Source organism: Rhipicephalus sanguineus, chromosome 8 (assembly GCF_013339695.2).
Source record: "Rhipicephalus sanguineus isolate Rsan-2018 chromosome 8, BIME_Rsan_1.4, whole genome shotgun sequence".
Classification (NCBI taxonomy): Eukaryota; Metazoa; Arthropoda; class Arachnida; order Ixodida; family Ixodidae; genus Rhipicephalus; species Rhipicephalus sanguineus.
In genome coordinates this window covers 110,964,607-111,036,695 of record NC_051183.1, presented here as the reverse complement: position 1 = coordinate 111,036,695, position 72,089 = coordinate 110,964,607, and the positions used below count along the sequence as shown (strand labels likewise).

Here is a 72,089-nt window from a genome sequence, read left to right as displayed (position 1 = left end):
CGGAGCTCCAGTGAGAACGTGCGAGAGGACTTGGGGATCGAAAAGCACCTCCACCACTTATGATAGAACCGCTTTATTCGAGTCTAGCTCGAGCTGTTCTACAATGATGATGATATATACAGATGAGGAAGTTGCACAAATGATGATGATATGTCGAGATGACAAAGAAGAGTCACTGATTTGCTGCGCTCACAATATTTGAAGTACTGGTGTATTGCAGTCGTGTGATTATGCCGACAAGTTTGCAACCACACGTCCAGAAATTTACAATGGTTTTCAGTTACCTGTGAGTAAATATGTAAAGCAATATGTAAAGACAGCCTTGTAATTTTGTGGGCATTGCTGAATGCTTTTATGAATTTTTGTAAGTGGACCTACAGTCAACACCACAGGTTCATTTTGGTCTTTTCTGCAGGAAACTTAACTGCACAATCATGTGTGACATGTTTTGATGCCATATGGCAAAGTAACGCAAAAAAGCCGTACAACCTGCCTGTCTTCACGGTTGCATATTTCTCAAAAGTGATGCTAGCCTTTTGTACTAATTTAGTTGCCTTGATGTGTAGGCTGACACCAAGTTTCTCGGGTATCCCATTTCTTGGGATTGTACTTACATACTGGCACGCTGAAGTGCACATGACAGTGTGCATTATGATATGATTTTACACCCCACTTTCGTGTGGCTTTACTGCCTTGAATTATGTATAGTGCTCAGGTTCTACTGTAAATGTTGTTCCACGTGTTCAGTATTGGGAGTAGGTTGTGTGCGCCACGACAGAAATATATATATCCTTACATTGACATGAGACAGCTACTGTTTTGATTCCAATAAAATATTGCAACGACTGGTTCTTGTATCAATTGAAGAATGACTACTTGTCGTGCATAGAAATGAAAGAAATGAACTTGTGTATGCAAAACAAATTGCTGAAACACTGTCTGCTCAATATAACTGCTTGTGTTTTATTACCAAACGTGTTGAACGGATAATGCACGCATTATGACACGTCGTAGAGGACAGATAGACAATGAAAAGTTAGGCAGAAATCAGTGTTCTAACGTAGATTGGGTAATCTTTCATCCATAGTAGCATAATTGAAAGTTCTTGTTGTATAAATAAAGTTTAACATAATGAACAGGTGGTCGAAGGAGTACACATATGATAGAGTTTTTCCAGTTTTTTGCATATTTGCTACAGTCCTCATGTTTCTGTGTTATGAATGTGAACTTCATAATTGCGAACAAGCCAACCTGTCTGCTGCTGTGAAAATACCATGCTAGTAATTCAAAACAACCATCATTTTCTGAATAACCGCTGTTTCATTGAGGAAGGCGGTAATGCCTATTTCTTAATTCGTACTACATCATCTGTACTAGAGGAGGGCCAAGTACACATGGGCGTTCACAAGCGTGAAGTGCAAGGAGGAGGAGGAATAAACTTTATTATCAACCAGCAATTTAAGAGAGAAGTGCAAGCACATTAACTTTTTCATTTTGCAGGGGACCTGTCACTGGTAAATTTGGGGAGGTTGTGCTTGACCTTGGGGCAAGTGTCGGGTATTCGCTTTAACGCGGAGGTGTGATGCTTAACAAAAAGATCAATGAGTAATATAGTAGGTAGTCTTCGAGTATGAAAGCAACTAAATACTCAATATGAGTCATAGAGAACCACTGTATGCCGCGCTAAAGAGTGCATTGCGAATAAGCGCTAAGTGCGGAAACAGATTTTCGTTGACCTGCTCAGAGCGCGCTGCTGCCCCTGCGTGCAGCTCGCGGCAGTACGCGCCCATTAAATGCACTTAATGTAGGCGCGTTACAATGTTCTTCTAAGTCGGGCATCTGCGTGTGTAACTTTTATATGAGAACGCAGGCGGTCTTGGTACCGCTCAGAACACGCTGCCGCATCTGGACGCGCGCAGTTCGCGGTTGCAGAAATAACGAAAATTGCTCCACAGCATACGCTCATGGAATGCACATACGTTCGCTCATCTGAAGATACCTTTGTCACGCTGGTATTCACGAATTTAGCGCGAGCGAAGAGGGCACACGTTTATAATTTTTCTAGCGGCACGACACGGTGAACCGGAGAATTCGGAGCCGAGGGTGTTTACGTCGATCGGCTCGGGTGCATGACGCCCCACAAATTATGTACTGACCTTCCGCAAGAGCAAACACACGCCGATGGTACAAGAACAGAAGTTCGAAGATGTGCCGACGAATTACCAGCCGCTTTGTACAAACATTGGTACATATATAAGCCCACAAAAAAAAGAAATCTTGCAAGTGGTGGCGCTGTTGTGTAACGGTTATAGTGCTTGCTTTAAGTGCGTGTGGTCGCGAGTTCGATTCCTGTGTCGTGCGTACTTGTATGCAAATGTCATGGTTGTGCACAAATACTTTCATAGTCCATTTTCTATCAGTGATGAATAGTAGCGGACGTTGGCCGGTTAGCGTAATATAGTGCCTAAAATATACTTCTTTTTTTCATTTCGCGACCGCTCTAGGGCCTCGTATAAAAGGAGGCTTTAACAGCTCTTAAAAGAAGCAGAAAAACTCTCACTACGCACTGTTCAAGCTCCCAAAATGGGTTGCATAAAAACACAAACTTTTAACACCAAAAGGAGGCTTTAAAAGCTCTCAAAAGAACCAGAAAAACTTCCAATGCGCTCCGTTCAAGCCCTCGACATGAGTTCAATAAAAACAGAAATTTAGCTCCTTAGTTCCGTCTAATCACTCCATTAACAAAGGGTGTAAATAAAACCTCGTTTTCAACCTCCTTTTGAAGGGGGTTTTGCGTAGTACCTATTGGATGCACGTTATGCGTCGAGCCCGAAACTCCCTGAAAGGCTCAAACCCGTTTGCAGTGTAGGTTGACGTGTGCTGCTAGACACAAGAGGCACCTGTGCAAAACAAAGCACAGAACTCGCTTTGTCCATTGCATTAACAATGTAGTCTAAAAAATCCCGCTTTCGTGCGGCGCCTGTTATATTGTCCAAACCGGAAGATGTCTTAACGACAGACTGTGTGAGCATGCGTGCAACGTTCGCAATGGCAACGATGGTTTGCTGGCCCAACATGTCAGCATGTGTGGATGCGAAGTTCAGTTTGATAGCACAGTTGTGGTTGATAGGCACAAAGATGAGCGCACAAGGATTATCGTTGAGGCTGCAAACATAGCGCGTGGCGGCTCGAGTTACGTGAGCAAACCGTCAATAGCTCTGTCTGATAGGGAGCTTGAGTTTCTTGGCAGTGGCAGATGCCGTAGGTGTTAAGGAATTGCTGTATGGTAAAGTGGGCTTTGGAAAAGTTTTTATTCACTCTTGTTATGGTTTGTTTGTGGTGTGCTCTTATCGGGTGTGCTGAGGAAACTTTTATCTGTCAGTATATATGCCTCTTTTTCCCATTAAACCTTCAGTTGGTAGTAAGCGCCTGCCCGTGTGTTATTTCTTTACCTCCTTGTCTACGTTAAGCGCTCGCATTTCAAGCAAGCAGAATGAATCGCGAACTAACCCAGTCAACCATTCTGACATTAGACTGGATGATTCCGAGTGGTCTAGTTCTATATTCAGTTATCGGGAACTCATCTCCCTATCTCCTTGTCGCCATCGTCCTTTGAGCTGAGAGGCATTTTAGTTAGGCAGGTTCGTGCACTATTGTTGCATATTGTTGTTCAAACAGGTGTTGTTCAAACAGTATTTCTCCAAATATGTGTTTTTCACTGTAGTTCACAGCTCTCAAACGAGGTCCACCCCCCGTACCGTAACCCTCTACTGCTTTTTGTAGTTTTACCTGGGGGGCCGAAAGGAAATCGATTCACTGATAACATTAATCCGCATGCAGGTCTAACAGTGTCGTCCACACTATTTAAGAAGGGGCAATTACACCTTTTTCTTCTATGTTGTGAGCAATGCTCACCGAATGCGTTGGCACGTACCATGAAGAACGCAGATACTTTACCACCTCTATTGCTTGAAAATGCGGTGGGAAATTTTTTCAACATGCGTTCGCCGTTGTCACAGTGCAATAAAGTAACGTACCTATGCAGTCTGTGACAGCGTGGTCCTCACGTGCTCTCGTGCAACCTGGCTTTAGTTTTTTTTTCTTGTAATGCTGGTGTATGTAACAGTTTTATATTGGCCTCAGACGCGCAATAAAACTCTGCTGATCGTCAAAGATGTCATCTGCGACGTTGATGCTGCCATTATCTGCAATGACTTGGATGTTCTTTTTTAAGCCAGCCAAGGAAACCAGCGTCATCGCCAAGGTTGCTGGTGTGGTTAACTCGCGCTGCTTGAAAATAGCGTGTAACGGTGACTATCTGCCTCCGTATGTAAATGTGGGCCATTTTGGACACCTTGTAAGAGCTGTTCTGCCGAAGCCACTACGATGTCACAACTGCATGAAGCTTGGTCAACGTGACAAAAGTATGCGAGAATAAGACAGTGCGTTCTTGCTACGCTGAAACCCACTGAGCAGGAAATTGCCGAGCCACTGCTTTCAAGCGTTTGATTGGTTCACCGAACGAAGTGAATGCCTATGCATCTGCAACACCCCTTCCAGTTCTGGCTTCCCCACCTTCCTAGCAACCTATACCCTGCGGAACAGGTACTAAGTACAATGCATTAAAAATCACAGTTGCTTTGGACTCACCTCGACCTACATTGCAGAAGTCACAGTTACATGGATCGGCTGTGACTGGTACAAACCAGAACACCAAAGAAGGCATGCATATATGATAATAACGATATGTGTTCGCCGGCTCGGTTCCTGCCCGCGGCAAGTTATCTTTTCTTCCACATTTCTTTCTTCACATTTACGTTACATTCACTTCTAATAACATGCCTTTACTTTCCTTGGCATTATTGTCTGTTGGTGCTCATTAATATTGTGTATAACAAAGGAAAACGAGCCCTTAAAATTTCCATTGTTTCCTTCAATAATGATATGTGGGGTTTCATGTCCCGAAAACACGATATGCTTATGACAGACGCAGTAGTGGAGGGCTCCGGAAATTTTGACCATGTGGTGTTTTTTAACGTGCACTTACACCGCCTAGTCCACGTTGGTCAAGCATTTCGCCTCCATCGAAATTCGACTGCCGCTGCCGGGATCGAATTCGTGACCTACAGGTCACCAGCCCACCACCATAACCACTGCTCCACCGCGGCGAACAAGGCATGGATAAACTGATACAGTCTGACCTAGGCTGCCGAAGTTGAATCCATATGAAGGTTCACAGTGCACGTCGGCGGCATTAAACACCGAACTTAAGCTTGAAAAGCTGGCTGAAGATGACAAGCCCGTGATTACATCGCTTGAATCATTTTTAGTCACACTTCGCGAGTTGATTGGCCAGCTCAAATCACCGTACGTTAAGTTTTCACAACAGGTACCGGATGTTCTGTCCCTACTAACAAGTATTCAATGCACCATTACCCGCCTAATGCTTTCGTTTAGTAATAAGCCATATATGTTTCACTTTCATAGGCCGAACGTTATGCGCCTCAGGTTTGAATCTAATACCATCAAACTGTCAAGATACTAACCAAGCTTTTGTCTATGTGTATGCAACGAGGCAGTGTCGTTTAACTTCAGCCGGATTTTTCGTATGCTCGCCACCATCTTTCCCTTCATTCCTTCATAACCTGCCCCCAGCGTAAGATAGCAAACCGTACGCGTGTCTCCATTGTGGCCTTTCCTTCCATTCCTTCCTCCATTTTCGTACTGTAGAAAGGAAGCGCGCGTCATTCCAATTTACTCTCGTGAAATCGATCATTCTGATAACATCGCAAGTTACTGTGAACTAATAGAGGCGACCGACTAGAAGGTCGTTTGTGGTGCAACTGGCCCAAACGAACCGAACTATGTTTTTACTAATATATAATTCAGAGCACTACAACCCCGCGTTTTCTTAGGGAGCAATGAAAACGCAAAGGAAGAATAGAGACTATGGAACAATTATAGCTATTCTCTTCAGAATAAAACGAAAATATTGATGTTCTCAGGATTTATCAAAACAAGAATCTTTCACATCATGAACTAGTACAGAATGTTTCTATAGCAGTAAGTACAGATTGAACGAAAAAAGGGCATTAACTTACAGAAACAAGTATCAACATATAGGAAATAACACTAAGAAGATATGAGAAGAAATTAGAGCCCTTATAGATAACGTTCAAATGTTCATTGATAGCTTTTGTACATAGCGTTGCGTCCAGCAACAAACTTACTGCCCACTTCCTGGAAGTAGGTAATTTGTAGCCTCTAATCTTCGGCTGGATGAAACTTCCCTTGTGTCATGCACTGATATATGGAATTCTGACTGAATATTTCTGACGTGAACAACAGAAGCTGATATTGCTGCTATTGCGCGTTCTTTTTTAAATACCTGTGCTGTCGTTACTGATGGCCATTCATCATTTCCGAATAAATGTTCTAGCGTAGGCTTTACAGGACCCTTGGGTTACATATTTATTCAGATGATGGCTAATCGGGTGTTCCCAGATAGACAAAAGGTAGCCTATATTACTGTTCTTTGAACTAGAAGCTGTTTAACGCAGCCGTAATTCCTGCGGCGTATCCTGTGGTGCCTAACAGGTACGTGCCACAGATATTCAGTAAATCCCATTACTCACTACAGGTCCACTAAAAGGGAAGAAGACAGCAGTTAGCCCAACAAATGGGTATGGTCCACAGAAATATGTGCGGCCTGTTAACACAAGATTCAGCGTGAAATGAGTGCCTTTTTATTTTCCCTGGCCAAGTGAAGAGGGGTCAAACTAAAATACCACGCCAATTCGTATCAATAATTGTCAATAAGTTGTGTGGTCAGCAGCCACATTCAGCCTGTTTCCAGCTGTGTTTCCTCCTCAAATATGTGAGCTTTAAAAAAACCCCGCCGTATCGACGAAGTGAATGATGATTGAGAAACTGGCTCGGAGATAAATGGGTAACCGTGAATGATCCGTTCAATTCCTCTACTCTCATATAAAGACGTCACACGTTGTTATAGTGCCGATTGTGGTCAGGTTGTTATCGAACCGCAAGTGGTCCAAGATTTTGCAGCTGTGGTCGAACGTGTGGTCGAGGAAATCGCGCTTGAAGCTCGCGTTGGCGCCACCAACTTCAGGTAGCGACCACTTTCGGCGCTTGGCCGCTGCATCCCGCGCCCGTACCTCTTCGAGGTTCTCTTGCCGCCGCTTCCGCGCTGCTTCGGCATGGCGGGCATGTATCTCGGGGTCCGTACGACGCTGATGTCTCTCTGCGGCCACACGTGTTCTCACCGCAGGGTCTTGGCGGCGAGCCCGCAATGCTGCTGCCTTGCGAGTCCTCCATTCCGCCGCCTTGTCTACTTCGTTCATGTTAGTATTACTGAAGCGCACTGCCGGAGTGGAATGAGCGCCGCATGCTATGTGCGGTTTTGCCTGCGTTATTATCATCATCAAGGCTCTCAAAGAACAAGAGGAAGAAGACTTCTCTTTCGCGCGAGCGTGAGCATGCTACAGTTGGCTATGCATTATGTGGTTTTGCCTGTTAGTATCAATCTCAAGGCGGCTCGAAGAACAAGAGAAGAAGGCTTCTCTTTCACGCGAGCTGCGCCTGTATCGGTTGCCTCTGGAACTGAGGTTACGCTTACGGCGCGGGACTTCGCCCCAGCTTAAGATCCTGGCGAGCCAACTCCTAAAATGTATGCTCGCGCGTATATGATGTAGAAGACATCAACAAAATCTTTACAGCCATCTCATGGAAAAGGGTAACATAGGTCAGCTCCGCCGCAATGCAAAAATGTTATGTAAAAAAAATCAGAAGGGTCCGCCATCACGAGCCGAAAACGCGGTTTTTTTTTAGGATGGCTTTCGCGATCGCTAAAATGGCTTCGCAGACTCCCATTTGAGAACCATTGCTCTAGCTGGCATATTAGTTATTTTTCTTGTTTATGATTTTTTATGATATTCCTATTTTTACGATTTACTGTCAGGATCGTTCCGCTGTGTTTCATGTTATTCTTCGTTGTGCGAATAAGTGAGCCTTTAGCAAAACATAGAGCTCTTAATGGCGACTTTTCAAAAATAATGAATGATGTCGAGAGTCAAACAATAAATAGCTGCTCTTATTGGTGCTGGAGAGTACACTTCACAACTGATAATTTTGATGTGTCCCACAGTGTCAATTTTTTATAAAGAATCCTCTGGTTGTACCTAATATTCAAAGAAAACTATGAAGCGTGGAAACTTGGGCAAGTTGGTAGGTCATAATTGAATAAACGAACTATTGTTGTTACCTTCCTTTGTCCTTGTCAGTTGCGCTGTTCGTTTATTCAATTATTCAATCAAAGAAAACGCCTAGCTAGAGGTGATGTGGTATTGCAATTACATCAAATTTCTTCCAGCTTCAAGGTGTTCCAGCAGCTGTATTCTAGGGAACTTCAGCGGCCTACCTGCAGACCTCCACAAAGATTTCAGCACATAAACAGGATGGCTTTAGGCCACTGTCTACACGTTGTATAACCTGTTGACACCAATTCCTGCGAGAGTTAGAGGAGCTCCATCACGACACGCAACTTGTCGTTGCATACGTAGCCATGAGTTTTCAGACCTCCCAAATCGAAACAATCATTGAAGTGAATAAATGTATTGCTGGTATATGCTGGAGCTTGTTGGCTTCTCAAATGCTTCAAGAACATGAGGCCATGTCTTGTCGATGAATACTTCTTCTTCGTTTTTCACAGGGTGCAGAATAGTGAACCTGATTTTGTGCTCGAATGGCCACTGAATTTCATCGCCGTGGTCGCCTCTGTGCAGCTGTAGCCCCATTTCCAGTGACACGCTTCGTCCCTTACTCCGTAGTACTACACCTGGTGAAACCTTGTAACCACGCAGGTAAACCTTTCCATGGTGAAATGCGGAGTTGCCGTCATTCAAGGCCTGCGCTTCAAGTGACTCTATTCCTGGAATGAAGAAGTCGCAGCGGGACTCATTTTTTCGGCGTAGGCTAGCACTTTCTTCTGAACCTCCAGCATTGTCTTCGCACGTTCTTCAGCATCTTTTTTTGCGCTCTCGATTGCGTCTCGAATCCGCGGAAGTTCTTCGGACGTTTGATTTTTTATCTCGGCCATTTCACCGCTGAGCGCTCCACGTAGTGTGGTTATACCATCGAAGACGCAATGTGCCATTTCACTAATTTGTCCTAGGGGTGCAAGTTCTTGTATAACTGATTCCTTAAGAGAGTTGACACTTTGGCAAACCCCCGTGAGGCTGTCATTAAGTGCTTCATTGTCTCTTAGCGCTCGTAGTAGGAGCGTCTTGATAACGCCTGCCTCCTGCAACACTCCCCTCACGGCTTCCAACATGTCTGTCTCCGCAGTTGACAAGTCTTCTATCATGTCTGGCTCCCCACTTGACACGGGATTAGGCTTCGGCTTGTTGGAAAACCTTGAGAGTATATTTCCAGCCCAGTGTGTTCTCTTCTTGCTTGTGTTTCCGCCCTCGCGCTCCACATTGCCGCCTATGTTTCCCTCGCCATGCGTTGCGCCAGGTGATGTAACGGCGCGGCACGAATCTCTCAGGTGTTCCCTCATATCACGGATCAAAACAGTTCTCGAGCATCTTGGACAGGGTATGCCATGGTACTCGCATTCTCGATGGAAGTGCTTGTGAACTTCCGAAACAGTCATGACAAGTGTGCAGCCATGACTTTCGTTCCAGCATTTAACCTGCATTAGAGAAAAAAAGGGGCCACCACAAGAAGTTAACGAAATGCAGATTGCAGTACACACTTGCCTACACAGAAAACTTTTGCCTATATATACAGGTTGTTTTTTTTAGACAACACCATTTTTTTCATAAACAATGATGTGACAGTGATGCCCTGGTCGTCTTCGCAAACGAGCTCTACGCCGACGCATAAAAATTTGCGGCACCTAAAGTTGCATTCCAATTAGTAGTTAACAAAAAGTCGTTAACGACTTTTTAATTATTAACTTTAGGGCGGTTGCTTATAACGAAGAGCTGTACGTGACATTTCATGACATGTTGATTCCTTAAAAATCCTAAGAAACGCACGTAATTTGAGATAATAATCACCGAAATTCGAGCCCCCGAAGAAAACAACACACTGCGTTGCATGAACGTTGTTATTAGTGATAACTTGCGTCAAGAAAACAATGTTCAACAGCTTCAAGGGCTTAACGGCGCGATGACTGGTTAAACAACGTTTGCTCTGGCATCTTTTGCTATTTCATTGTTTGACTTCACACTATAGTAGTTTCAGCACCATGTGCAGTGTTGAACCAGTCTATGCGACGTGGCTTCATTTCGCGCGACGTTGCTTCACACTTCTTGACATTTGAAAGTCGTAACGTTTGGCAAAAGCTATAATGCTTGGCCCATACTCGATAGGCTTGTTATAGACGGCTTCTTCATCTTTAGCGGAACGGAGGTGAGTAGCCCAATTACTGTGGCGAATACCCACTAGGAGTTGCGTTACACTCCAAATGGATTAGCCTCGAACTCGGACAACTCCGCTGCTAAAGCGCGTACTTTCTACTGAACTAGCTCACCAATCAAAGACGTCTGAGAGATCGTAAAGTAGCCGATTAAAATGTTAAACGAGATGATACCAGGGTTAGGCGCAGTCAGAACGCACCTAATCAAGCGACTACGTCCAAACCGCAAGGCATAGTTAACTCGAGCCATATAGCAAATTCATAAATGGAGAGAATTCTCAGTTCATGGGGTGAAACCGTGAAAACAAGAACGATAATGAACGACAACAGCCAGTAACGATGAGGCCACTTTCTAGAGTTGTAGTATGTGAACTACAGGTGTATTACGGGAACTGCTGAATCAATTCTCAACTGAGACGAGAGAGTCGTTTAGAGAGCAATATCATTGCATTCACATATAGCACAGTGATTTCAGGAACTCACAACAGATCTTTGTGGCTGGAACATTAGATATCGAGGGGAGCTTACGTGAAGGTGGACCGTGAATACCTCACAAAATTCAGTAAGCATCAGTTCCTGGAGTGCGATAGTGTGAAACTGTGAAACTTCGAAAAGTAATACACATACATGACTAACCGCAAAAAAGAAAGTGTTTGGGAAGGCCTAAAACAAAACTAACTAGTTCAATGTCAATGAACTATGAGACAAGAATGTCATTCTTGTTCACACATTTTGTTAAAGAGCACGAGTAGTACAGTGCGGTGACTCCCGGCTTCACTCTTCTTACATGCCTAATGGGTGAATGCTGAAACAAAGAATTCATGGAATGATGTATGAAGGACAAAACGAAAAAAATTGGCAGTTCCCACGTACCGTGGGAATTGATGTTATGGGAAGCATGCGTGGGATGGTGACACATAGAGCGAAACGTTACGGAATGACGCTAGAGAACTATGGAAGTGGTATACGCACATTCATATGTTGTAGAGTCGGATATATATTATATAACCAGTTGTTTACGGTTGCGTAGCGATGGCAACAGACACATGGGTGTTACCAACACCAGACGCGGTAAACTGATATGTAGTGCTTATATTCATCAATACTGGATAGCGCGAATCCGAACAGGACAAAGAAGGAACACAGACGCACAGGACAGGCGTAAGTCGCAACTAAGCTTCATGCACGAAAGTTTGCTTAGATATATACACAGTCGAATGGCGCGCGCAGGCGCACTGTACGTACGTTAGAGTCACAGTTACAGTTGTAATGCCTATACTTGACCGTTATGACGGAGAACCCATGCACGTTTCACGAACCAGTGTGTATGTGTAGAAGGGGTTCTTGACAGTTCTCGAACAAGGTCATCATCACCGTGATCAGCGAGCACAGCAGATCGACCGGACTTGATAATCGGATCCGTTCGTGATCGTGGTTACGAGGAGTCTAAGTGTAGTGAAGTGCGAGGTATAGTACAGCCGGTGGAGAACTTGGATGCCTCTTACGATGAAATAATCTATGATGCCTCCTGTCGTGGACGCGGCACCGAGGTCTTTTGATTCCCTCTCCACATCCAATCCATCTTTCACGCAATGTAAGGACCAAGCATTTTTGGGTCTTAATAAATCAATGTTCAAGACGCCGGTAATGATGAGAGGCCTGGTCCTCTCAGCAAACTTATTGTAGGAAGCAGTGACGCCGGTTTTTGCGTAATCCCAGTGGTCCACGTTACGGACCATGTGGACGAGTCGATGGTACTTGAGAGTCTTGCAGGGGTGTTCTGTCTTCAGTTTCCTCGCTTTCCTTGCGTTCGCCGCGGTGGTGTAGCGGTTAAGGTGCTCGGCTGCTGCCCCGAAGGTCGCGGGTTCGATCGCGGCCGCGGCGGTCGCGTTTAGATAGAGGCAAAATGCTAGATGCCCGTGTTCGGCGCGATCTCGGTACACGTTAAAGAATACCCAATGGTCAATATTCCCGGAGCCATTCGCTACGGCGTCTCTCACATCATATCGTGGCTTTCGGACATAAAACCCCAACAGTTATTATTAATATCACCTTTCTTGCGTGTCAATGTGTGTGTTCGGGGTTACTATGTTGGTTGAGACTCTGTGTCACCTGTGGCACATACCCGCATATAACTAACTCTGGTTTACGGGCATGTGCCACACATTACTGAGAGAAAGGGTTTCGTGACGTACTGTGAAAGGTATTTTGCGTTATTCATGTCACGACCAGTGAATCGTGTTCGTCATACACAGATCCCCTGTTAGGCCAATTTTCGTACACTACAAGTTATGGAGACGACCAGGAGAGCGCCCAGACGTAGGCGGCTAGATAGATAGATAGATAGATAGATAGATAGATAGATAGATAGATAGATAGATAGATAGATAGATAGATAGATAGATAGATAGATAGATAGATAGATAGATAGATAGATAGATAGATAGATAGATAGATAGATAGATAGATAGAAACGGCCAAAGTGCCTGAGGTTCGCTAAGAAATGCTTCGGATTTAAAAAAAGAAAGCTCACAGCGTCCTTTACGCATTCGCCTTAGAAGACTCGAAGGCGAAAGCCATCTTCGTCTTCTTCTCAGTCGACGAATTGATCCTCCCCCTTCCCCCTCCGAAAGCTTTCTTCACCTAACATGGTTTTGCACTGTCTCCAGGATTGGACCATTGCAAGGTTTCTGCAACTCACCTAGTTTTCACTGCCTCCGTGATCGGCCAATCCTTGACCAAGCGACGTCGTCATATCAAGACGTCATCGTGGGAAATCACGGAGCATGATATCATAGTGACGTCATGTCGACGTCACCAACACTGGCATCCGGAACGTCAATATAACGTCGTACGGTGACGTCATTACGTGACGATTGCTTGCCGCACTCGCACTGACCCTAAGCTTCAGTTTTCGCGCTTGATTAGGAATCTCAGGCTTTCGCCTTAATATATTTCTACCAACGGACAATGAAATGAATGCACAGGCACTGACATACTCGTGTTGCTTCCCTGGCAAGCGCCCGCTGACCAACAGAAGGTGAAGGAGCGTCGGCAAGCATGAGAGAACTACTAAGGGGTGATTCTGGTTGCATTGCCAGAAGAGAATGGGAAGCTATACACAGCAGCCTGTGCAGAAAGCACAAAATGGCACTGCTGGATATTCAAGCATTCTCTGAATTTATATGTACTGCATAGCGATAGTAGTGGAAGCGCATGCGTGACACAGCCTTCGATTACCTTGCATGAGGAAGAAATCAAATACCTATACAACTATGTCAAACTCACACTTGTGCATGACTGGCAGGTGGCGCTACCATAGCAGAGCACGTAACGATAAGCTCCTGTCTTGTATTACAGCGCCAATGGACGTTTAATTGATAGTGGTCGTTTATGATATCTTTATATTTTACGTCCATGTTTGCAGGCCTTCCTTTAAACTTTGCCATGATTACATGCAATGTTAACACCGGACGGATAACTTAAACAATATGCTATTTTTAAAGCTATGTGCAAGTGGTCGTGAAGTTTCAGCCAAGCGCTTATGAAAATGTACCGGCTTATTTCTCACACATACAGCTGTGTTAGTACATTCACTGACAAACTAGTGTGGGGTATCGCCAACATACGTGACGATTTATAATCAATTATTAAGGGCAAAGCCTCCGAACAGATCTGGGAGAAGGACAGGGGGATACTTGTTGTCAGTTCTCTAGCGGCCGGGGCAGTGTACAAACCAGGACAAACCCGGCGGTTCTGTCTACACTCCCACAAACGAATGAATACTCGCACTTCAAGAGTACGTGGTACATATGTAATATCGCTAAGTTATGCAACACTTTATGATAAATTGCTTTGGCGAGCACCGCCAACAGGAAGGGAGGTGGGCGGATAGTGCGTGGGGATTGCTTGTTCTCAGTGCTGCTAAGGAACTCTCACACAGGGAAAAAGTGTTTCCACCTGAACAGCACACGGTCACGTGACTCAAGCCGAAACTTGTAGTATGACCTCATAACACTACATTAGAAATTAAATGAAAGCCAATGTTCTTGCAGGCATTGAATAAGTAGACCTACTTTGCCAGTGTCAGTGGGTGGTCCGGATCCCTGGGGAGCCAGTATCTTAAGCCGTATTACTTCGTGGGGCTCACTCTTTTTCCAGCATCACTATTGCCAGAGCCAAAGTCGAAAGCAACGTGATCGTCAACCAATGGCGCCATACGCGACGTTTCAGCGATGATCACGTGCCCCGGAAATCTGGGGCAGAGATAGACTGTCCCCTCACTAATGATTCGCGTGTCAGCATGCAGTGCAATAACATTCAATCGCTCATGGCGTTCCAACAGTGTTCCGCCTCTGCTCCTGCGCTGCACAACTGTTATCGAATGACTGCAATACATTTCAATTCGTCAGTACTACTCGATATTATTATTCGTTGTCGAGCTCCCGTCGTAACACGAACTCAGCCTTTCGTAATACAGAAATGCGTCGGTCAACGGGATATCAACTTAAGTGACTCCTTATATGGTGCGAAACCAGCTACCACTAAAATCTTCTGCATGTCAGTGGTTACAGCAGAGCGTGAAGTTAATAACTTATTAAGGCGAAAGCCATATATGCCTCATCAAACGCGAAAATTAACAGGCATGCTGCGTCGATATCCCCCGTCGGTGTGAACAGAAGTGATGCAAAAAATCTTCATAACGTGATGATGTCACCACATTACGTCATCATGACGTCACAGACTGCATAATATTTTTATCACACCTGACATGGCGATGTCATCACATGACATCGTATCTTGGTCAAAGGTGGGCCTATAACGGAGGCAGTGCAAAACCAGGCGTGGTGCCTCCGGTCTTGGAGGCAATGCAAAACCACATCAGGTGCAAAAATCTACCCGCAATCGCCTTCCAGCCGCCTTAATTGAGTGCATAAAGGACGCTTTGAGTTTTTTAAATAAAAGATTGCTGCTGCTGATTTAGGCTTGCACACATTCGGCCTTTGGATTCAGCTTGAGGTGCGATGCCGCCTTTAACTCCCCTTTAACGTATAGACTACCTAGAGCGGACACTTGACACACGTTTAAGATAACCTACATCCTTTTTCCGACTTCCATTACTCTCGATATCAAACAGACTGAGCCCCTGGCAGCGAGCGTACGAAACGCTCCCCGCGTTGTCTGCTAGCCACACCGTGTTCGCATCTGTGCGAACGCCATGCGCGTCCTCAGAGGGATGCTTACTCTGTTGTGTTAACATGGTACCAAATGCTGGCATTCATTCTTACGCGATATGCACAAGCGTTTCGCCTTCCGCTGCTTGTATTCATCCTAAAAGTGAGTGAATGCACGTGCCGGTATGGCGCTACGTGTAATCATCACACGTCCATTTGCCAAAATCATTTCAATGTGTGCCCTACCTAGTCGTTCAAGTACATCGCAGAGTGCCCTTGCCGTCGTCCTAAACGAAGAAAAGTAGTAAATGTCGAGGTGCGAATGTAGCTTCCTTTTTTTAATATTTGTGCAAAATACGGAAATACGGGCTTTCTTTATTTCGATAGCAATTATATGGACACTCTCGGATGGTTTTTGCTGTCGCCGTCACCGTCATGTCCCGGATATGTATATGTATGTATATATATAAAAAGGTACAACGAAAAATAAAGCAGAAGAAAAAATTCGGAAGCACCCGACCGGGGACTTGAACCATTGACCCCTCGCTAGCCATAGCCTGCTGCACTAGACAACGCAACCATGCCCCATGCATGGGCCAGCAAAATAACGGCGAGCTATTTATATACACCATTTAGCGCTGGTGGTAAGCAAATCTCGGAGGAGCTTGAGCGTGTTTTCTATCACGCAACACTCCTAATTTTCTTTCAATTTGAAAACTGCCCTTGAGACGCGCATGATAAAGTGGTTCTTTTCTGTATCCACTCATGATGTGGAAGGGAAGAAACAAAGAACACCGGGCAGGCACACCTTGCGTCAGACGCCCCCGTGTGGCAGGAAACGCAGGGGGTCACTACACGCGCCAAAGTTTAAAAGAAAGAGGAATATCTAAGTGTATCTCATTCTACATTGTGGACACTTGCAGCACATTGCTCAAGCACGAACACGTAACAACTGCGACAGTTGTTAGTTCACGCTTGCCCTGTGCGTGCCTGTGCGTTCTTTTCGGGTGTCCTTTTTTGTGCTTCAGCGGCGCGCTGCAAGTATCGAGCTGCTTCTCATTCCTTCATGTGAAATTCCAATTTCTTGCTATCGCTTTCATTGCTTCACCCTTGCGGGGAGGCTGTGACATTTTTTTTTTTTTGGTAGGCGATCGAGCAAGAAGGAAACACTTAGCTAGGTCAGTCGCGCAGCTGCATTTATATTGTAGTATAGGCAGAACACAAGCTAAACACGTACAAATAGAACCCGTAATAAACATCGAGTGCAGTGCAAGACACGTCTGTGACCGAAAGCCAGCACCCCACTGTTTAGCAGCATACGATTGTCTCGCACGTAATAGGAACGTTAGACCAGCTTTGTGAATTAATGCGGCAATGTAGTGCGTATAAATCGCCATCGGGCTGCAGTAAACGCGATTTAGTCACCCACAATCGGCTCATACGGCTCACAGTTAGGCGCCGCTGTGTACATTCGGAAATCTGGCACCGATCGCCTAATCACACTGATGCTGCGACCTTGCTGCAACCTGCAGCCCGATCTGGCGACGAATAGATTTTCTACTAGATTTCAGAAAGATTCCGTTATTATATATATATATACACCCTTGTATATATAAACACCCTTGTTTCGCATGCTGCTGAACCGAATTTGCCCCTTCTCGCAGCACTGGCTTACCTCTCTTTGCAGAAGATTTTCATCCGGGAAGTCCCTCCACTGAACGTGTTGTTCCAGATAAGGTTTGCCTTCAACAGGGCAGGTGAAGTCCGCGGTAGCCCAGAAGCAGGAACGACACAGGACGTGGCCACATGGTAGAAGAGCGGTTGTCTTGCGCACGAGTCCGCAGACACTGCACAGTCTGTTCTCTGGAAGAGGCGTAACGAATTCAAGAGGCTTCCAGTCCAGGTCTTCGGTAAAGTCTACCAATATGTGTTGCTGGGTCATGGTTCCGAGCAACTGTCTTCACTTAAGAATAGGTTTCAACTGGGGGCGTTTCACTCGTGCGAACTATGAACCCTTTATTCTTTTCTCTATGGCCCATTGCGCTATGTGAGCGCTGTACTATACGCTGTGGTCATGTATGCAGAAGGCGTGCTGCATTATTGCGCGCTCTGGGCTTGGTCAAAGAGCGAAGAAGACGAAGAGCGCGAGAGCACGGGAGGCGGGGACACTCAGAAATAAGGACAGAGAAACGTCGAGGAAGATCGGTTGCAAGCTGAACTGGATCAAAGCATTGTAACTATGGAATAGATTTATTAACAGTCGAGCTCTTTAATCCCTGCATCGGGCCGCGACGTGTGAACAGAAATGATCATCTTCATAAACCAGCACGCGCTTTCTTCATCCTCCTCTGCCTCCTCGTCTTCTTCTGCCTCGCTCCTAGAGCACGTGCGTCGATATCTCCGGCATGGCCTGTAATAACTCTGATGGTTACCAGAACGAGTACATAAAGAGAGAATGAAAGAGAGAGAGAAAGACAGAAAGAGAGAAATTCCTGCCAAAACAATTCTTCACCAAGCGGCATTCGAGCGCGCGTACTGACGACGCGAATGCGAGCATCGTAACCACCCGGCGATGCACGCTAGCAGATCATAGCATAGCTTTGTATAGTACAGTATACCAAGGAGGTGAGAAAGGTGGAGCTAAAGCAATGACGTCATTGGCGGTATGAAGAACCGCTTGGTGCCGTGCCACGTGCTCTCCGCGTCATCGTCTTAATGCGGTCAACGCCAGGCCAATGAAGTTGCGTGCTCCCGCAGAAGAACCTGCGTATCAGGAACAACGTCGCCCGGCCAGGATACTTGCAAAATAGGCAATTTTTTTGTGGCGTTTATTTTTCTGAAAGAGCCAAATACAGGAAACTAAACTGGACTAAATTTCATGAGAATGTAAAGCACGCCTAAGTGTCTTTCACGCGTAAACGTTTGTAAAAAAATGAGGCAATTCCTTAATATAACGTAGACTAATAAAACCACTTTTGAATCGAAAATGAGCGAAGTTGTGCGCCCATTTTAAGCAATCTGCTTCAGATCCATTAAACCAGTGCTGCGTTAACAATTGTGACCACAAAAAGAAACGTGGTCGCATCCGATCTGTTTCATTTGAGACCTGGTTGCTTTGTTATCATGATTTTCCTCGCCAATTTTTTTCTTCTTGGTTGAGATTAATAATGGACATTATGTTCTGGGGAAGAACTCGAATGGACAGAGTAACATGCCGACTTTCCAACTCCTGCCGGTCTGTTAGTGTGCCTTTTTGAGTTTTGCACAACAGTATCATAACTTTTTTTCGCTCCAATGTATAGTATATTGAAAATGGAAGGCAACGGCAATGAAGTTCTGGGGCACCGATCTATTCCTTGAAGAAGACGAAGTAATCCTAAACAGCGTGGCTTAAAGCCACCTAAAAAGCTGAGAAGAAAAAGAGTTGAAGAATTTTGGAGGCCTTCAATAGATTCCAGGAGCAACAAAACGCAGCCGACTGTCAAGGACAGTGCGCCTATTTCCAGAAAGGACCATTCACTCTTCAAGTCTAGTCAACACCATTGCGCCCATGAATCCAAGGATGGCACCGACGTAAGCACAAGATGGTGTTAGCTTTGTCGCAAAATATTGCTGTGTCGTTTATTTGCTGAGCAAAGTAGCTATTTGGGTGATTTGGTCGAACTTTATGGTAAAACAGCGCGCACACACAAATACAAACGAAGAAGGAAGAACTTGCGACACTTCTTCTTTTGTATTTGTGTGTGTGCGCTGTTTTTCCATCAGGTTTATTCCGTGCCATTTAGACTACTTTTGCGTAGCCACATCAAGCCAAAATGAAGTGTTTCGATCTATAATAACCGAATCTAAATTTACTCCTGGATACCGACAAAAGAGAGCTATGTAGATTTTAGCCGCAATGCAGGGTTGAAGTATTGTGGTGACAGGAGAACAATTGGTGGAGCATGCGCGACCATATTAGATGCGAAGTATCTTATGGCGGAGTTCAATCCGGTGGTGGTGGTGTGCGGCGTGACCACCCTTACTGCGCATGCGCATACCTTCTCCACTTCCCCTCTCCCCTTTCCCATTCTGCACTTCCCCTCTCCCCTCCCCCTTTCCTCTCTTCCTCTGAAATGCGGGCTAGACATGCCGAAATTCTCTCCTGCGCAACGCCATGATGAGCACCAGCGCGTGCTCGTCCCCTCCCCCTCTGTCTCCTATCCTACGCTGCCCCCCTCTCGCATGCCTGTTGACTGCGTTCCCCGCTCGCCCTGTGAGAATTAACGGCCAGGCTAGAGGGAAGACAAGACGCGCGTAGCGTTCCTCTTCGCGTTCCACGATGCGAGGTCCGTAGCATGCCCAAAGAACGCCAGTGTAACGCGATCGTGCAAGTCCACCGGCTTCGCATCGCTTCATGGCCCCCTTTAGCGGGAAATGGTGTAATTTTGTGAATTCTAGGCTATTGAGTTTTTCTAAGATTCACCTGAAGAGGACTGTGCTCTTTTATAAAAAAACCAGATATTGACAAAGTGAGAAATGCTTATTGCAGTGCGAGAGAAAGAACAGTGAGGCTCGCTCCTCTACTTTCTCTTTTTGTTGGTTCCACCGCGCAGTGTGACAATTTTTGCGCAGGCAGACGAAAGTCTCGAAGCGAGATATGCAGCCCGATGGTGGTAATGCTTCAGTCGGGCAGAGTTCACTGGTTGCATCCAACGTGACCACCCGTTGTTAATGAATTGCACGATGATGAAAGTGACGTCACTCAAACGTCGCAGGATTGCGTATGAACCGGTATATATAGTACGTTCGTGTATGGGCTTTTTTTTGTACAGGCGTGTACAGCGAAACAATGTCCCCATGGGAAAGGAGCGGGCATGCATCTAGCGCAAAAACGAGTTGTGGCAAGGTCTTGCGAAGAAACAGCCTTGGGGCGAGCCAGCCAACGAGCTTTCTTGACATGACAGAAAGTCCGGGCTATTTAGAAGTTTTTGTGTGACGAGCGTGGAATTGTGTCGATAAAACTTTGGAGATGGCGAGCGTACAGCAGAAAGAAAGACGTAAACGCCGTGACTTGGTGCTTCGCCGTGTTGTATGCGTATGTAACCACTGCGGAATCAGAGTCTCAGCTTTCGCATTCGCAGGACATATAAATGGTGGGCATATTGGTTAAGGCGTATTCATAGGCTCACGCAGGCTCTCTCTCTATGGGGGGGCAAGAAGACGAACGCAGATATTCAGAACCGCAAAAGCGTAACAGTTCCCAGACAACATCGGCTGTAAACTGCCGTCCACGGTCACTAATTACAATGCGTGGAGCACCTTGACAAAGGATGACAGAGTACATCAGGAACGTCGAGACGTAAGCAGTTGTCGCCGGAAAGAGTGTCTCCGTCTCAGTATATCGCGTAAGGTACTAGACTTGCTGCATACGCTACCTTTAGGTAGCAATGATGTCCAGGGTTGGACGGAAACCCGTCTCGTCGGGAAAATTCATTGGTGAACAAGGCCCCCGTAGCGGGGCCGAAACGTCAATTTGTGTGTTTCAACGATTGGTCGGTGCTTGCCATTCCCCCCACCTTTAGGTAGCAGAGTTGCGCGTCTGTCTTCCAAACGACGCCAGCAACTCTGCGTTGCGGAGAAGCTGACTCTCAGGATATTTTTTGTATTTCTCGATGCCTCAGCAGCAGGAATCTGTATTGACACTATAGCTGTCGCGAGTCAAGCTAATCGCCGGTCTTCGACACGCCAAACATGTCGACCGGCGACATGGTAGACATGTCGCCCGCAAAAACGAGGTGTGGCTTCACCGCATGGCTGTGGTCGTTAGCCAGACCAACGCGCAACTCTGCTACCTAAAGGTAGTATATAAACTACACTTTAGACACACAATTCTTCAGCGACTACCCAGTAGCGCACTTATGAAAGGAGCCAAGAAACATCTGAAGGCATGGCCAAATTGTAAAATACGGCCTAAGCATAGTCGTCAAAAATGTTCACAGTTTTACAGCATAAGGTGGTATGAACGCGCAACAGGCGATCCTGGTGGTGATGTTGTTCGCCGCTGCTATTGCCTCTGTAAAGAAACGAAAAAAAAAACAAGAAAAAGCAGTGTTCGATTCGGGATCTGAAACGGGTGTTCCGCGTATTGGTCAAGTATTCTACCGCACAGCCACATCAATGCCTAAAATCTCATCAGAAAAAGACTTGTCAAGGCATCAGTTCGGCTGATGAGACACGCAAGCAGACGAAATACCGCGAAACAAAACTTCACATCAGGCATTGAAATCAGCGCAAAGAATTACATACCTGTGCTAAGTTTTTCAGAATTTGTTGCACACAAAAAAAAAACAAATAAGTGTGACATGAATTATGCGCTATGGCTTCGTAACACTTGATGCAAAGGTAAACATATTGATGTTAGTTTCCATATGCGCTTCCAAGTTCCCCATGTGCGTTTTTGCAAAGTGCGAGTATTCAAGCCTAGTGGTCAGGGAATGGCATTGTACTGTACATGAGGCCGAGCCCGTTATGGCAATAGGATGCCGAAGGTGTAGTGAAAATGAAAACACCGCAACAAATCAGGAATCCCAAGATTACTTTCGGCTATTTTAGGATCAAGTACTTCAAATGAAGATCCATTCCCGCAGCGCTTCGCATTAGACAAAGCATGCTTACAGGATATACATAAGCACTGGTGTGCATGCGAGTGGCTGTTTTTTTTTTGCCTGGAAGAGTGGCTACATGCACAATAGTGTCGCTGCTTCCGGAACTTATCAAGCAGCTATTCATTCTTCATGACACCAATAAATAAATACATATATTTTAATGTAATACTATTGCATAATGCATAAATTGCCTTTATGGAATTTCCTGTACAACAAGCGTGTGTTTCATGTCTAGTCGGTGAATCTTTTTTTTTCAGAAGTCAGCAGCTATGCATATGGTATGTACTGATGGGCTAGTTGGTCAGGCACAATATTATTGAGGCAGCGCACAAAAAGACACAATCACGCACACATAAAAATGACGCAAACACAAGCCCTGGACACCAGCGATTGTGTTTGCGTCATTTTTATGTGTTCGTGATTGGGTCCTTTTTGTGCGCTGCTTTTGTGCGCTGCTTCATACTATTCGTATTATAAAGTATTCGAAAAAATATTCGACTCACCCTTTTTTCATTACTAATCCATGCTTCGATGTTAAAAATGTGATATTCGCACACCCTACTTTAAAGCTGGTCATGCATCAAAAAGGCCTAAGAAACATTTATTTCAACTCATCAACATCGGCCCGAGCCAACAAGGTGGTCAGCATACCTTGGTGCGTCTATTGTCTGACATACGCATAATGGGTAAATCGCTACCTCGAAAATGGTGAATTATGACGCAGCAGATATTTCGCACCTATGCTTGCTATTGCGTGTTTGGAAAGTTGACACAATAAACGGCACGTGAACAGGCGTTCCTTTCCTCAGCGCGCGGTTGAGGTAACCAGCGAGAAGCGAAGCATGGCAATAAGATGGAAAGGCGATATGAACGGCCCCCGATAGCGCTATAGCAATCCGCTCTTGAGTGCTAAGCTTAGTGTTCTTGAAATTATTCCATTCACAATAGATGCGACGAACTTCATTTCCGTTGTCTTCTACTTCAAATATACCATCTTGGAGGAAAAGAAGGATATGCTACTGCAGCGGGGAGCTGGAAAAGAAACACTGACAGACAGGCAGCAGTAGAAAATTCGGCATTTTATTCTGTCCAGTCGAGTTCTGCCCAACGTTATCATGTCCTAATATAAGTGCCAGCTCGCCCAAGAAAAACCAACTGCAGAGGGAAGCGCGATAAAAAAGAGACTATATCATAAATTGGATGCGACCATGTTGACTGTTTTGGTCGCGATTATTGATGCAGAGCTGGTTTATTGGTTATGACTCACTTTGATTCAAACAGATGCGAGATTTGGCTCTTCTTCGATACGAAACTTGCTTTTTTTTTAGTCTACGTTACAATCAGTAATTGTCCCACTTTTATCAAAGACGTTTTAAATGTGAAGGACACTCAGGCAAGATTTACGTTCCCATAAAAATTAGCCCAGTTTTGGCTTATGGACTTCGTTATTTTAGAAAAAAATGCCCCAACTTATCCATTATAAAATTTGCAAATTTTTTTGAGTTCACCTTGAAAGCGCTCTGCCTTTAGTTCCGAATGCCTGCGCCTCTCGTGCTCGCGCACCCTTCTTCTTAGTTGCATAACCCAGCCGAGAACGTGCAATAAATCAGCACGACTTTTAAAGACGATAGTCTTTCTTGGGGAACTTAAACGCCGAAATTTTGGTCTGTCCTTCTGTCTGTCCTTCTGTTTAGAAAAAGTTTATTTCACCACATGACGCTACTAACAGTTGGGTACAGCGTCGTAATCAAAGACAGTAACATATACAAATGTCTAAGCGCTATATACATGAAACATTTTACACAGAAGTCCAAGTCCACAGGACGTCTTCAACGCATGCTACTGTGGGCTAACATACACTTACAACAATCTTATTTTCACATAATATACATGACTTCGTGAACATACAAGCACATATGTACAACATATGTTATGGTGTAGGCAATGTACAGATTGAATAATGTTAGCATGAAATGTATATATACAAGAACCCACGCTGATACGGGAACATGCACGCACAGAAATAATAAATAAATACATGTTTGTCGGCACGTCCCTCGATTCAGCCACTCGGCCAAAGTTGAACCACTTGCCCAAGGGCCAACCATCGTGAACGGCTGACTAGGTTCATACTTGTGTACATTGTTGATCAAAAAGCAAACATTACGCATATCTGAGACGCAACATCACTAGGTAAGTATTAAACGGTGTGTTCCTTTAACAGAAAATACATAGATACGCAAGTTTAAAGACCTTGATGGTATGCGTTTAACGTTGAGACTTAAAAGATTGCCACAGCTGAAGCGATCAGCGGTCCAAGCCGAGCAAGCGCGAGCGCCAACAACAACCGTCTTCGTCTTCTTTCGCAGGCGTTCTTGTCTGCGCCCTACCATGTTACAAATCACTCCCCCGCGGAAAAGGAGCCATCCTGGCGACCTAAGGAACAGGTACAACTCGTGGGTCATAATGCGGCTTCAGTCGATCGACGTGAACAGTCTCGCTGCCGCGACGACGGCGGTTCGTAGATGATTGAACAGGCTCAATCATATAGTTAACTGGGGATGCTTGACGTAGGACACGGTAGGGGCCTTCGTACTTAGGCAGTAGCTTTGTGGAAAGGCCAGGAGCGGAGGAGGGAACGCGAAGCCACACCAACGTTTCAGGCGAATACGACTGAGGAGGCAGGTTTTCGTCGTGACGGTCCTCCTGGCCCTACTCGACCTACAATGTTACAACCCTAGTTTCTTAAGGTGAGCTGAAAATGCGACTGCGCTGAAACTTGTCTTCCTCCGTGCCCTCTGCACAAGCTCATGTTGTGTTTCGGTTTCGGTTCAGTATTGCATTGTACGAATGACAGGGGGCGCCGCTCTGGCATTCCTGTTTTACCCAGGCCACGTGTAAAGTTTGTGGAGAGTACTTGTTGAGTGCGGACGTTTCTTCTCCTTCGGCGCATCGCGCCAAACAGCGTGTTCGGGCTGGCCGGCGTCCCCACCGGTCGCGTTGGTCACCGCCGGTCTTCGCCTGCCGCTGCGCCGGGACTACCAGCCCGCAACACAGCACTCATGTTTCCCGACGTATTGCCAGATGGCCCATATCTCACGCAGCGCCTCTTCTATCTTCTTTAGACGACATTTGCAGCGAAGCACGCAGATACGCTGCCAATTTTTTAAAACTTGACTATATAGCGTATAGTGCTCACATATCGGGGATGGACCACAGAGAAAAGAAGAAAAGGATTCATCGTTCGCACGAGTGAAACGGCCCCAGTACGAACCTATCCTGTCGGCCAATCCCCTGCATTGGGTATGAGCCATGCACAGAGGACAACAACAACAACAACAACCTATCCTGCAGCGAAGACGGTTGCTCCGAACGATGACCCAGAGATACACATTGGTAGGCTTTACGGAAGATCTGGACTGGAAGCCTCTTCAATTCGTTACACCTCTTCCAGAGAACAGACTGTGCAGTGTCTGCGGATTGGTGCGCAAGACAACCGCTCTTCTACCATGTGGCCACGTACTGTGTCATTCCTGCTTCCAAAAGTGCTGGGCTACCGAGGAACACGCCTGTCCGATTGACGGCAAGTGTTGTGCGGAAGAAGACGTCGAGTGGAGGGACTTCCCGGCTGAAAATCTCCTGAAAAGAGAGGTATGCCAGTGCTGCGAGAAGTCGCCTATTCGGTTCCGCAGGGTGTGAAATAAGGGCGTTTATATATATGCCGTAGATAACGTAATCTTGCTCAAATCTTGTCAAATTTTTATTCGCCGCGAGGTCGTAGTACAGGTTTGAGCACCGTCTCAGCGTTAGTGTGGATAGGTGGTCGGCGGCACGTATCCAAATGTACACAACAGCGCTTCGCTGTGAGCGGTTTGAGCCGATGGCCGATTAATAAGTCGTGTTTAAAGCAGCTTAATGGTGATATATTGGTGATAACGTTCCTATTACATGTTAGAGAAGCGGAATATGCCATTCAACGGGGTGCAGGCTTTGGGTGACACTGTGCTCTATTTTTCTTCTTGTTTTATTTGTACGTGTTTAGCTTGTGTTTGGCCCATACTACAATATGAATGCTGCTGCGCGACTGAGCCAATTAAGCACTTACATCTTGCTCGAGCGGCTACCAAAACAGTGGACACGTATTTCTGCATTCTGCAGAAATAAAAAAATATCTTCATTCACACCTCGTCATTTAATACTTTTGTTTATAACGACGCCAAATGCACTACGTGATGCGCATGACGATTACCCCTATTGCCATACCGACACGTGTACGCCCTCACCTATTAATGCGAATAGAAGCCTATCAAGGCGAAATACTTCTATATAGACTATTTTACGGGCGGGTTTCGGTGCCGCCATGCTGGGCTGTTAACCTTGCCGTGTTTTATCCTGAACAACTAAGCGAACAGTGTTATGGCGGGAACGCACCAACCCAACAGTTTTCAAACACATGAAAACTGTTGGGTTGGTGCATTCGGCGTTTCCTAGATTTATCAGGTCGCGTCAGGGGATACAAGAATAAGAAAATATTCGTTTAACAGCCCATGATGGCGGCTGCCCATATGCCTTACGTAACATAGTCTATTACGTGCAGGCATACGTACAAGTATTTGATACTATGCTAACACACTGAAATAAGCTACCCTCTGAGGCCACGCATGGCATACGCATGTGTGCGAACATGGTGTGTCTCGCGGACGACGCAAGGAGCTATCCACACTATACGGGGTTTCGTCAACTCGCCCTAAGGTGTTCACTCTGTTCGATCTCGAGGCCAATAGAAGTTGGAAAAACTGTATAGGTTATCTCAAACTTGTCTCAAAGGTCTGCCTTAGGTAGTCTACATAAAAATGGTCTAAAGGTAGAGCTTTGGGTAGTCTATACCCTGAAGAGTTAAAAGCGCACTTCCAAGCTAAAATAAAAAAGACCAAATTTGTTCAATCCGAATTCAAGAGCAGCAACACCTAATCAATAAAGTATCATATTTCACGTACTGCTGTAATCGCTGATATGCTGAAGGTTTTACGTTTAGCTGGTTAAGCACAATATCAGCGGTTCTCTCAAGGCGGTATCCAGTTGACCAGGGTATTTCTATGAGACGAAAAGCCGAGTGTATAATGCATGGGTCTGTGTTTCGGAGGCAGACAACGATGAATCATATCGTGTGGTATAGACGAGATGAAATGCATTACAGTCTTCCTGGCGTGAGCTGTGTCGCGCACATGGGTAGGCGACACACCACAAGTGCACGTTCTGAGCGATTGCATGTTATACTATTATACGCGCACATGGGAATCACACGTGAGAGGAGAGTCGTATTGCACCTCAGCACTCCAGGGTCACGTTGTATGCGCTGAAATGTCGGGTCTGACTACATCGGGTGCTCATCCCGTTGCTATCGGCCATGGCTCCTGGCAGAAGTGATGATTAAAAAATTCGGCAGATCCCTTGTACCATGGGCAATCGATGTTATGCGAAGCATGCGGAGGGAAGGTGACTTCATCAAGACTTCAGTGTGGGCTAGTCGGTTCATTGTAAATCGAAGGGAAGGTGACGGTGGTGCCTTATTTATAAGCTAAACCATACGAAATGACGCTAAAGATATCTGCAGATTTCGTACGCACAGACATGTTGAACAGTCGCATAGGTTTTATATAACCAGTTGTTTACAGATGTGTAACAATGCCAACAGCAACATGGGTACTACCAACACCAGAAGCGGTTAGCTGATATGCAGCGCTTGTGTTTGCGAGGATGGTAGCCCTGGATAGTGCTACGCAGATTAATTTCAATGGATGGCGTTTCTTAACTACAATTGACGTTAACCCGACCTGACGCCTCTATCATAGGAGTACATATGTATTGTTTATAAAATTCGATAACCAGCAGTGCAACCACAATTGACGTTTCACCAACATTACGCCTGCGTAGGGTCTTCTTCCAAAGCAGCTACGAGACCTAGCATGGCTCTTTGGTAGAATACTTGATTGCCACGCGGAATGCTTGGGTTCGATTCCTGCTGGGACCCTGAAATTTATACTTTGCATTCATCGGTTAAACGCTAGCGATGTCTGTTTTTCTTAATGCTCTCGCATTTAAATTACGAATGTATGTTCTCGCCGTTACTGGGTAGATATAAACTGTCAATCACCTGTGGCGCATACCCGCATACCGCGGCCCGTGGTATACGGGTATGTGCCACTCGTATCGCGAGGAAAGAGTTTGACGACATACGCGAAAAGATTTTATGTTATTAATGTCATGAACCGACGGTCGTATTCGTCAAGTCCTCTTACCCTCCCATGCCAAATTTGGTGTACACCAAGTTAAGGAGGCGATCAAAAGAGCACCCAGACGTAGGCGGCTAGATAGATAGATAGATAGATAGATAGAAACGCTCAAAGTGCCAAAGGTTCGCTAAGAAATGCTTCGCATTTAAAACAGTGAGCGTCTCGAATCTGCATGGAGTAAGCTAATGGCCCTCCGGTTACGCGGACTCACCACTGACACTCGCAAAGAATCTATACTCATGGAACGCCTGCAAGAACAATGTCTTTCATTAAAATTGTACGGTGGTGGTAGTAAGACATTTCTTCTCGAGCTGTTGATGTGCGAAGTGCTCCTTCTTTTGCGAGAGTGTTTACAGAAGCGCTTGGTTCGTCCTGGTTCGTACTCTGCCCTTGCCGCTAGCAGTATTGACAAATAATCGCCCTGTCACCTTCGCCAAGCTTTTTGGATGCTCTGACCGTAACACTTCATCTTAAATTGTCACGTAACGTAGCGATATAGCAAATATACCGCCTATTTCGTTTGTAAGCTACGGGATTAACTCACCAGAACGACTGAGAAATGAGCCGTAATGATGTAACAAGCGCTGGGCTAAACACTTCATGCCGCTTTCACAGAGGTTTAAAAAAGTCCACGTTGTTTAGTTATCAGTCCTGTTTTAGCATTGCATATTAGAGCAAATTAGGAACGAAGGCGCGTAAACACGGGCGCAAAAGATAAAGACAGCAAAAACTACGACTGTCAACAAAAACGGCGCAATAGGGCTGAGACTAACTAGCCCGATCTCGAACTTTGCTGCTGAAACGACAAGCCGGATTTTATCGTTGGGTGCACCTGCATGGTACCGCCACCTGCCAGTCATGCACACATGCGAATCTGAGATAACTGTTTAGGCACTTCGTTTCTTCCTCATAGAAGGTAATCGAAGGCTGGGTCACACATGCGCTTCCACTACTGTCGCTATGCAGGGCCTATCCATTTAGGGAATACATCAAAAAAATCACAGCATATCCACGGGGTGAATGATGATGAGTGGGGCGAAGCTACGGAGGGAATCATCTGTAAACCGTGAAACTCTTCCGTGAAATGCGCCCAGTACATAATATAAAGAGTGTGAAACATCGTGTATATATTAAACATCAAACTTTTATTGTACTGTTGGTTTACGTGGTCCCTTCATTATCACTTGTGATCGGTGAAATGCAAGGAAGAAGTCCGCTCCCGAGCGAAAGAGCGCCAAGAGCGACCGCATTCCCCGCTCGCCCTGTGCGAATTAAAGGCAAGGCTAGAGGGAAGACAGGACGCGCGTTCCACGACGCGAGGTCGGTAGCATGCCCAACGAAAGCCAACGGAACGCGATCGTGCAAGTGCTCCGGCTTCGCATCGCCTCATGGTTCCATTTAGCGTCCCAAACCAAATATATTGCTCAAGGTGTGCCTTGCGTTTTTCGTAGAAATAATTTCTTTATCATGTACATTAAGACGAAAGTTTAAAGCTCACTAGAGTGTATCGCCCGCAAAGTATGTCTTTTAGTGTGATTTAACTCTCGTACGGCAGTGTCCTCGCGCCGTTGCCGGTCCACCTCGCCCGTTGACGATCGGGCGAGGTGGCTACATATAACTACTACTACTACACTTTAAGAAAAACATCTGGCGTTCTTTCGTTCTGCTTTTACAAAACACCTGGCGTCTTTCGTTGGTTTATTTCATCAATCAACGGCGTTTTGAACAAAATTTTTATTGTTTAATCACGCACAGGAGAAATCTCACCAGGCACTACCTTGGAGGTAAACAATGGCTGCTAATGGCAATGAGAGACAGAAGAAGTCGGCTTTTAGCTAACACTTACACTTCTACTTCTACTAACGTTTCCTACTGGAACATGCCAATGGTTGCTAATGGGGAATGAGAGACAGAAGAATTCGGCTTTTAGTTAACGCGCACGCTGCGAATTTTTTATTGTTCAACAACGCACAGGAGAAATCTCCCACCGGCACCACCTTGGAGGTCAAAGCGTAAGACTTGTTACTCACTACTACGACCACGACGACTACGAGGGACGAACGGGTGCCGCCTTAAGGAGCTTCGCCCCTAAAATCACTGGTTCCATTTCGTGCCGTCTACACAAGTTCTTGTGTATCGCTTTCCATTCTCGTGTCGCAAAGCATCGAGAGTCCCCCCTTACTCCTCTCATCTTTGCCGACGCTTCTTCTGTTTGTCCGCCGGCGCTTGTGGTAGAAACAACACCGGTATGCCAGTTCCTCTACGTCCATCGCACCGTTAGCTGATAGAACTATATTGCTCTTCATACATCAGTCCAGGAATCCTCTGTTTCACCATGTGCGCGTTGTGTATGTAAGACGAGTGAAGCCCTGGGGCCCCGTTCTGCAGTCGTCGGGCTATAGCAATAACAAAAATAGTCGTATCTCCACGAAGTGAATGATGATGGTGGGCGAAGCATGGGGGATCATTCGAGGAACCGTGAATCCCCCGTATATTGCCCGGAACTGCGGTCAAGGAAATCGCGCTTGAACCGAGCATTGGCGCCTCCAACCTCAGGTAGAGAACGCTTCCGGCGTTTTGCCGCCGCTTCCCGTGCTCTCGCCTCCTCTGGGTCCGCTTTCCGGTGTTTCCAGGCTGCTGAAACTTCGCGAGCCTTCACCTCTGGGTCCCCTTGTCGGCGTTGCCGTTTTCCTGTCGCTTCCCGCGCTCTAGACTCCGGGTCCGCTTGTTGTCTGCGTCGTCGTGATGCAGCAGTTGAGCCGCCACTCGCCCTTTCATCCATAGCGGGCGCGCCGTTATCAGGATCGACCATTATCATCACTGGCAGAAGAAAGAGAGCGCAGGCCGGGAACGGGTGCTTCGTAGCCCTTGCACACCACAGCGCCCCTAGCGGACTCCATGGAAACCAGAGCTACAGACAACGACGACGAGGGGACGCCACCGAGTAGCAGGAGACGCAGAGCGCTTATATAGCCCCTGTGCATCGCAGCGCCACTAGCGGGCTCCAGGCAAACCAGCGCTACGAAGAACGACGACGAGGGGGGTCTTACAAATAAAAGAGAAAGAAGGGGCGGCGCTCACGAGCAACTGCCACGGGCGCTGGCACGGCAGTCGGTTCCAATCCTTCGATACAGCCAGATGGCCGGGTTCTGTTTCTCTATTCGTCTATTCGTTACAGGGGGGACAAGGCTTGGCCCTAAGGTGCTTAGCCCCTAAAAACAGGAGTTGTTCCGTGTACTAATACAACCGATGAGCGAAGCGCCTTAGAAATAGGACGGAAATGACTATGTACGTTTTAAAACTACTTATTCGCGCCGCGCGCCTTGTTTTTTTGCGCAATGTGCGCCGATCGCAGCGCACACTCATTGTCTTTTTGCGCCGGCTCCGGGTGGGGAGAGCCTCTGCTACTACCTTCGACAAAGCGCCTGAAGTGCACTAGAATGATGGTTGTCATTTCACATGCCACGATAAAGTGGTGAAAGTGAAGACGACCATTATAACCAGTTGTACACAGAGCTTATTTGTTTTAACCTCGAATTTCTGGTGCGCTAGAACCAAACCGCTCAAGGTCCAAACATGTCCTCTTGAATCACCGGCCACGGCATCCCAAAGCGATGCTTAAGATATGAGAGCTTCAACGGCGACGGCCGGGTGCGGGTCTAAGGAGCTTCTCTCCTAAAAAAACGCTGGTGTAAGATTACGGCCGCTCCAGAGAGACTTTTTTCGCACAGTACCTTCGCGTTGAGAGCACAGCACATTGAGGGCACAGCACGTTGAGAGCACAGAACAAAACAAACAAGTAATGAGGCATTTTTATAGGCAGTCAGGGATTAGACAAATACAAGTAACAAAAACTTATTGGCTTTTCCTTATAGACATTCAATAGATTAAATTTACACAACTAAAATTAGAGAACTAACTGATTTTTGTTTATAGAATATCTATAGTGGGGGATTAAACAAAAAATAAATTATATCAAACTGTCTTTTGTCTGTAGATTGTATGCAGACTGAAAATAGAAAAACAGAAATATACGCTTTTTTACTTTTGTTTATAACAATCTATAGAATACAATTAAACAAATAGTAACATGCAACTTATAGACCTTTATCTATACATTCTCTATAGATTCTGTTTAGACAAAAAACTAAAACTACTTAAAGGCAAACTTGTTTACAAGAAGTCTACAGACAGTCTATAGACTGTCTAAATCCATTTTTGTAAGGGAAAGGTATACGAGCCGTCCGAAGACGGCTGCCGAGATAGCGTGCGCACCAACAATCGAGACTGCGCCCTCGAAATCAAAGTTCACAGTTTCTGCTCCTGCGACCGCCCCGCCCCCTTCCACGCTCCGTCATGCTCCTTTAAAGGGGTACTGACACAAAATTTCGCGGCCGAGATAGCCTGCTGGATCGATTCCCGTGTACGTGCGTGTACCACCTGCAAAAATATCGGCAGCGAATAAGCTTGGAAGGTATATTTATATGAATTTTGAAGTTCGCGAGCGCGATCCAGCATTATAGGCCGCACCTAGTGCATTGACACCCTCGGAGGTGACCCGAGGTGACCCCCCTACTTCCCCTACGTAACCGTTGCAGCCGGTACAAGTTACGATGACGTCGTAGCCGCCATTTCTTTTTGACGCGCTTCCCGACGAATCGCTCCTCGCCAGCGGGTCAAACATGAAGTGATTCGCCACGTCGAAAATTCCTTCGATCCCCGCCGCAAGAAAATCGTCGCCATCAGACGACGATGAGCCCGACGACGACAGACCGCGCGGAAATGCGTCACTGTTCTGTGTGCTCACGTGACCGAGCGTTTCACTCGCTAGGTGGTGATAGTTGCACCCGGCGGCTTGCCGTTTTTGGAGCTCTGTTAAACCGAAACTGAGGCTGTGTCGGTAATGAGGAGCGTGTAATAAGTTAACTGTCGCGCGCTGCAGCAAACGATGTGCCGTGTTATGACTAACAGGCCCCCAGCAACACATTGCAGCAAAAAAACGCGGGGCGAAAATTTTTGTGTCAGGACTCCTTTAAGACAGGCGAGGCGTTTCCTCTCTGCTAGAGAAGCAGTCGGCTGCTGGCCTCACACACAGGGTGATATTATCGCACGGTCCTTCCGTGCGATTGAGATGTGCGGTGGGCTCGTTTTGTTTCTGCTTCAGTCGCGCGCGTCGCCAGCGCTCACGCGCTATTACACGCGCTATTAATCAACTTGAGCTTTATACGGAACGTAAGGTGACGGCAACGGCGACGCCGACGGCAACAACCCGTAGAGACTGTCCATATAATGGCTATCACAATAAAAGTGTGAACAAAAATGGCATACTTGTTTCAGCATTCACTATATTTCGTTTCCGGCCTTCGCAAGTACTTTGTGTTTAGACACGCGTAGTACTTTTCGCAGTATCACAATATCGCAGTGCAGGCACTGGAGCTTCTGAATTTCGTAAAGTGTTTCAGGGTGCGCATTGCCGTAAGCTCGTTTGATATCTACAATACCAGCTATATGTGTGTCTATCGTGGATTCTTGAGATCCCCATGCAATATGCGAATGCAATAATGTTGCTCTCTAAGGAACTCTCTCAGCCGAATGCATTCAGCAGTTTCAGTAATATACCTGTAGTTGCGATAATGTGCTAGTACGAATAGTGCTTAGAATTATTTGCCTTGACCTTATAGATATCGTTCATCTTGCTTTCACGCGATCACCTCGGAATTCTCTTCATTTTATTAACGTGCTACTTGGCACGAGTTAGCTGTGCTTTGCTGTATGGACATAACGGCTTCATTAGATGCACTACGACTGCTCCTAATCGTGCTTGTCTTGTTGTTTATCATTTTACTCGGCGATTTAGAATATACGCCTTCCATGTGGGATTTCAGCTCTGAGACTACTTTGTTTCGGAGTCTAATGAAGTAAAAACTATACGTTATAACAGCAAGGGTGTTTAAGGTCGAGGCTAATCCCTGCGTAGCGTAATGCATCTCTTAGCGGGTAAGTGCCGCAGAAGTTGGCCGAGCCCCATTATTAAACTCCGGTCCACTAAAAACGAAGAATATGTCTACAAGAAATCTGGCGGGTATGTGCGAAGTGTTATGACGCTTGCCAAACGTTATGACTTTGTAATTCGAAGCAGTTTCACTGACTGAGCGTCGACAAGACTGTTTTAAACTGTACAGACGAGGGCAAAACTACCATAGAGCAAATTGAAGCAATGAAATAGCATTAGGATGCCACCAGCTCCGCTCTTTGACCAGTCTTCACGACGTTAAGACAGTGAAGCTGCTTAAAATTGTTTTTTGGCACTCAAGTTATTGCTCATAATGGTGTCCATGCAAGGCAGTTCTTCCAAGGTGTGCCTGCCTTCATCTTTCGTACATGTCTTTCCAATGGTGGTTGATTTGAACACCTGTAGAAAGCTACAAATAATAAATCTTTGTGGTGTGCTTGTAAGTATTTTCCGAAACTTTCCCTCACTGTCCCCTCGTATATTGATGTGCTTCTTGCACTGGTTTGGTTGCTAGTATATTCTTCTCGCGGTACTTTCCTACCCCAGCCGTCTTTCGTGCCTTCAAAGCTCGCATTTTATCTTCCCTATGATCCCTAAACGATTTCTCACGTCTTCCATTGCTTTGTCTATTTCCTTATTCCACCATTAACGTGGTTTGAGATAGTGGAGTGCACCTGCAGAGGCGCCATCTGATGGCTTTGTCACTCGGACGCAAGGAAATGTCTTTCCTGCCTTGGCGTGCAGTCGGGCCATCTGTTTTAGGACGAGTTCCTCTTGTCTATCGTATGGACGCCTTCCCGTTCCCAACGACTGTGCCTCCACTCTCGGTGCTTCGCCCGCCAACGAATTATACATGCTGGTTTTTAACAGGCACAAACAATACTCGCTCGTTGCCCTCACTGATCTCCACTAGGGGGAGCTGGATTCCGCATCGAACGTTTTGGCGTGAAGCCGCCGGAAGTCGCTGGCCTTGTCCCTGAAGCGAGCGGTGCCGCCTCTATTGCTGCTGGCGGGCCAGCATTTCTCTACTTTTCCTTGGAACAATGCCTGTGTAGCACTCTAAACTGCACAAGCCAACCAGGAAAGTCTTTAGAGAAGACGTTTCACGCGAAGGTACCCCGAAATCGTATAAAGTTCTTCTCGTTTTACTAGAAAATAGCAGTCAGGTATAATCGTTTGGTTATAAGAATCACCAGAATGGTTATGAACTCCCCCTAAAGAATGAACTCGACATGGAGGCTGAGAGTCTTCGTTCGCTATCACCAAATGCTGGCAATGTTATACCCGTGTCACACGGACACTAAAGTCTTTTAAGCAAGAAGAGTTTTTTTCCGAAATAGAGTTGCACGCGCTGTCACACGTCAGAGAGCGATCTCTTTTTCAGAAGCGGTCTTTTCTGGAAACAGCGTTCGACGAACTCTTTCACGGTGGTAAAAGAGTATCCTCGAAACCAGTGGGCGTCAGCACTTATGAAGTGGTGAAAAAAATCAGTAACTCTTTATTTCGGTGTCACTTGGGCTCACCATAAAAATAAATTTCATTTATCGTAAGCAGCCTAATAAAACCAGTTAAACTTTATTTTTTTGTGTGCTCTCAAAGAGAGCGAACGGGGTGGGGTTATGGCCGCCCGCATATACGCGAGCATGGACGCGAGTGAGCGCGGAAAGGCGAACGCCGCTGTGCAATCAGCCCAAGAAAAAAAAACAAGCCCCGTGTACAGTGGTCCGAGAGGGACACCTGTACATTAATTAGGCTATGGAAGGATAACCGGCGCGTGTCTAGCCGCGGCTGCCTCGTTTTCCAGAGAGAGATGGTACGCTACATGACTTGCAATTGTAACTTTTTCCTCCGTACGATTATCCATGGCGAGGCAGACAAGAGCGCTAAGAAGGAAAACCGACGCCCACTGTTGCCAGAATATTATGTAAAGGCCGCCAGTTGTGCAAACGCTTCTTAAGATACTACTGCGTGAACCTTTCCTTGTTTTTTCAACTGGAGTTGTTAAATACATGTCAACAAACGTGCCATACAGTAAATTTGGACATCTTCTATCGAGATACATAATTTTCTTTTCGCTGGTTGTGTTTTGAAAGCGAGCGCCACCCTTTCGGTAGCGCATTCGGAAGGAACCTCTAAAAATCGTTGGTGCCGTGTGACTGCGAGAAATCGCCTCTTCATAAAAAGTCTTTGAACATATTAAAAGACCGCCTACGTCAAACACTTTTTGCGCGCCCGTGTGACACGGGTATAACTGGCTACATTGCAGGCTTCCTGCGTCTGATGTTGCGGGGGCGATCCCCTATGCGACGTGCCACTGGTGCAGTGGCAAATGCATAGGCGTGACATATGACGCATACGTTCAAGTTTACTCACAAGCGCAAGTGCTACGGGAGATACGTTTATTACGGGCTAGCGCTGGAGCGTAGACGTAGTTCTGAGACATTGCCGTTGTATCGGTCTTGGACTGGCAAAAAGCCGAAACCTCATTGTCTGCGCGGTCGCACGTCGCCACAGTGCCAAACAGAAGTCCGTGAGCATTCTTAAATTGGTAAAACCGTGGCGGTATATAGACGCAACAATCTTCTACTATATACACCTTTCACACAAGGGAGGATGAAATCCGGCACCTAGACGATCTTAGTGGAACCCTGGGCTTCCAGTGAAGGACGATGTCGTTGCTCTCATTATAGTGTCAGCTTCACCTGAGCTTTCAAAAGACCTCAAAAACTATCCAGAGCTGCATAGCAAGCACATGTTTTAGCCAGCTGCTGAGTGTGAAGCTTCATGCTTCACATACAATGCGTAATTGTCTCGCATCTCAAAATTAGGATGCATCACAGCCAGTAGCAAAACTACTGGATAAGATATCAGCAAGCATTTCGCGAAACTGATATTTTGAGTCGTCAGCAAAAAATGCGCGGATACTGACGTCACACTGCTGCATAAAGTTGTTCTGTTGTGTCGCTTTTCGATTTCTTAAGCAGTTCTAGCAATTTGAATGGCTTCACTTCTACGGAACCGTGATCAGCTGGTATTAAACTGTAACTGTGATCATGGCACACAGGCAACTGCGTTCTGAGGATGGCACTGCTGTGTTAATTAATTTAGACATAATTAAATATTATTATTTACCAAGCTACTTTTTCCATTCATTTTGGGGATATTTTTATTTTTTATCGGTCATCATATATGAAAACTCGAAGATTGGGTGTTTTCTGTAGAGCTTACTTTATTTCAGTCATAAAAAATTGTTGAACAGGGGCTGTCGCTGGAGCCGACTTTTCCACACAAATCAACTTCATGGTTCCAGCAACATTACCTGCTCAAGTATCCTTCATGAATTTCTAGCCGCCATCTTCCCCTGAACTTCTGTCTTGTTTAGTTTACAGTCCACTGCATTTGTCTAGCCGCTAATCCTATGCATAATGCCGTTGCGTCTTTGATAACACGCACTGTCAGCGCCACTGATCTCCATTAAGATAATTGGGATGTGTCAGTAACTACAAGGTGACGATCTTCACGTTTCACACTCATCTTCCATTGACAGTTTTACCATGAGTCTTCAGGAAACAACTTTTACCTGGCGCCTTTTGGCCTTCGTTGCCCTGGTGCCATGAAGCTAACAACTCACTCACTCACTCACTCACTCACTCACTCACTCACTCACTCACTCACTCACTCACTCACTCACTCACTCACTCACTCACTCACTCACTCACTCACTCACTCACTCACTCACTCACTCACTCACTCACTCACTCACTCACTCACTCACTCACTCACTCACTCAGAGTTCCTCTAAATGCAGTTCCCTTTACACTTAATTATTTAGCTCCTCTCGGCTTTATACAAATAAAATGGAAGCAGTATTTTACTTTCGCCCTAAAATATTGCTGCTTGCATGCAATAAATCTGGAAGCTGGGTTCGTTAGTATGAATATAAATTCACGCGCAGAGAGTTCTCCGTAAATTATGAATCTTAATGTTTGTTTGTTTTTGTCTTTCTTTGTCTACCTGTTTCTCCTGTTTCTATTAAGTTCCTTAAATATATCTAGCTTTGTTTTTGTTTTTACTCTGACAAGCATGTGGGCTTGTAGGGGAGAGAGCGGGCGGCATTTCTGAAACGCTGGCACTGCGGGCAAAAATTAAACGGGGCAGAGTGCACCACAAGCGAAATACAAAGCGATAAGCGAATCTAGGCGTCGTAAATGTACAATGATTGCGCATGCTGGAAAAACGAAAGCGTAACCACAGCACGAAAACTGAATGTCAAGCGTAAACGACCCTGACAGTAAGGCGCACTTCGAGAAATGTGTCGCACTTAGGTTAACATATTTCCCACTTAAAAGTTAATTTAGCCAGAATTCATTTGCATCTGCCGCTGCCGCATGCTTCCTTGTCTTGCTCTAGTGAACACAGAAAACGCCATATTGAAAATCGCCAATGAATACGACCAGCGAAACCGCTTACCGCTTATGCAAAAGCGTAGAAGATGGCAGCTTCCGGGACGAACGGGGAAACTTCCGGTGGCTCCGCAATGTCGCGCCACGGGTAGCGGCGAAGCACCGTGTAGCTTTTGTATTGGAGGTCAGTTTTTTTTCCGGGCGTGGTGCGTCTAAGTAGCTCGATTCCTCAATGCGTTATTAGACATTACACTAAAATTATTAGCTGGTCTAGCTGGCGTTATATTGTCAGAAAACTTAGAGCGCGAGAAAAAAAATAAAGCAAAGAAAAAATACAGACACCACGCGCACGCGACACACTCCAGACAAGTTGATCTGGCAGTTGCGACTCGCGTGCTTGGAGTGTGAGTTCCAAGGGAAGTTTTATGTATTTCTTGCGCTCAAAGTTTAGTAATCCATTGAACTGGCATGCCATCTTCACTGTGTAGTTCGGAAAGCTGATTTAATGAAGAAAAGGTGCAGTAACTGACCACTTTTCATGTCTCTGTGTTCGCTGATTTTCGAGCGCAAGACCCTTATTGTCTAGATACATTTAATAGCTTTTTTGTACAGGCAAGCCTGTAGTGCGATGTGAATTTAGTTAATTTATTGTGGACTGCCTCTTTTTTTCTCTAATGCAGGTAAAATGCTGGAACGAAATACATGGTTGCACACTTCAAATGGCCGCCGCAGAAGTCCACAAGCATTTCCTCCGAGAATGTGAATACCACTGCACACCCTGTCCAAGGTGCTTGAGAATGGTTTTAATCCGTAATATGAGCGAACACCTGAGAGCTTCATGCCAAGCTGTTACAACACCTGTGCCAATTCAGGAAATGATAGGCGACACTGTGCAGACGGACATGTTGGAAGGTGTGAGGAGACTATTGCAAGAGGCAGGTGAAATGAAGGCCCTTCTACAGCGGGCACTTGGAGAAAATGGCGCGATTAATGACAGCCTCATGGAGGTTTGCCAAAGTGTGAACTCTCTTAAAGAATCAGTGAAACAAGAAATTGCACCACTCGCATCACTAAGTGAAGTGACCCATTGCGTGTTGGATGGCATCAGCACGCTACATGGCTCGCTTAACAGTGAAATGGCTGACCTAAAAATGCAAGCCGAAGAGCTTCCTCGAGTTCGGGCTGCAATCGAAAGCACGAAGACGATTCTGGAGATTCAGAAGAAAGCACTAGCATACGCTGAAAAAAATGAAACCCGTTGCGACTTTTTGGTTCCAGGAATACAGTCGCTTGAAGCCAGTGCTTTGCAAGACGGCAATAGTGTTTATGCCCAAGGGCAGGTATATCTTCGTGGTTACAATATGTCGCCTGGTGTTAAACTAACAAGAAACGAAGAAAGTGTGTCCGTGGATTTGAGGCTTCAGCTGCACAGAGGGGACCACGATGATTTGATTCAGTGGCCTTTCGAGCAGAAAATCAGGTTTACTATTGTGCACCCTCTGAAAAACGAAGAAAAATTTATTATTCTAAAGACATGCCGTCATCTTGAATTCTACAAGAAGCCAACTTCTCTGAGTAACCAAGGTGTTTTTTTTCCTTATTGTTTTAAGTTAGGAGATCTGAAAAGTGGCGGCTACGTATGCGACGACAAGCTGCGTGTTATCGTCGAGCTTCTGTAATCATCGCAGCATTTGGCGTCTCTTGAATGTAAAACGTGCAGGCGGTTGCTGATGAAGAATGTTGAAGTCTGCTGAAAAATGTTCGCTGGTATGCTGTTACACGGAAGAACATCTCAAGAAGACAGCCTCTGGAAATTTTCGAAGCTGGAAAACATCTGTGAGATTCGAAGTGCCGCGGGATTTGCCGGTATGCGCTAATTCGCTGCGCACGTCCGCCGCTTAACGGAGTTGAATGCTCCCAACAAAATAAAGAACAGCTATTTACTGCTTCACTGTCCACGCCATTCGTTCATATTGAAAGCATCAATGAAGACCTCTTGGTATTAGCAATGGTCCACGTTTGTTATAGAAAGAACACAAAAAGAAGTCGAAACGAAACAATAGCATAATAATGGGGACACGCTCGACGACAGCGATTTTACAAATGGGACAACTTAACTACAGAGTGGTATAGGAGGGCAGGAAAAAAATGAACGAGTACAACCACGGACAGATATAAAAAATAGGGCGAAATGAACACCTAACTATATTAAGATCATAACCCAAGGCATTTCGTTGTGGTAAAAGTACGTATTTTTATTATAAATCATGATGAGTCCGCACCAACTAGCCCAATTTTCAGTTCTCATGAAGTACTTATTTAGCGTTATAGTCCAATCTCCATTGATGCCCCTTGCCATCGCCTTCCTTGACACGAGGCGACAAGCGCCGTTATAAGGTGGACAGCGGATGCTCTACGATGCCGTTAGAAAAGTATATAACCAGAGATGATTGGCAGCCAAGCGTAAGTGGTCGTAGGATGGTTTCCACAGCTATATGTGTAAGTGGCGTAGCAAGGGGCGGGGCCCCCGAATTTTTTTTTCCCCATGGGATAGAGAGCACAAAATGACACTGGAACCCATTTATCTGCCGAGACGTTGGGTCAAGGACGTGCTGCCCCCGCCCCCCAAAAAATTTCTGCATACGCCACTGATTTGTGTGCGCGGCGTGCGCACCGCCGAGACCGGGGGTAGTGGCGTGCGGAAGTGTATTGCTTTTGTGGCGGTTATTTTTATTGCGATAGCAATATATGGACAGCCTCAGCTGGTTTTTGTCCGTTCCCGTCGCCGTCACGCCCCGTATATGTATAATTATGTACATATATATATATATATATATATATATATATATATATATATAAAAGCCCCAAAGAAAAATAGTGGAGAAAAATGCTTCCGAAGCGCGGAATCGACCCAGGGACATCTCGCTTCTCAGCGCGTGACGGTAACGAGCGTTATATGCACACCCTTTACCGCTGGCCGGACTCAGCGACGGCAGGCGCTTATAAGCGTTTCTTCATTACCAGCGCGATGTGCGCGCTTTGAAGGTCGTCGCCCCTCTCCTGCGAACGCCGATGTACTGCGCCCTACAGGGCATGGTCGCCTTCGTGCGCTTATCTCAAGGAAAGAAGGGGGGCGGGCGGGGGTTGTATGTCTTGTGCTTTCCCCTCGATGTCCGCACTGAAGTCAAAGAGCGTACGAAGGTCACTTCGCTTGCTGCAGCGGCCGCGTTTGTGAAAGGAGCGCGCTGTTCAAACAGAAATAAGTAACAAATGCGACATTTAGTTCGCGCTCGTCCTGTGTGTACCTGTTCGTTCGTTTCGTGCGTCCTGCTTTATGTTTCAGCAGTGCGCTTTAAGTATCGAGCTGTGACGCATGATAGTTCGCGCTCGTCCTGTGTGCGTTCTTTTCGTGCGTCCTTTGGGCTCGAGCAACGCGCTGGCAATTTCGAGCTGCTTTTCGTTATTCGCGTTACATTCCAATTTGATGCTATCGTGTTCATTGCTTCGCCGTCTCGGCGAAACTGTGACTTTTTTTCTAATATGTGGTTTTATAAGTTCCCGATACAGACCGTAAGTGCATCTTTTTGGGAAGAAGGCGCCGAGGACCCCACAAAGTGCAGTTAAAATTTACAGAAAGGGTCTCAAGGTAGCATTAGCTAGCGGACCCCGGAGTAACGAAACTCTCTCCTGATGGGCCGGGATGCTGAGAAGATAGGACTGAAGGCGCTGGGGAGTGGGGGTAGCAAAATTGCGGGTTCTATTGCCATTCGGAAACAGGCATTTTCCATATCTGCAATGAGTTTCAGAGGGAATTGAACGTTAAGTTTCGAGAAACAGCGATATTGATCCCCAGATTGACCGGAATCTGGACAACCATTCTCATATATAATGTTTTTGTACTACGGTTATATTTCAACACAGGGTCACCGGATGCATTGCTTTACGAAATGGATACTTGAGACCAATCACATCTGCGTAATTGATTTACATGCTTATTAAGAAAATTGAAAAAAAAACGCCAGGCCTGCGCTGAAACCGCAGCACAGTCACAGCGAAAGCTCGAAGAGCGGCGTTTCTAAAGCACCGTTGTAAGCTCTCTTGGGGCTACTAATACAAGTACACTAGAAAGGTACCCACTGCGTCATAAATCGCAATTTTTGTGAAGTTCGGAAGCACCTACTAAACCATTATCCGTCATTCTGCGGAGAAGCGAGGCACCAGCGACACCTATGTAAGCATTATGTGCACTTTGTTGACGCGACGACTGATGACGATGAAGAATTATGGCTCAAGCCTTTGTAATAGGTTGGAACCTTCAAACGGCCCACCAGTGATGTAATTTGCATTAGGTGACGCCCGGTCGCTATGTCCCTCTCCGGCTGTATACTGTACGTTGACGTGGGAGAGAGAGGTGGGGGGGGGGGCAAAGAACTTTACTGAGACCCCGAGGAAATGGATTATGCGCGTATGGGCTTCCTTGGCAACTAATACAAGTGCACTTGCGAGGAACCCACTATGCTATAAATCATTGTAATTTTTGAGAAGCAGGAAAGCAGGCATTATGCCATTTTTCGTCATTCTACGGAGAGCCGTGATACCTGCTAAACGCATGTAAGGCATTATGCGCACTTTGTTGATGCTGTGTGTGATATAAGGCGTCGCTACCGACGACGGCGCTGTGACATGGCACGCGCTCGCCGGCCGCCTCAGGGAGAAGGAGGAAGATAGAATAAACAGTGATGTCTTCGCTACTGCTGTCATAATTATTATGTGCACGATATAACATATTTTGGCGACGAAGATTCACCAACCCATGTGCTACCGGCTTGACCCTCATCTGAGACTTCGTTTGTTGCCTGTCGTCCTCCACGATGAGTATTTCGGGGCTACAACCGCCACCTCCGTTCCTGACGTCACCTGGACACCCGGACATCCCATGGGAGCAATGGATTCAGGCATTCAAGAACTACATGATTGCTTCGGGCGCCTCCGATCTACCTGCTATTCGTCGGAAGGCGATCCTGCTCAACTGCTTGGGCTTGGAAGGACAGCGCATTTTCCAGACACTGACGACAACGGACGACCCGTGCCTTATGGCTACGAGTGCTGCGGGAGGAACATTAGCGTCGTCTCCAAGCCCGGATGACTTCGACCACGCCATTGCGACGCTGGAAGGTCACTTCAAGAGCTCGGTGAACGTCACTGCAGCACGTCACCGTTTCCGTCGACGTACGCAAGCCCCAGGTGAGACTGCGGCTGATTACGCCACCGCGCTGAGAAGTCTCGTGGGAGCATGCAATTTCGGTGACCTGGCGGACGACATGATACGCGACCAGCTCATTGAGAAAACTACAAGTGGGTATTTACGTGAACGCCTTCTGCTGGAAGAGTCTCTCACGCTTTCTAGGGCTCTTACCATTGCGAAACAGCACGATCAAGCGACTAGAGAAGCAAGAGAACTTGCACAAAATGAATCACAAGTTCATCGTGTAAAAGATGCTAATATTTCATACCAGAGAGAAAGGCATTGTAGCACGTGCACTTGCTATGACATGCAAAGTCAGTGTCGCAGATCTCAGAAAGAGCAAGAATGCTACCGTTGTGGTTCTACGGCCCACCTTGCAAATAGCTCTCAGTGCAAGGCCAAGGCACATAAGTGTAGAAAGTGTGAGAAAATGGGCCATTTTGAAAAGGTGTGCAAGTCGCTACGAAAGTGTGAGAAAAATGTTCAGCATGTCGCCGAAGATAACGACACAGCTGACCCAGACGACCAGCTGTCTGTCAAATCTGGAGCCGTAAGAAGGGAATTTACGCAGCGTTGGAAATTGAAGGAATTTCTGTGTCATTCTTGATCGACACAGGATCATCGGTTTCGATCTTGGCCGAAGAACTTTACCAACGCCATTTTTCCAAAGCGTATCCACTGACGTCTACGTCCGTCCAGCTCCTCGATTATTCTAAGTCAGCAATTCCTATACAAGGATGTTTCATTGCTACGGCCTCATTCCACGGCCGATGCACTTCTGTCCTACTTTACGTTGTGCCTGGAGGAACAACCATTCTTGGACTAGATGGCATCGCGGCTCTGGATATGAAGTTTCAAGGGTCGCCTCTCAGGTTTCTTCTAATGATGCAAGAAACTCCTGTGCTACCTCCGGAATTACGGTCCGAGTTTGAGCACCTATTTGCAAAAGAGCTGGGAACCGTGAAAGGTTTTACTCATAAGGTCAAAGTTCGCGCGTCTGTCCAACCGGTGGCCAGCAAGTTGAGACGACTACCACTCGTCATTCGCGAGCAAGTCTCGGCCGAAATTCAGAAATTAGAAGCTCAGGGCATCATTGAGCGCGTCGACTCTTCAGAGTGGGTCTCACCTATTGTCGTAGCCAGAAAAAAAGATGGCTCGATTCGCATGTGCGTTGACTTACGGGAGCCAAACAAAGCTGTAGTAGTCGACAGTTTTCCTTTGCCACAAACTGAGGAACTCCTGAACAGCTTGGCTGGGGCACAGCGCTTCTCGAAGCTAGATTTAGCTTCTGCATACCACCAGTTACCGCTCAGTCCAGAGAGCCGGGACCTTACCACGTTCATAACGCATGACGGAATATTTCGCTTCAAGAGGGTTTGCTTCGGACTGGCATCGGCGCCCTCAGCGTTTCAGAAAATGATGCATATGATCCTGAAAGGGTGCAAATGTGTCCTATTCTACATTGATGACATCATCGTGTATGGGCGCTCCCGAGAGGATCATTTGGGCAATTTGCGCGCTGTTTTGAAACGTCTTTCTGATGCTGGCCTCAGGCTCAACCACAAATGTGTTTTTGACGTAGCAGAGTTGACTTTTCTAGGCCACGTTGTCACCGCCAGAGGATTATTCCGTTGATGTCATCCATTGAGGCGATAACCAAGGCACCATCACCTACAAACATAAACGAACTTCGCTCGCTGCTGGGACTTGCAGGCTTCTACTCCAAGTTCATCCCTCATTTTTCTGATGTTGTCGAGCCAATGCGTGCCTTGCTTCGGGGAAATGCGCCTTTCGTTTGGAGTGCAGCAGCAAACAGCAGTTTGGAGCGGCTGAAATCTCTGCTTACATCTTGCGAAGTTCTTCATGTTTTTGATCCTCACTTACCTGTGTACGTTACAACTGATGCCTCAGGATATGGACTAGGTGCTGTACTTCAGCAGGATAATGGAACCTCGCTGCAAACTGTCGCATTCGCCTCACGCACACTTCAACCGCATGAAAGGAAATACTCAGTCGGCGAACGTGAGGCCCTTGCCTGCGTCTGGGCTTGCGAACACTGGCACGTTTACTTGTGGGGACGACCTTTCATCTTACGAACAGATCACGCGGCTTTGGTTACGCTCCTTTCGACGAAAGGCACTGGTCACCGACCATTAAGGATTGCGCGCTGGTCCTCACGGTTGCTCTGCTACAACTACACCATTGAATACAAGAAGGGCAGCGAAAACGTCGTGGCCGACGCGCTCTCCAGGTTACCCGTACAGAGTTCAATTCGCGATGCATCCGAAGAAGAATTTATATGTCTTTTGTCTCCAGTAGTTACCATGCAAGAACTTCAAGAAGCAAGTGCCAATGATCAGGTTATTTGTGAAGTTAAGCACTTCACGACTACTTCTTGGCCTGACAAGAAAGCATTGTCAAAAGAGTTGCTGCCTTACTTTTACGTGAGAGCTGAACTCTCTGTCGTCAGTGATATACTGTGCCGGGGTGACAGGATTGTCGTGCCTGCGACTGTGACACGGCGTCTTATGGATCTGGCCCACGAGTCACACCCAGGCATTAGTCGTACCAAAGCGCGCCTGAGAGAGTCCTATTGGTGGCCATGCATGGATAGCCACATTGAGGAACTTGTAGCACGTGCGTGATTTGCCAGTCTTGTGACAAGTCTGCACGTACCTCTGCAGCGCCGATGCAACCTGTTCCTCTTCCTGACAGAGCCTGGGAAAAGATTGCTATCGACATCGTGGGACCTTTCACGCAAGCTTCAGCCGACTGCCGATTTGCCATTACTGTTATTGACTATCACAGCAAGTGGCCCGAAGTGGCTTTCGTACGAGATGCGACCACTTCTACAGTGAAGAAGTTTTTACTTGAACTTTTTGCACGAGAAGGATATCCACGTGGTCTCGTATCCGATCATGGACCACAGTTTTCTTCAGCAAGCTTTGAAGAATTTCTCACAGAACGCGGAATAACGCATTACAACTCTTCTGTGTATTACCCGCAAGCTAACGGCTTGGTGGAAAGGTTTAATAGGGTGCTGAAGTCATATATTCAACTAGCCCTGTTTGAACGCCGTGATATAAGAACAGCCATGCTTGATTACCTGCAAGTATATCGCTGTACGCCTCACGCCACTACTGGTGTGGCACCCGCAGTTCTTCTTCATGGACGCCAACCTCGCACAAGACTCGACATCGTGGGATTGCCTGACAAATGCTTCAGCACGTACCCGTCAAGGGCGATTGAGCAGTTGCGAGAGCGCGTAAGAAACAAGCAAAAGTTGTCGAAGAGCTACACCGATGAAAAACGTGGAGCCAAGGTACCCAGCTTCGTCGTTGGTGATTACGTACGGGTTAAGCTATCCACAGTTCATGGCAAGCTGTCTCCACAATTCTCCGCGCCCAAGAAGATAATTGAAAAACGTGGACCAGCTCGATCTGTTGGAAGATGGGCGAGTGTGGAACGCATCGAAGTTAGCCGCTGTTCACCATGGAGCTGTCAACAAAATGAAATCCGGCACCTCTGCTGTCATGAACTGGTCACCGACATCTAATCAGTCATCTAGTGCATCACAGCCTGACACATCAGGAGTGGATGGCCGTGAAAATGCAGACCCTGGAGCATATGCGGCAGAGAGCACGCAAGTTTCCCCCAAACTGTCAGGATGTGATGCGCGCGTAAGAAGAACCGCACGTAAGAAGAAGACTCCGAAGAAGTTGAGGGACTACGTTAGACAGTAAAGGATAACTGTGTGTGTATTTTTTTTTTTTTTTGCGAAAGGGGATATGTGATATAAGGCGTCGCTACCGACGACGGCGCTGTGACATGGCACGCGCTCGGCGGCCGCCTCAGGGAGAAGGAAGAAGATAGAATAAACAGTGATGTCTTCGCTACTGCTGTCATAATTATTATGCACGATATAACACTGTGCCTGATGACGATGAAGAATTATGGCGGAGCCCTTTGTAATGGGTTGGAAGCATTCAACAACCTTCTCGTTGCGCAATTCGCATTGTCTGACGCCTGATTACAGAATTCGCCTTGTGCGACGCTTGGTGTTTATTTTACTCTTCTACCACGCTATATTGCATATGTTAATGTGGTTCCTACCCCACATGAAGGACCTTTTTGCAAAGCAGTTTCAAGCACTGGCATGGCTCAGAGGTTGAATACTGGGCTCCCACGCAGAGGGCCCAGGTTCGAACCTCGTTCCATTCTGGAATTTGATAGTGGTTACGGACACCGGCGGCGGCGGACAACTACGGCGCTTAAAACGGCCGGTGAAATGATCTCATAACAGCTTTTGCTGTAAAAAAAAAGCAATCTCTGTGTCAGCGTTTTCATTCACGCGGACCGTGCCGCGTGTTTGAGACCCCTGACATAGAGACTACTTGAACCACGAAAACTTTCGCGACGCATGCACATGGTTGTAGCCCGCAGTAGAAACGAACGTAAGAAATGTGAAATATGTTTAACCCAACAAATGTATTAGCTGAAGTCATGAAAGATGACTTCAATGTTTGCGGATAAGACATTTTTGAAGTAAAGTAGTGGGTTTCTGTGCGCTTGTCTCGTTGTAAACCGTGCTGATGATTACTGATCACATTATTTGTGGAATATAGACATTTTAGGCGCGCAAAAATTATTTTTCTAGTAACATTGTGAAAAATTGGGTGGACGGAAATCAGAGGGTAATGGACGGGGTCTGCTTTATTTCCGGCTCTAAAACAATACTACGGTTGAAATGTATTTTCCATGGATGTCCCTAGAATTTCTTGTTGCTATCAGCTCGCAGAAAATAGTGATGTCGTTTGAATGATTAACTCTACGAGAATGACAATGACGCGCTTGTTATCTACAAGAGAAATGACAAAGAAATGCTAGTGGTGATTTTTTTTGATGAGAACACTTCAGAGTGTTTTCAGTGGGGTGTACGGATATTGGTGTTTCGAATTCGAATCGAATAATACGTAACCGAATAATTAGATTTGACTTTCAAATAGCTAGTATTCGAAGTTTCGAATAATTCGACAGGACGAATATCTGAAACGCGACAAAAGCCAATGGTGCAACTCGGCTAGGGTAGGGTGGTTAAACTAACGCTAACGTCGGTACAGTAGGCCTTTCGTTAAACTTTCACCGATATCCTGGTACAAAAGCGAGCACATATGTTTGTTTTAAAGGCGACTATCTAATTTCCGCAAAAAAAAACATGAGAAAACTGGCAAGCTCCTCACAACTTCGCCTCTGATAGGGAGGCACGGACTCTTCTTGCCTAGTTCGGTCGCGGAACCGCAGGCACCGTAAAACATCCCGACTTCTGCCCGCGAAACGCTCGGTGATTGGATTCACATATGAAAATTTGTTGACGCTGTGCAGTCGTCATTGCCGCACCGCACCACTCGTTCAAAATCCCCCCTCGCTCCGGTGCGTTGGTAAAACGCTGCTGTTAACAGGCACCCGAAGACTTTTGGGCCCCGAGAACCCATCGAGATAAAACACAATTGCGGGACCATAGATGAAGCACTATAGAAGCCGTATTCCGCGACCAGAGGGGGAAAAAACTAGCTACCATACCCCCTTCTTTTAGCCGTTAGGAGGTTAGGAGTGCCCCTGCTAACTGGAGTGACGGCTCTTCTATCAACATGCGTGCGCGCCCATAAAAGCAGAATAAAAATTCCCTTCCGAACAAGCGCGTAATAAAGTCGCCACAGGCCGTAGCGCCCCAAATTTTTCCTTTGTTTTGCTCTTAAAATCAAACAACAAAACATCAAAATCGGTACTGGCGGTACGCGTTTCGTGTAAGTATACGTGCTATTCGATATTCAGTTCGATATTCGACATTTTTGGCCACTATTCGGCACTGTTCGATTTGACCTCGATTCGAGATGAAATTTCATTATTCGCACCCCCCTGGTTTTCACTATAACATCAAAATCGGAACCACAATGTGGAATAACGGGTAATTTACTTCAATTCGCATTTTATAAGAACAATTCTTTAAGACTAGGGAAAGGATTGAAGGTTTTCTTGCGGGGAACGGTGTCGCACAACGATAAAAGCTTCCGGTGTATTACACAAACTCAGAATCCTCGTACATATCCGTGTATACAATCTAGACGTCAAGAAAAGCTAAGCTTCGGTTACGTATGAGGCTACACTTCTGCCTATTTTGTGCTTTATAAATTTAGGTACATATTCGTAGCGGAGCAATTGAATTAAACCTGTCTCCGAGTAAAATTATGTCTGAGTAAAAGCAGTAAATACAAAACTGAGGTATATCTGCTGCATTTCTGCCTCAATCTTGTAACTGTAATTTCTTAGGCTTTACCTATTTAAATCATAAAAGAGCATGTTGTTGTTTGTAGCGCATATCGGTGCATTTAGTAATCTTTCAAATGAATCAGCCGAACAATAGGTCTTGAGTCGATGGCTTCGTTCCAAAAAAAAAAATATGGCTGATGTCACGCATTGTAGGAATCGATTTCATGCAGAGGAGTCACTGTCAGCTAGTAACTAGTGATGTCATACTTTCAGCCAAGTCCTACTAAGTGGATTAGAATTGTCGTGTAATATGAGTAGTAAGGATATCATGGGAGGACGAGGGACGTTCACTACACTGCTGTCTAAAGGGTAGCTCATTGTTTGACGTAGCGCCGGCACTCACGTTACAGTACAGGCGTCGCTTTTAGCAAAACAAAACAAAGAGAGACAGACAGACAGACAGACAGACAGACGACAGACAACAGGACCAGACGACAGACAGACAGACAGACAGACAGATGAAAACGGTCAAGGTGTCTTTGGCTCTCAAAGAAATCAATCGCGTTTAAAACAGTTATTACTTCTCAAAATGGCTGACTGGGCTAGTTGGTGATTCATTCTGCTTGCTTTAAATGCGAGCGCTTAACGTAGACAGGGACTTAATAACACACAGACAGGCGCTTAGTACCAACTCAAGGTTTAATGGGAAAATGATACACATATATACTGACAGATAAAAGTTTCGTAAGCACATTCGATAAGAGCACACCATAAACAAACCATAACAAGAGTGAATAAAAAATTCTTAAAAAAGCTATTCTTTACCTCATGACGCACTGTTCACTTGTATTGAAGAATGTGTTGACAAGTTCGGTGAAGGTTCATTTCAGAACAGCACGGGAATGAGTTCGCGTGGTTTCATAGACTTATTGCGCATGTACCTCAGGTCCACATATGCAGAGTGGAATGACAATGTGTATCTGCAGTAAACGGGCGTGTCAATTGGGTCGTGTGTGGCTCCACTTTTGAGCGATTTGTTATTGCCAAAGTTGGACAGGGCGGTTGATGAAGAATTAAGGAGCACTGCAGTGACGAAAGTGTTTAGGTTTGTTGATTTTTTAGTCATAGGTAAAGTGTGAGCCGCAAGGTTCTGTGTCTCATGCCAGAGGAGTGCTGTCCCTCTTTATGAAACACCTGGATCCGCTCGAGTTGACTCATGAAATGCCAGTGAACTCCTCCATCAGGTTTCTTGACCTTCGGCTTACGTTTAGAGCCGACCATACCTGCTGGGCGTATGAGCCACACGCAGGTAAACCGCTGTTGCCATACACATCTGCTCATAGCAAACTTGTAAAAAGAGGCATTGTAAATACCTGTTTTAGTAATGCAATGGACCGTTCTTGTGTTCATTCGATTGAAGCCAGCTTCCACAATCAGGTCGCTAGGCTTAAGGCAGATCCTGAGCATGTGTTGGTTTCCGTGGCGGAAGGCATCCGAAGAACACGGAGGGCTGAAATAGCGCAAGAAATAGTGCTGAAAGACGAGATAACAGCAACCATGAAGAAGAAAAAATAGCTGTTCTCCCCTACATGCATCAGATCGCCCACCGCTTGGAAAAGGTTGGGAAACGCATGGGAGTCCGTGTAGCTTCCTCCGCACCTCACAAGCTTTCTCAGCTGGCTAGGCTGACGTGTGCTGCTAGTAGCGATGCAAAACTATCGATGGTACTATCGATACTATCGATAGCCGAGTCACTATCGAACTATCGATGGTAAACAATACCATCGATAGTGATATCGATAGTAAAAAAATCGATGGTACTATCGATAGTATAAAATCAACATCACTAATCACGCAGATAATAAACTTGGTTCCCCGTACGCGTGGGTACATTAATGGAGCAGGAGGAGCAGGCTGAAGTTGACATTTGCTTCTAGTATTCACTGAGTGCTTCGCTGACACGTGGTCATAAGTCAAGGTATTCAGGCCGTAGCGGGAAGGGACAGGCGTTATATGCAGTGGAACTGTGCGGTTTTAACTTTTATATTGCATTTTATGTTTACAAAATAAAATAAACTATATGACAACGTAAGTTTGTTAATTGCAAGGTGCAAACTGGCTGCTTTTTGTATGAGAATTTATTGATGGGACTAGTCCGCTATGTTCACTGCGGGAAATTTATTATTATTTCGCCGAGAATGCTCAGAATTAAGCGGAAGTGATAGTAGGCTATCGCAATATTTTGCCAATATGGGCCGGGGCCCGCGCAGCATGCATATTCCACACACTATCGATAGTATTGTCACAGGTTGTGACGGTGAAGAATGCTGCAACAAGACTGGGAAATACGGAGTATTTATTTGGGCGATCTTGTGCCCAGAAAATCAAAACTCAAAATACAAGCGGTACAGGCTGCGCACTGATACCGGCGAGAACAGTCGTCGGCCGTCGAGTAATCTGATCATCGGTGGAACGCGTCCTCTTTTATACAGCCATCGAATCTTCCAGCGTTATCGGTGGTGCTCGCATAAGCTCTCGAATAAACTTGGCTATCCGCGTTCGGCGCGTAATCTCAATACAATGATCTCAAACAATCGTGAAGCATCGCGAACATTACGGCTCGGTCTGCGTCAAACGTTCCTAACAGTCTTTGTGGGTGAAACCTGAATACATCAAAACAAATCAATACACACGCGTGTATACCGCTAGTAATATTAACATATGGCGCTACCGATTGCACTATCGATAGTTGGTCGATAGTAGTACCATCGATAGTTTGTCTACACTATCGATAGTTTCAAAAGAACTATCGATACTATCGATAGTCAATTTACCGATAGTTCTGCATCACTAGCTGCTAGCCACAAGAGGCAACTGTGCAAAACAAAGCACGGAACTCGGTTTGTCAATTGCATTAACAATGTAGTCTACAAACTCCCGCTTTCACTCGGCGCCTGTTACATTGAACAAAGCGGAAGATGTCTTAACGACAGACTGCGTGAGCATGCGTGCAACGTTCGCAATGGCAACGATGGTTTTCTGGCCCAACATGTCAGCATGTGGGGATGCGAAGTTCAGTTTGATGGCACAGTTGTGGTTGATTGCACAAATATGACGTACAAGGATTATCACTGAGGCTCCAAACATAGTGCTTGGCGGCTCGACTTGCGTGAGCAAACCGTCAATAGCTCTGTCTGATACGGTGCTTGAGTTTCTTGACAGTGGCAGATGCCGTAGGCGTTAAGGAATCGCTGTATGGTAAAGTGGGCTTTGGAAAAGCTTTTATTCACTCTTTTTATGCTTTGTTTGTGGTGCGCTCTTATCGGATGTGCTTACGAAACTTTTATCTGTCAGTATATATGTGTCTCATTTTCCCATTAAACTTTCAGTTCGTAGTAAGCGCATGTCCGTGTGTTATTAAGTCCTTGTCAACATTAAGCGCTCGCATTTCAAGCAAACCGTTATTACAGCAATAAATCCACTAAAATGTGTGAGGTTTCGTCTACAACGTATTTCGTGAACCAATTACTCGCTGATGACTTTGGTAAGAGCCCACACAAACATAACGAAGCATACTATTAGTTGATATTGCTGGTCTACGCATGTCCTGGTCATCACTGACATTTTCATGATATCAATGGGAGATACATTAAACGCAATATAGTGGTGTACATGGACAACAAATTTCTACGCTCGCAGATGCTTTTAGGGCAAGCATGCATATTCCAGGCCCTAGTCAGCGTTGCAGCCCTCACAGCACCGCCGGATTTTGTGACGTCAATCTAATGGCGAGTCAACACCGTCAGCAAAACTTTGCCAACGGCTTTGGTGGTCGTTCACGCTACCTAATTCGCAGCCGCAGAGAAAGGATGTCTTCGCCGCACAAGGAATCAAAATCTTGTTTTATAGGTCATGCAACGAAGCTTTAAGGCAAGCGTACGCGTACATTTTACGACTGTGAGAGAGACTCGAGTTTTGCCCGCTATACGACACGAGCAAATTAAAACACACGAAAAGAAGTAATGGTAAACTATAGCAGTGAGACTGAAACATTCCGCAGCTTTTCTATGAGTGAACATAAAGTTATTGTTCTTATTAGATGTGCATACGCAAACACACAAGGATACAGATTAAAGAGGGAGAGAGCAGGCTGACAACGGCCACGTAGAGCGGCACAACGCCTTGCTACTCTTTGGAGAGGAAGGAAGAGATGGAGAAAAGGAAGATAGGAGGAGAGAAAGAGGAAAGGAGATAGGAGAGTAAAGACAAAAATGACGAAGACTTGGAGAAACACAAGTAAAAACACCAAACAAATTATGGCAGCTTCGCAGATGCGGTGCCAAGCCTGAAGGAAGAGCGCCTGCCGGGTGGCCTTCCTGTTTCTCTTTATTTTTAACTCGATAGCGTTGAAGACCTCGTTTCACAGAAATTTCGGTGTCGACGTTGGCGACGACGTCGTTGGATGTGAGCGAAAAATCATCTTGTCTGTGACCGAAAAAACGAGAACGGTTCAAATAACATTAAAAATCAAAATTTCGGGTCCAAGTGAGAATTGAACACAGGCCGTCTGCGTGGTAAGCAGGTGTTCCACTACAGAGCCACGCTTTTTATTTCTTTATTACCGGTTTATAAAAGTCGCACGTGCATCAATAATGGAGAACATTTACAGTAATACACAATACAATAACAATGTCAATATAACAAGAAAAATGAAAAAAGGGACTGGCTCTTTTAAAGTTCCTTTAGGTAGGCCAGAGGTTCAACACTGGCCAGCCAGTCAGGAACAAAGTCTTGTTGTTGGAGCACATGTATGTATTGAGCAATGCTCGCGCGAAAAAGCACACGTGCTGGTCGCCTGTCAGGGTCGCAATGAAATCCGGTCATTCTCGCCCGCCATAAGCAGCAGAGGCTAAGAAGCATAGCTAGGCCAAAAGGCATCCCATGCTCGTTTTCTATCTGCATAAACCTTATTGTAAGGGGATTCAGAGGCATCTCTTTCTTCAGCGTTCTCTGTAAAACATTCCCAACAGTGCAAAAATACGTGATCTATAGGCTCCGGTTTTCTACATATAAACAATGAGAACCCCAGGACAAGTAAAAACCCCGTTGTTCTAAGAAGGTCCGTACAGATAAAGTACCCGAATATAATTTTAAAAAGAAAGTTTTCACCCCTAAATGAATCTGCTTTTTCTTTACTCGTTTGAGTGCATCTTTTCCTTCGCGTTCACCCTTTATTGACCGATGCATAGTCACTGAAAAAATCGTTTCGCATATGTCTTTATATAATTGAAATTATTTCGAGAGACAGTAAACAGATATTCATTTGAGAACCTAGGTGACAGAAAATGGACGCTGTCCACACTTCCTTTAAAAAAGCCTCGCATGGCTCTAGGTATTTTTGCAGTGCTAACAACAAAGTTAGGTAGCACGTGACAAAGGCTTTCCTGGCACACTGCTCCCAGAAAAGGATCTCGCACGTCCCGAAAGATGAGAAAGCGATTGACTAGCTGTCGCACAAATAGATGCGACAAGCTATGTCCCCCGGCTTTAACTCGTCTGAGCAGATTCGTTCAACAGCATATTTCCCAAGTTGACCCCCACACAAAGACGGCGACTACTCTACGAAACTTTTGCACATTCACTCGTGTACAACTCAGCGCTTGCATCACATACCATACCTTGCTCATATAGAACATATTACATACAATGACTCTTGCAAACAGTGAGAGACAAGTGGCGTTTCACCGTGTTCTTTTTTCTCGCATTTGTTGTACCTGTTCAGCCCAGTATTCATCGGTGCTTTTATAGTGTTGAAGAGGGTACGCGTAGGTACTTTGCTGGACTTCTGTACCACCGAATGTTGGCAAAAGCATCTGGGACTGATTATCATTCACCATGCCATAGCCCCAGACACTTCCCCCAGTTCACTCGATTTCCGGTAAGCTGGGCAAATTTCTTGACGTCAATTGTCTCTTGTACACTTTCTTTCGATGTACGACATAATGCTACGTCATTAGCATACGCCAAGACTTTCACTTCGGCTTCCAGTAGCCTAAAACCGAGAATGATTTCATTGTGTACAATGGTCAAGCATAAACTTTCAATGTAAAGGGCAAATAGAGGGCTAGCTGGGCAGCCCTGGCGAACAGAACGTTGAAGCTTTATAGAAGCTCACGGCCCCAATGTTAATAAATGATTATGGTGACTCTCATGATACGCCAGGACTACTCCCTCTGTATTTACCGATCCACATTAACATGCTCAAGTATGGTAAATAGGACATCATGCGGTACACACTGAAATGCCTTTTATAAATTAAGCTGTAATATCTCAACAGCTGAATGAAGAGCATCACAACACACAAGGACACAACGCATCGTGTGTGTGTTCATCGTAATTAAACGGCTCTTGATGCCACTCGTCTGGTGCTCCCCAACTATTTCTGTAATAACGGACGGCAATCTCCCTACAACTACTTTCATGAGTATTTTATAGTGAGTATTAGTTAGCGATATGAATCTGTAGGACTTAACTAATTATAGCTTTGCTTTTTCTCGGGCTCTAAAATACGAACAGTGTGTTTTTCCGCATATGACACGCGGTGATGTTTCGGCTTTGTAAGCTTCCTCGAAGACAGCTAGTAAGACTGGGGACCTTTCTTTCTAAACGTCTTATACTATGCCGCACCCAAGACCATCTGGTCCAGGCGACTTTTCAGAAGAGAGATGTCTATTGCGTTTTCAATTTCCGAAACTGTTATAGGTAATTCCAAATTATTTTTTCTTTCTTGAGATAACGGTGGCATCATCCCAGGGAACCCGTCTTTGAAACGATCTACGTTTACTGGTGCAGCAGCAAAGAGATCTTTGTAGTAGCGAAAGAAGGCCTCTGAGATACTGGTCTTAATAGTTCGATATTATTTTCTTCTATAACTTCGATATGGTTTCAACGCGCGTGTGCTTTTAAAGACCAAACGCGCGTTTTGTTGGCGTTTCGCTCACTGCCCAAACCTCTGCTCTTGCACGCAGGAGTGCTCCTCGGTAGCGTTCCTGTTAGAATATTTCAGTTATCAGTTTTACAGTTCGTATATCGTCTTTAAATGCGCCAGGCTGCTTACTTTTCAGTGCTATCAATTGGTGAAGCGTTACTTTAAGTTCATTTTCTTTCATTTCTTCTTCATGGTTTAAAGTAGAAAATCTCAAAATGGCTTTCACTTTAACGAGTTGCTTTAAAAGTTCCCACATTCTTTACCAATATAACAGCCATCTATCAAATTAAAAAAATTATGGGACCCTTAAGCTTCGCCTTTAAGAGGTGAACGCGATAGCAAAATCCGGCCCCCAGTGCGCACTTCAACTAAGTGCATACATAGTATTGTGTGTTGTTACACACACACACACACACACACACACACACACTCACACACACACACACACACACACACACGCACGCACGCACGCACGCACACACACACACGCACGCACACACACACACACACACATAAACGCGCGCGCGCGCGATGTATCCATAGTAATGATACAGGTTTTCGATCTAAAGCACTTCCTTGTGCTAGATTTGAGCCATGTTTCTCACAATGTTTGCTTGATATGTTTCCACTAGATTGACATAGTTGCCCATTTTTGAAGCTGTTCGGAAGTTTGTGCAAGGTTTCTGTGTCCTTTTAGCGGCGATGGGTGCACTATCCCGGCTTTTTTCGAAGCATGGCGTCGTGCAAAAAACGTAGTTTGATGGCCTCGCCAATGCGCCTACAAATCGCCGATTGAGCTCATTTTCGTAGTAACACCGGCCGGACAAATTGCGTTTAAGGGGACTCCTTTCACTACATGTCATTTAAGCAGTGTTTTTCTTTTTCCGAAGCAGTTGCAAGTAACATGGTGGCTTTGTGGTAGGACACCTGCTTGCCACGCAAACGGCCCGGGTTTGATCCTCAACGGACCGAAAATTTTTATTGTTTATTTTATATGCATCTTTCTCTATTTTTCGGTCACCGACGATATTTCGGTCACAAGCTGCGCCGTCACCGACGCTTGGTACCGACGGCGGAATTTCGGTGAAACGAGCTTTCTAACGCTATCGCGTTGATATTGTTAATGCTCTCGGTGACGTAGTTTTTAAAATCTTCATCGTGAAGTAATCGCGTGTTTAACTTCCATATAAGTCCGAATTAAATTTACTGTATTTTTGTTTCACTCTCAAGGTTACACACTGGACAACGCAATGGTACAACTGGCGTACAAACAGGTACAAACTGCGTAACCATTGCTTTTGGATACCGTGAACCCTTCCATGTATATCCTATCCAGACGTTCATGACTGGTTCACTGAAAATGAGTAAAATGTACTTCACGTCCTCCCTCGAGGCACTCGGCTACGCCTTCCAAATTGGATTCACTAACTATACCCTTGAGGAGGTCAGCGCTTCTGTCGCGAACCGACCGGAAACTAATCCTGTCATTCGCACTCACTACGCAGTTAAAATGATCCAATAGTACAAGCTGCTTTTGCACACATAGTTGAGGCTTAATCATGGCAAAGAAACATTCACGCTCAGCTTCCACGTTTGGCGCATAGACACAAATGACACGCTATTCGGTGGCGCTTGCAGTAAAATCACAAAGAACTATCTTGCCCGAGTCACAGGAAAAGTAATTTTGGACAATCAGCCGCGGAACCTTTTCAACAAAAAACACACAGCCAGCGGATGCTCCGTTTGCGTGGCTTACAACGGCATATTACGGGGATGCAAAACGCAGCACCATGCTCTGGGTCTCCTCGTCCCTTTCATCTTTTGTCTCTTGGACGGCCAGCACGTCAGTATTTCGGTCAATGAGCAGGCGGTAAACTTGAGCGTGCTTTTTCCTGGAGGCCAAACCTCGGACATTTAAGGTGGCGAACACAAGCGACAAGTTACTAACCACTGTTATAAGCTAAAACAAAATGAGTAAGGCCCGGAGTATGGTGCTTACCGAATACGTCTAGCTTACTGCTAAACGCCTCCGGTGCCATCGGGTGTTCCGGCGTCGTCCTGTTGCGTCTCCGCAGGCTTTCCAGCCACTAAGTCAATAGACAGTTTTAGTTTCACGTACGTAGGAACTCCACGTCCGCAAACGTGAAAGTCCACGTACGTTACGTGCACGCCATCTGAAACACCTTTAGCTGCACGTAGGCGACGCGCGCCAAGGTGGACCACGTAGCTCCATCTATCGCGAGTTGATGAACAAGAGATTGCTTGCTCGTGATCTCGTGAAAACTCAGCGCGAAGCTGTCTATGTGCGCAAGAAACGCACGCAAAGAATCGAAGCTCACGTACGTCCGTGAGACCTGCGCGTGGCTGCTATGTTCTGCACATGCGCACTGCTTACACGTAGCAACTCTACGTACGCAAAGCCTCTACGTACGTGAAACTAAAACTGTCTAATAGGTACATTGGTTACGAGAACGGAATCTTGGTGAGTTTGTAAGAATTCATCATAGAGCAGGTAGCGCGAAAAATGCGGGGACACAAGAAAGCAACATAAACACCAGACGAGCGCTAACTTAAAACTAAAATTTATTCTCAGAATCGACGCCAATTTATCACCAGCAAAGATCAAAACAGCACATCGTCGCCCAAGAACGTGCGTCTTACTCCACAATGAATGGTAGGACAACATCTTGATCAGCTCTTACAACAAAACTGATATACGCAACATGTAACGCAGCCAAGACAAGCTAAACATTGAACGCGAGCGATTCCAGTACGCGTGCTGAGACTAGTCTTGTACCACGCGCAAAGCGTAGGTGCCAGGTTAGCTGTAAGGAACGCTAACTCACAAGAGTGTAGGCGCAGGGAAGGCTGGCTGACACACTCAAGATCGTTCTTTTGAATCAAAAAAGCTTCCACGATCTCTATGGACAGCTTATTAAGGTTGCGGTACGCCACTGTTGTGTCAGTTATAAGCGGCTGACAGCCGCACTCCGGACAATGCATCGCGAGATGCGAGTATGGTGAACCTTGAGAGAGCTGAAATGCTCTCTTAGCCTAATGTTGAAACATCTGCCCGTCTGGCCAATGTATTTACGTCGGCATGAAAAAGGAATGCAATAAACAACATTGTAGGTGCAAGAACCAAAACGCATACCATACCTGATAGTACACCTAGCCTTTTCGGGGTCCTCCTTACTGCACATGCGCCTGTGTGGTCTTGGAGAAATGGCGCCCACCTTATTTTTCGCGGTGAAAACAATGTCACGTCGTGACGCGACGCCACCTTTTTCACGCGATGAGATAGCCCATGGATGTACGGTATGACCGCGAAATGTTTTTTGCCTAACGTCCGTACCTTTGAAGCACACTCTGCTCCTGCTTTTACGGCCTTTAAACATTTGAAGATGGCAGCAGTAATGATGGCAGCTTCTAGGTACCCAGCTTTTCGAAGCTTGCTCACCTCCCATTCACACTCTGTGCTATCACATGTTCACAAGATTTCTTTATTGCTGAGTGTATGCAAGAAAAGCGATGCCTTGCTTGATAAGCTTCGAATGGGAGGAATCAAAGCTGAGAAGGGCTTTTACAGAACGAGACATGTACTGCCAGCATACATGCGAGCCTCCCAACGTTATGCGTAAGTCTAGAAACTGGATTACATTGTCTTTACGTGTCGCAAACGAGAAACACAAACCTTGGCCATCCTCGTTGAACACGTTAAGCACCTCAACTACCTTGTGGTCGAAATTTGGCGCATGAATGAAAATGAGGCAGTCATCCACGTACATCATGATTTTATGGGTCACGCCACAAAGCTGGCTGGTAATGGCTCTGTCCACCTTAGCCAAAAATATCTGACTCAGGACCGGCGCCACACGAGACCATATGCACAAGCCTGACCGTTGCGCATACACACCCCTTCCCAGGAACTCATCGTGGAGCGGATAGGGATGGTAAAATCGATTAACGATCAATCCCTTATTCTATTAAAGGAGCACTGTTAATCGAATAATCATCGTCAATTTCCGCCTTTCAGTTAATCGAATTATTCGATTAAAACTATTAGAATAATCGACTACAGCAAGCCCACCACCCCCAATACCGCCCCTTGGCCGGTGCGCATGAGTACAAAACGAGCCATTTCGAGACGCAGAAGTCGAGCGCACCTACTCTTTTTTCACTACAGCGCATACTCGTACGCTGGTAGAACGAGCCCAAAGCCGGCGGCGGCCCTATCCCATGGAGGCAGAAATGAACTCGCCCTGGTCTCCGTTGCTCACGGCGTCTATCTCCAAGCCCTGCCCAAGGCTTCAAGCCCTGGAAGGAGGCGCCCCCACCCCGACGAGGCAGAGATGCACTTGACCGCTTCTCTCCGCTCACAGCTTACTGCATTCAGCTCCTCTCGCCCCCCTTTCTTCCATTGTGTGCTGGTTAACCATCGGCAAAGTGAACGTGATGCTTGCTTGCTATATTGCGTTAATATTACATTTTGGTGCGTATAATGTTTCCTTTGTCATGTCATAATGAAAAGCAATCGCAAGAGGAGCGCGGTGTGGACGTTGTCCACAGAAGATTAAAACACGACGACTGCGATGTGTGCTAAAGGTGGTAAGCATTACTCGTAACCAGCGACGGGAACTCTTTAGGTATCAGCTGCTTCTCGCCCACTTTATTATTGTGCCAAAGAGTCGTTCTCAAAAGAATCGTCCTCCAAAGATAAATGGTTGTGACTAAAATTACAATGTTGAAGACTCCGTTCCCGAAGGCACCAATCCGCCTCTTCAGGTAAGTTATCACTATCACGCTACTTAGCCACGATCCTTTGGGTAACGCATCCTAAAAATGAGGTTGCTTTTCAATTTTTATGTTTCAAAATGTTGGACTGTTGTTAATTCGTATTCGTTCAAAAAGCTGCGCGCTCTTCGCAGGATCTCTTCCTTGGTCCCTGTGTTTTCAACGCTATGACGCAGAAAATGTAGACTCAGCTCTGTTGAAATAAACACGCATAATGGACAAACCCCAGCACGTGCAACTACTACCTCGTATCCACTTGAAGCGCAACAGGTGCCGCCTTAAGTTCGGCGAATATGCACCGCACGGAAGCGCGCTCGCGGATTATGATAATAGTCTAACAGACCCTGGAGAAAAGCAGCTTTCAACTAATGCTGACACTCCCACGTCGTCTCCGGCTGTTACGGGAGAGGAGGACAGTCGCCAAATAAAATGTGTTCTAATGAGATGTAACAGACAAAAAGCCAAGGAAAGTGTAGGGAATGTTATATGTAGTAATTATGATGTAAATGCGAAGAAAGTAAAGTGGACAAAAAGGTAACTTGCCGCTGGCAGGGACCGAACCTGCGACCTTCGAATAACACGTCCGATGTTCTAGCAACTGAGCTACAGCGGCGGTCATCCCCGGGTCCACTTTATCGGTTATATATGTATTACTTTTTTTCCTTTTTTCGTTTAACAAAGAAAAACGAGCCCTTAAAGTTCTCCTTTTTTCGTTTTTATGTTCTAATGCCTGTTACATTAGACACGCTCAGAGTTCGGGCTCCTCGGTGGTCTAGTGTTCACGGTGCTCGACTGGTGACCCGAAGGTCGTGAATCTTGGCTGCGGCGGCCGCTTTTTCGGTGGGAAACGAAAATGTTTGAGGAGCGTGTACTTAGATTTAAGTGCACATTTAAGAACCCTAGGTGGTCGAAGTTTCCGGAGCCCTCCAATGCGGCGTCTCTCATAATCATATCGTGTTTGGAACGTAGGACACGCTGTAGTAATTGGTCTGTTTGAGGCTGCAGTATATGTTGCTGTGCAATCTCGCATCATCATCATCATCATCATCATCAGCCTGTCTACGCCCACTGCAGGGCAAAGACCTCTCCTATGTTCCGCCAATCAACCCGGTCCTGTGCTTTCTGCTGCCACGTTATACCTACAAACTTCTTAATCTCATCTACCCACCTAATTTTCTGTCTCCCCCTCACGCGTTTGCCATCTCTTGGAATCCAGTCAGTTACCCTTAATGACCACCGGTTATCCTGCCGACGTGCTACGTGCCCGGCCCATATCCATTTCTTCTTCTTAATTTCAACTATGATATCCCTAACCCCCGTTTGTTCCCTGACCCACTCTGCTTTCTTCCTGTCTCTTAAGGTTACACCTATCATTTTCCTTTCCATCGCTCGCTGCGTCGTCCTCAATTTAAGTTGAACCCTTTTTGTAAGTCTCGAGGTTTCTTCTCCGTAGGTAAGTACCGGTAACATGCAGCTGTTATATACCTTCGTCTTGAGAGATAGTGGTAGACTACCATTCATGATTTGATAATGCTTGCCGAATGAGCCCCATCCCATCCTTATTCTTCTAGTTATTTCACTCTCATGGTTCGGCTCCGCGGTTACTACCTGTCCTAAGTAGACGTACTCCTTTACAACTTCCAGTGTCTCGCCACCTATCGCAAAGCGCTGTTCTGTGCCAAGATTGTTCCACATTACTTTAGTTTTATGCTTATTAATTTTCAGACCTACTCTTCTACTTTCCGTATCCAGTTCAGTAATCATGAGCCGTAATTCGTCTCACGCGTTACTCATCAATGCAATGTCATCAGCGAATCGCAGGTTACTGAGATACTCTCCATTAACTCTTATCCCTAATTCTTCCCAATCTAGGGCCCTGCAAACCTCCTGTAAGCACGTGGTGAATAGCATTGGAGAGATCGTGTCTCCCTGTCGTACGCCCTTCTTTATTGGGACGAAGCCTATGTAAGCCTATATCGACGAAGCCTATGTAAACATAATGGAAGAAATCTACAGCGCATCCAAAGCCACTATCGTCCTTCATAAAGAAAGCAATCTCGCATGGCTGACCTCAAAAAACAGATCGCGTCAGTCTGCACTTATAGTGTTATCGAGGGCTTCCACAATGTCTAACGTACAAACGAGGGAAACATGGCGTCCCTACGAGTGCGAGCGTCTTATTCACTTCCTCTCCCTCCTCGTCTCTGCTTTGCCTTTTGCGGGATTTCACCACACTGAATTTTTCCGGTGCGTCTTTTCGACCAGTGTGGTAAACGACAACGCCTCTGATTTCAGTGCGCTCGAGCAGGCAGGCTTCGAGGAAATATGACCTGCGGCCGAATCGTCTATGGATGATGGCCACAGATCCTTTAATCCGTGGTATCACTAAAAGACGACGGGCCCCCTGTAACCATTGGACGAAAGTGAAATCTCTTACGAAAGCTCAATTGCGCACATGTGATCTGTAGCGCGTCTGATAGTCTTCGGCCGAGATCAAACACCAGCAATGCCTCTCAAACAATGAGATATCCTTTTGTAAAGCACCCACCAAAAATTTGGATTATTCGATTAAAACATCACATAGAAATCATATAATCGATGAAAGGCAAATATGACGAACAAATAACGATTAATCGATTGAAAATTTTAATCGACCATCCCTACTATGAGTGGGTGTTTTAAAGGCCCACTGATTCCAAAGTGCTCAGACATATTTAATCATCATCATCATCATCATCAAAAGCATCAACAAAGTGAACACCTGCGTGGCTTCGCGTGTTGCTTTATCGATGTGTAGTGGCTCATTCGTTTATTCGCAAAAGGAATAATTATGGCGTTGCGGATGAATGAATAAACCGTCAATGCATTAAGCTGGGCTATTTGGTGTTCATTGTATGCTTCCATATTGCTAGCGAACACACACAAAAGACGAAATAGATTGTCCTGTCCGTTTTCATGTTGTACTTTGTGCGTGTTCGCTAGCAATATGGATGAATGAATAAATGTCATTTTGGTCCCTCGGAACGCGCTCTAGCATGATGCGTGGGCTTTCTAGGATACTTTGAAACGGCCAATGTTACGCGCACTGTCGTTCGTTTCCTTACGGCACGATTGAGGCATGCACCGAGAACCGAAGCGAGGCTAGCACTTGAGAAGGCGAGGCGCACGGGGTCCGATTACGCTATCGCGTCCTTCTTTTGCAATCGACGCTCAAGCGTCCCCTAAGTTTTGTTTCTTTTATCTCTTTCTTTCTCTTTCGGTCTCTTTTATCTATTTTTGTATATCTTTCTTTCTATTTCTTACTTTGAATTTCTTTCTCTTTCTCTCTCGTTCTCTTTCTCGCTCTTTGTATCTTTATTTTTGTTTCAATCGTTTCTTCCTTTTTCTCCCTGATTCTTTCACTCTCATTCTTTGTTTCTCTTTCTTTCTCTCTTTCCTTCTGTTTCTTTGTTGCTGTCGGTTTTTTCTATCTCTCTTCTGTGTCTCTTTCTGCCTATATCATTCTCTATTTTTCTGTGATATCTAGGTCTCTTTCTATATCTCTATTCACGTTATTTCTCTCAATTTCTCGCTTCTTTTTTCTTTCTATCGCTTTCGTTATCTCTTTCTTTCTTTCTTTGTTTCTTTCTTTCTATTTTCTACCTTTTTTTTCGGGTGGGGGGGGGGGGGCTTCTTCATTTTCAGTGGACCAGTGGTAAGTTGTGGGATCCGCCCAATTTCTGTGGCAGATACCACATCATGATGATGATAGTATTTTGGTGATCATGCACATTTTGCAGCCGGCCATAACAGCTTCGTCGATAAAACGTCTTTAATGGTTGGCAACATCCGTATGCTGCATAAATGTCAGCAGAGCTCGATGGGGGTACTCACCGTAGAAGCGCATGCTCTCGGAAAAAGGTCATCATCAATGGTCACGCACTTAAATCCAAATAATTTACATTCCGTTATCAGCAATGCCGTCTGCGTAACAAATGCAGGACAGTCTGATATAACATGCTCGAGTGTTTCGCAGGAGCCACAAGATGCAAACAACGGACTGTCCGCACATCCCTGAGGGTGTAAGCGTTCGCGCACAAACACGGAGTCAACCTTTAGCTTATATAAGTATGCTCTAGACTGATGAGGCAAGCCCCGACCACAAACACGGGGAGGGAACGACCGCATTGAGAAACGCTAGTCTAAGTGCTGCTTTACAAGGTGTCGGTGTACAAGCGGACGACACTTGTCCATCATACGCAAATCTTCCGGGAAGTCACACTGATTATGCTTACAAGTTGAAGCGAAGCGATCAGCCTCTTGATTTCCAGCAATGTCCACTTGCGAGGGTGCCCACTGGACAGCGAGGAGCACCCCACGTGAGAGAATGTTGTCGGCAGAACCTAGGATACTCCATAGAGTAGGGCTGTCGGCGTCTTTTCGAGTGAGTCTGGAAAGAGCACCACGTAAGTTTGTAAAGTTGGCGACCTTCTATGTTGGTAATCTTTCTTGCAGGAACTTAAGATGAAGTTCGTCATAGTGAAACAAACCAAACTAGATACCCTACAGAAGTACGGAGTGCTTTTGCGCACCACCGATCTTAGATAGCCTAGTGTGTCATGCAACATATGGCCTATATGAGATGGAGGTGCTAAAAAGAATGAGAAGTCGGGTGCGGCTCGTTACATCTGATAACTTCGCTTATTCAATGACTACACGAATTGAGTTAAACTAATGCATTGTGGTTCTGCACTGCCACCGGGATCCGCCGAGATTTGTTTGCGCTATGATTATGTCATCATAGGACGTATTTCATGATATTGAAAACTTAGGGTTGTTGGTGTATCATCGTCACCCACCAGCGCACTGTCACGTCGAGGAAGGGATGAGTCAGGGCTGTGGTGTATTCTTCCTTCTTGTACTCGGCGTAGTTGTGCGCTGGTGGGTTGCATTGTCTTTCATGGCTTCACGAATTTTGGTGATGTGTCATCTCGTCTCTAAGAGTACGTCACGTGGATTTTTGAATGGTGCCTTGCGTGACCCTTCGAGACCTCTGAGAGACAAGTCTCGCGAAAGTCACGCGGACGTGAACACCATTATATGCACAATAGACTTTCGCCTTGGCCCTAAAATAATGTAAATATCGTGTTTTACGTGCGAAAACCACGAAGTGAGTATGAGACGCACTATAGTCGTAGACCAAATCATTGACTGTGCCACTTCGCGCGTCGAGTTATTGCCTTTATGTGCTGCTTACTGCAGCTGTTTTATTAGCCGGTCCCACGGTGTAAGACATATCTTACACTGTGGCCGATGCTATCGCACTCGAAGCAGCAGGCGGTGGAGACACACCGTCGGTGCATGTGGAAGCTGCATTACTCTGTCGATGAGTCGTCACGCTAACACGAAGCGAAGGGCAAAGCACATACTGTTTCTTCACCAAACGGAATCATCACGTACGGCCCACTGCAACGACCGTAGAGTTTTCTACAAAAGCATTCCACTACCGAAGCGCTCCCTGTCGGCACTCGTTGGTGCCATGATACAGTATTTCACTTCACCGCTTCTAGACGGCTACGCCGCCCCGTCGCTTAAAGATATAAGGCACGCTTGTAATGCCTCATCCATGTAAGTTGATGGCGCAGTGTGTAGAGCGGAGGGCACCTGTCGTCGCGGGCTGAGAGATCCTGGTTCGATTCTTGAGTTATTGAAATCAATGAAACTTTTTTTCTCTCGTTTTTCTTTGTCATCGGTTCCTGTGCATTTTTCCGACGTCTCTTCCGTGACGGATATGTTTTCAGTGAAGTATTAGTGGACCTCGAATTAAAACACTATCGAGTTTATATGTGAACAGCGGAGCATTACCTCGTCGTGCCTTTCGTGTTTTTTTCTTCTTCTCTTTACTGAGATAGTTAAGAAGTTGTATGGAATAACACATGACTTCTCCATTTGTGGAAACTAAACACCAGCATTATGCGCGTTCTTTTCGTTTTTCTTTGTTATTCCTCCCACCTCTTAAAATCTTACTGAATTTTTTTTCGACATGTTTCCACGTGGTTGTGAGGGTGAAGAAAGCAATCTCGTCCGGTATGGAGCAAAATCTTTACTGGGCGAACTTGTGCAAAGAAAAACAATGACACACACTGTCGTCGGTCGGCGAGCAATCTGGTCAGCTGTCAAATGCGTCGGCTTTTATGCGTGTCTTATCAGACATCCAGCGTTAACGCTGGTGCTTGCGTTAGAACTAGAATAATGTATGTTAGTCATGTGCTGGGCGTAATCGTAACAGAACAATCTGCAACAATCGCGAAGTTTCTAGACATTGCGGCGCGGCCTGCGACAATTGATGGTTACAGTTTTTGTAGGTGAAACACGATCACACAAAAAAAAAACGAAACCAAATTGCGGGCAGTTTGCGCTAAGTCGCGCAAAGCATGGTACAGTAAAGCACGGGCCCGCTAGCACTCGTACTCCCCGTCGACCGACACGTCTAGCTTCGAGATGCGCGGCTTTCTCCTCGGGAGTACGCACTTTCTTAGGACGACCCATGACTGGGCACAATCGGGCGCAGCTAGGGTATGCACTATGGGCCTAGTGCGCTGCAGTTTTGACTGAACAGTGGCGCCGCCCGCGGCGCGGCGCGTTTCTAGTCAGTCGCGGCTGAGAGCGGGTGCCTACGGGCGAACTAGCAACTCGAAGGACGAAGCTAATTCGCGGTGAAACAGGTGTGTAACTATGTATTGTGGCGTGTATCGCTGTTGCAACAGCTACAGAAACACTGTCGTTAAGCTGCAGAAATAAATTATATGATTTCTATGGAAGGCTCACGAGAACGAGCGATGACAGCGTCGTATAGGGCGGTGCGACGTGCGAGATAAACAGACGCTCTAATTTTTAATGCTTTCCTTGCTATTACTCGCATATTTGCTCGTTGTGGTCATAAAGTCTGCCTCTTTTTAGCCCGCGATGGACGTCTTAGGCAGCTCGTGAAGCACCGAAACCGCATATGCAGTGCCCACTTCTTGCGCAATGATGAGAGAAGCTCGAAAGCCCTGCATTCTGCCTGTGTGTTCCGACACGTTTTCCTGCGTGCTATGGGAAAGGTGACAGCGTGACCCTGCGACGAAGCGTTAAACATCCTCGTATCTAGAAGGGGACGCGGCGATGGCCAGAGCCACGCGCATGACAGGTCTGTGCAGGATGTGTGCTCGCACTTGTTGACAAACATATACAAGGCGGCGACGAGCTTGCTTACACCATCTTCAGCGTCCACCCTTGCATCTGCACCTTGCTCCCACAATGTGCAATTGGGTCTATAGACGGCTGGGAAAATGTGCAGAAATCATCGAAAGTCCGAAGGGAACGAGCCAGCGACTACGCGTAAAAAAAATAGTGAGAGGAACGAAGGTTTTTTCTTGCTTAGCCCAAACATCAACTACACATGCAGACTGATTAATAGCGAGAAAAGCCCTGCTGAATAGCGAGAATGGATGGAAAAGTCAAATGTAGCTCTTCGCGTAATGATGAGGGAAGAAAAAGCACGAGCCGCGCGTGCCGAGCGTTGGCGATGTTGCCGGATGGAGGCGCATCTTCGTCACAATGCCTTTAATTTAATGTAAATATTGGAAGACCTTGATAAAACTTGATAACCTGAAGGCGGACGTCCTAGTCGACGCTCGTCACACACTTGCAACACACTTGCAACTGACATCAAAGGCCCCCTTTGCTGACACAGTTTGCTCCCTGACGCCGCAAACATGGTTAGCGGCGTAAAGATCACTGCCGTGAAGAAGACTGCTTTTATTTTAAATAACTTTCTACGTATTCAGTTCCGCGGAATCGACACAATCACGAGCGCTGCTCGTTCCGCAATACCATTGCTCTGCTCCCACAGAGCGGCGTTCGCAGCATGCCGCGACGGGATCACGCGCGCGGCCGCTACTCGCGGCGCTGACTGTCCTAGCGCCGCAGCGCCACCATACCAGCTGTCGAGGCCTATACAGCGGTGTTTGCGCGCGATGTCTCCGTCGGTGGGCGTGGCTTAGCTAGTGCGCGGCTTGGCCAGATGGGGCGGCATCTGTTCGCGAGAAGACGCGATCCTTGCTTGCTCTTTCTTTCTATCTTTCTTTTTCGCTCTGTGTACTTTTTTCTTTTTTTTCTTTCTTCTTCCTCTATTTCTCTCTTCTCATTCTTTCTGTGCTACGCTTTACTCTCTCCTTTCCTCCTTCCCTCCTCCCACAAAAAAATTCGCGGAGCTTGCACTAAGCGTTAATTCGCGCAAGCCTTGACGCAGCGAAACTGGACGATTCTGAAGACTAATCCGGTTGCTTCTAAGTTGTTTTAGGCCTTCCATAGGTGATTTAGTCCTTCCATAGGCTGCTTCTAGGTCGTTGCTTGCATTTAACTAGGCGATCCTATGTACTTTCTACGTTGATTCTCAGTGCAGAGAGGTTCGAGTTAAACCACAGAGACACGACATGGATGTCCAAACTCCAGAGACAGCAACTCGCGCTGAAACTAAGCGTTCGCACCTCTCAAATATCTACGGGCAGGTCGTCGTTGGCGTAGGCCTTTCATCGCTTCGGTTTCTTCTCGCACCGCCGTTGCCTTTACAGTCCCTAGTGTGGGGCTAACTGTTGCCATCATTCTTTTTAGTGGACTAGTTGTGTGCAGTGGGATTTACCAAACTGCTGTGGCACATACCCGTTTACGATAATGATAGCTTCTCGCAGCTGCCATTGCATTTCCTGTTCCCTAGTGTTGGGCTAACTATAGTGTTTTAATTCTTAGTGGACCAGTGGTGAGTAGTAGGATTTACCAAATTTGTGTGGCACATACCCGTTTATTATTCGAAATAGGGTCGGACACATTACGGCTAGTTTAAACAGCTTCTGTTAAAAATTTAGTGCGTGCAAAAAAACTATGATCATCCTGAACGGCTATGCGCCACACAAAATGGGCAAATACCAGCACTCACCGCTGGTCGACCAAAAATAAAGTAAGAGACGAGCGACACGCTCAAACTTTTCAGACTTCCGTTCTTATAAGAGCACTTATTGCCTTTTTTGTAATTAATGAAATTATCCATAGGCTACAATACCGTTTGTAATTTTATTGCTCTTTATCTTTGTAACTTTTGTCTACTTTAGTGATAGGGAGGTAAACATTATTGTAATTATCATCCATAGACTACAATAAGTCTTCTTGGCCAATCCCCCAGACTGGGTATGTGCCAAACTTGATAGGCTACAAACACACAAACAAACAAAGAAAGCGGCAAACACTCATCAGCATTTATAGACAGATCTAACCAGTAATTGAGAAAAGCTTTATTGAACCGTCGGGATTAGCCCTGTGAAAAACACCGGGCCGCACGTTTCAGCCTCGCTGAAGTATCTGCACGCAGTGCTAGAACGGTACGTACAACGAGAGAATACTAGAAAACGGTAAAAGCAACGGCGGCAGCGAGAAGAGAAGACCCCGAAGTAATGAAAGCCCTACCCGAACAAAGACGTGCCCGTAGGTCTATGGGAAATGGGAACGCTCGGTTTGAGCGCTCGTTTCTGTCTCTGGAGATGGAACATCCGTGTCGTGTCTGTGACTGTCCGTAGCCACCGATACTCGAACCTCTCTGCTCTGCGAAGGAACCTAGGAACCACCTAGCTAAAGCCTAGCAAAACCTAGAAGCAACCTGATTAGACTTCAGAACCGTTCAGCTCCGCTTTTTATTGCCTTGTGCGACATAATGCAGGCTTAGCCATTTTTCTTTTTTTTGTCAGAGTCGCTGAACAAAGAACATACGCGAGCTTAGTTGATTGTTTTTCGTACAAGAATATGATCAG

General features: G+C 46.0%; 1 protein-coding gene and 1 pseudogene across 1 annotated transcript; one reads left to right on the top strand and one right to left on the bottom strand.

The window, feature by feature from the left end:
- Window positions 1-8,533: 8,533 nt before the first annotated feature.
- LOC119403437 (uncharacterized) lies at window positions 8,534-9,577 on the bottom strand (annotated as a pseudogene).
- Window positions 9,578-25,640: 16,063 nt separating this feature from the next.
- Window positions 25,641-40,689, top strand: LOC119403435 (TNF receptor-associated factor 6-like). The gene is made up of 2 exons (XM_037670371.1): window positions 25,641-25,916; window positions 39,655-40,689. The coding sequence occupies exons 1-2, from the start codon at window positions 25,641-25,643 to the stop codon at window positions 40,651-40,653; spliced, it is 1,275 nt and encodes a 424-aa protein (XP_037526299.1). The 3' UTR covers window positions 40,654-40,689.
- The last annotated feature ends 31,400 nt before the right edge of the window (window positions 40,690-72,089 follow it).

What these genes read in the sequence shown, in the direction of transcription:
- LOC119403435 (XM_037670371.1), top strand. Translation starts at nt 25,641, where the DNA reads ATGACCCAGAGATACACATTGGTAGGCTTTACGGAAGATCTGGACTGG. An exon ending in AAAATCTCCTGAAAAGAGAG is followed by an intron (nt 25,917 to 39,654) that starts GTATGCCAGTGC and finishes TCTCTAATGCAG; the next exon opens with GTAAAATGCTGGAACGAAAT.